Source organism: Pristiophorus japonicus, chromosome 9 (assembly GCF_044704955.1).
Source record: "Pristiophorus japonicus isolate sPriJap1 chromosome 9, sPriJap1.hap1, whole genome shotgun sequence".
Lineage (NCBI taxonomy): Eukaryota > Metazoa > Chordata > Chondrichthyes > Pristiophoridae > Pristiophorus > Pristiophorus japonicus.
The window spans coordinates 39,373,131-39,445,219 of NC_091985.1; the positions used below are offsets into that span (position 1 = coordinate 39,373,131).

At 45.3% G+C, this 72,089-nt stretch overlaps 1 protein-coding gene across 1 annotated transcript; it reads left to right on the forward strand.

Annotated features, from left to right (window-relative positions):
• Positions 1-4,223: 4,223 nt before the first annotated feature.
• Positions 4,224-44,607, forward strand: LOC139273878 (large ribosomal subunit protein eL33-like). The gene is made up of 3 exons (XM_070890954.1): positions 4,224-4,357; positions 19,477-19,561; positions 44,236-44,607. Exons 1-3 carry the CDS (start codon positions 4,224-4,226, stop codon positions 44,605-44,607), a joined length of 591 nt encoding a protein of 196 aa, XP_070747055.1.
• The last annotated feature ends 27,482 nt before the right edge of the window (positions 44,608-72,089 follow it).

The window sequence follows — 72,089 nt, forward strand, 5'->3', positions numbered from 1 at the left end:
CAACAATGGGGACAGGGGACAACCCTGTCTCACTGATCTCTGTATTGGAAAATACTTGGATAAAAAAACCATTTCATTTAACATAACTAAATGTGTTTGAATAAAAAATCCTTATTCACTCAATGAAATTTTCCCCAAAACCAAATGCTTGCAACACCATTAATAAAAACTGATGAGAGACTCTATCAAAGGCTTTCTCTTGATCCATCTTTAGCAAATAAGCTTCCCTCCCACTGTCTTCCATGAGTTCTATCGCATCTCGGATTGAGACCAGAGACATCGATGTCCCGGCCTATGACTCCATGGGACTGAGAGAGCGAAACTATCTGCAGCATCACCTCCTTCATATGATTTGCCATAACCCTCGTCAAGATCTTATATTCCACATTTAATGATGTGATGGGCCTCCAATTCTTCAGATCCCTCTATCCCCTTTATTTTTATAAGCTAAGCTTATGATACCTCTTCTCATAGATGGGGCCAGGCTTCCCTCAGTTTTAATCTCCTTAAAAACCTCTAAGACCAATGGACTTAAAATCTCTAAAAATTCTTTGTCAAATTCTGCACTTAGTCCATCAGACCTGGGCTTTTCCCCACCTTCATTCCACTTATTGCTACTTTTATTTCCGTTATTCCTACTTCTTTGTCACACATGCATATCTCATTATCCTTTAAACCCTCTTCAATAAAAGCACTAACCTTCTCCATTGCCAATTTGGAAATGTCTTCTTTCATAACTCTTGATAAAAGCTATTGCCACCTCTGAAAACTGCTCCAATGCTCTCAGTAGGCTGGCATTGCCCACCACGGGGGTGGAAATGGCGCATCCCGCAGATCTAGCCATGGTTATGGAAGCATTTGAGAGTGAGCAGTCACCCATCACTGCTCGGCAGATCAAAATCTGGACAAGCCAGGACCCCTTATTATCTCAAGTCAAAAGCTGTGTGTTTCACGGGAGCTGGTCCAGTGTCCCAGTGGAAATGCAGGAAGAGATAAAGCCGTTCCAGCGGTGCAAAGATGAAATGTCTATTCAGGCAGACCGCCTTCTGTGGGGCAATCGAGTAGTGGTCCCCAAGAAGGGTAGAGACACCTTCATCAATGACCTCCACAGTACCCACTCAGGCATCGTAATGATGAAAGCGATAGCCAGATCCCACGTGTGGTGGCCCGGTATCGATGCGGACTTAGAATCCTGCATTCACAGATGTAATACATGCTCGCAGTTAAGCAATGTACCCAGGGAGGCGCCGCTAAGTTTCTGGTCTTGGCCCTCCAAACCGTGGTCTAGGATACACATCGACTATACAGGCCCGTTCTTGGGTAAAATGTCCCTTGTGGTTGTAGACGCGTACTCCAAATGGATTGAATGTGAGATAATGTCGGCTAGCACGTCCGATGCCACTACTGAAAGCCTGCGGGCCATGTTTGCTACACATGGCCTACCCAATGCCCTGGTGAGCGACAACGGGCCATATTTTACCAATGCTGAGTTCAAAGAATTCATGACCCGTAACGGGATCAAACATGTCACATCTGCGCCGTTTAATGGTCAGGCAGAGAGAGCAGTGCAAACCATCAAGCAAGGCTTGAAGAGGGTAACTGATGGCTCACTGCAGACTCACCTATCCCGAGTCCTGCTTAGCTACCGCACGAGACCCGACTCACTCACTGGGATCCCACCTGCTGAAAAGAGCACTTAAGACAAGGCTCTCATTAGTTCACCCTGATCTACATGAACAGGTCTCTAGAGAGCAGGCGGCTTCAACAAAGTTCATACCGTGATAGCACAAATGTGTCACGCGAGGTTGAAATCAATGATCCTGTATTTGTGTTAAATTATGGACAAGGTCCCAAGTTGCTTCCCGGCAATGTCGGGTCAAACTTTCAAATGGACTCATTCACCGGAAACACTTGGACCAAATCAAACTCAGATTCACGGACTATCCTGAGCAACCCACTTGGACCCTACCTTTTTTGATCCCCCAACATACACACCAGTGGCAACCAGCACCATGGTTGACCATGAAGCAGAACCCATCATCCACAGCAGCCCAGCAGGACCCAACACACCAGGCAGCCCAGCAAGGCCAGCTACACAGCAGCCCAGCGAGGGCCCAACACATGATTCAACAACACCAGCTTTCACACCGAGACGATCAACCAGGGCAAGAAGGGCTCCAGATTGACTCACATTGTAAATAGTTACACTATTGACTTTGGGGAGGGGGGGAGTGTTGTTATATATGTACATTTGTATTTACTCTGTACAGCCACCAGCGGGCTCATCCCCTGGAGTCCCAAGGATCCAATAATCCCTCAGGAGCACAGGTATTTAAGGAGGCCTCACAGGTTGGAGAGGCACTCTGGAGACTTGCAATAAAAGACTAAGGTCACACTTTACTTTGAGCTCACAGTGTTCGGTCTGACTCTTTCTCCATACACAACAACTGGTGATGAGATACAGATAGCGAACCCAAAGATCCAGACAACAGTGGGAATCCTGGAGAAATTCTCGATGGGTGATGATTGTGAAACTTCAGTGGAGCGACTCGACCAATACTTCGTGGCCAATGAGTTAGATGGGGAAGAGAGCACTGTCAAACATAGGGTGATGCTCTTCACTGTCTGTGGGGCACCAACATACGGCCTCATGCTCTCTCAGCGAAACCCACGCAGAAACCATATGACAATTTGTGCACACTGGTCCGAGAGCATTTGACCCCGAAGGAAAGCATTCTGATGACAAGGTACCAGTTCTACACCTACAAAAGGTCTGAAGGCCAGGAAGTGGCGAGTTATGTCGCTGAGCTAAGACGCCTTGCAGGACATTGCGAATTTGAAGGACATTTGGAGCACATGCTCAGAGACTTTTTCGTACTTGGCATTGGCCACAAAACCATACTTTGCAAACTTTTGACTGTAGAGACCCCAATCTTGAGTAAGGCCATAACGATAGCCCAGGCATTCATTGCCACCAGTGACAATACTAAGCAAATCTCTCAGCACACAAGTGCTGCTACAAGTACTGTGAACAAAGTGATGTTGTTTTCGAACCGTAACATACAGGGCAGGTCACACATACCCGCAGCTGCACGTCCACAGATGACTCAGAGTCCACCCTCAAGGGTGATGAATGCAAGGCCATTAACACCTTGTTGGCGCTGCGGGAGTGATCATCGTTTCCATTCATGCTGATTCAAAGAGTACATTTGCAAGGGCTGTGGAACAATGGGACATCTCCAACGAGTGTGCAGGTGAGCTGCACAGCCTGTTAAACCTGCAAACCACTATGTTGCAGAGGAGGACAGATCCATGGAGGAACATGACGAACCAGAGCCTCAGATAGAGGAGGCAGAGGTACATGGGGTGCATACATTCACCACGAATTGTCCCTCGATAATGCTGAATGTTGAACTAAATGGACTCCCGGTGTCAATGGAGCTGGACACAGGCGTGAGCCAGTCCATCATGGGCAAAAAGACCTTCGAAAGGTTGTGGTGCAACAAGGCCTCAAGGCCAGTCTTAACACCATTTCACACGAAACTAAGAACTTTCACGAAAGAACTGATTCCTGTAATCGGCAGTGCTACCGTAAATATCTCCTACGATGGAGTGGTGCACAAGCTACCACTCTGGGTGGTATCGGGCAATGGTCACACGCTGGAACTGGGACGACGTCCGAGCGCTATTGCCCGCTGACGACACTTCGTGTGCCCAGGTCTTAAACAAATTTCCTTTGCTGTTCGAACCAGGCATTGGGAAATCCCAAGGAGCAAAAGTGCAGAACCACCTAATTATGGGGGCACAACCCATCCATCACAAGATGAGAACAGTACCGTACATGATGAGAGAAAGGGTAGAGATCGAGTTAGACCGGCTGCTACGAGAGAGCATCATTTCACTATCGAGTTCAGCGAGTGGGCCAGTCCTATTGTCCCAGTCCTCAAGGGAGACGGCACCGTCAGAATCTGTGGCGATTACAAAGTAACTATCAATCGTTTCTCCCTGCAGGATCAGTACCTACTTCCAAAGGCCGATGACCTCTTTGTAACGCTGGTGGGAGGAAAGACATTCACGAAGCTGGATCTGACTTCAGCCTACATGATGCAAGAATTGGAGGAATCATCGAAGGCCCTCACCTGCCTCAACATGCACAAAGGTCTTTTGTTTATAACAGAAGCCCATTTCGAATCCGATCAGCGGTGGCGATATTCCATGGAAACATGGAAAGTTTACTGATGTTGGACCCGCACACCGTGTTCTTCCAGGATGACATCTTGGTCACAGGTCGGAACACAGTCGAGCACCTGCAAAACGTGGAGGAGGTTCTTAGTCGACACAACCGTGTGGCGCTCAGGTTAAAACCTCGAAGTGCGTTTTCCTGGTGCCTGAAATGGAGTTCTTAGGAAGGAGGATTGCTGCGGACGGCATCAGACCCACCAACGCGAAAACGCAGGCTATCGAGAACGCATCGAGGCCACAGAACGTGAAGGAGCTGCGATGGTTTCTGGGACTCTTGAACTACTTTGGTAACTTCTTACCGGGTCTCAGCACACTGCTAGAACCACGACATGTCTTACTACGAAAAGGGGGCGAATGTGTTTGGGGCGAAAGCCAATAAAATGCCTTTGTAAAAGCGAGAAAATTATTATGCTCAAACAAATTGCTTGTGTTGTATGATCCATGTGATGCGTCATCATATGGCGTCGGGTGTGTATTGCAACAAGCTAATGATTTCGGGAAACTGCAACCAGTTGCTTATGCATCCAGGAATCTGTCTAAGGCTGAGAGAGCCTACAGCATGATTAAAAAAGAAGCGTTAGTGTGTGTGTCTATGGGGTAAAGAAAATGCATCAATACCTGTTTGGGCTAAAACTCGAATTGGAAACTGGCCATAAGCCACTTATATCCCTGTTTTCCGAGAGCAAAGGGATAAATACCAATGCATCGGCCCACATCCAGAGATGGGCGCTCACGTTGTCCGCATACAATGACGCCATCCGCCACAGGTCAGGCACAGAAAACTGCGCCGATGCTCTCAGTAAGCTGCCATTGCCCACCACGGGGGTGGAAATGGCGCAGCCCGCAGATCTAGCCATGGTTATGGAAGCATTTGAGAGTGAGCAGTCACCCATCACTGCTCGGCAGATCAAAACCTGGACAAGCCAGGACCCCTTATTATCTCTAGTCAAAGGCTGTGTGCTTCACGGGAGCTGGTCCAGTGTCCCAGTGGAAATGCAGGAAGAGATAAAGCCGTTCCAGCGGTGCAAAGATGAAATGTCTATCCAGGCAGACCGCCTTCTGTGGGGCAATCGAGTAGTGGTCCCCAAGAAGGGTAGAGACACCTTCATCAATGACCTCCACAGTACCCACTCAGGCATCGTAATGATGAAAGCGATAGCCAGATCCCACGTGTGGTGGTCCGGTTTCGATGCGGACATAGAGTCCTACGATCACAGATGTAATACATGCTCGCAGTTAAGCAATGTACCCAGGGAGGCGCCGCTAAGTTTCTGGTCTTGGCCCTCCAAACCGTGGTCTAGGATACACATCGACTATGCAGGCCCGTTCTTGGGTAAAATGTTCCTTGTGGTTGTAGTCGTGTACTCCAAGTGGATTGAATGTGAGATAATGTCAGCTAGCACATCCGCTGCCACTACTGAAAACCTGCGGGCCATGTTTGCCACACACGGCTTACCCGATGTCCTGGTGAGTGACAACGGGCCATGTTTTACCAGTGCTGAGTTCAAAGAATTCATGACCCGTAACGGGATCAAACATGTCACATCTGTGCCGTTTAAACCAGCATCCAATGGTCAGGCAGAGAGAGCAGTGCAAACCATCAAGCAAGGCTTGAAGAGGGTAACTGATGGCTCACTGCAGACTCGCCTATCCCGAGTCCTGCTTAGCTACCGCACGAGACCCGACTCACTCACTGGGATCCCACCTGCTGAATTGCTCATGAAAAGAGCACTTAAGACAAGGCTCTCATTAGTTCACCTTGATCTACATGAACAGGTCTCTAGAGAGCAGGCGGCTTCAACAAAGTACATACCATGATAGCACAAATGTGTCACGTGAGGTTGAAATCAATGATGCTGTATTTGTGTTAAATTATGGACAAGGTCCCAAGTTGCTTCCCGGCACTGTCGTGGCCAAAGATGGGAGCAGGGTGTTTCGGGTCAAACTTTCAAATGGACTCATTCACAGGAAACACTTGAACCAAATCAAACTCAGATTCATGGACTATCCTGAGCAACCCACTTGGACCTTAACTTTTTTGATCCCAACATACACACCAGTGGCAACCGGCACCACGGTTGACCACGAAGCACAACCCATCACCCACAGCAGCCCTGCAGGGCCCAACACACCAAGCAGCCCATCAAGGCCAGCTGCACAGCAGCCCAGCGAGGGCCCAACACATGATTCAACAACACCAGCTTTCACACCGAGACGATCAACCAGGGCAAGAAAGGCCCCAGATCGACTCACATTGTAAATAGTTACACTATTGACTTTGGGGGGAGCATTGTTATATATGTGGACTTGTATTTACTCTGTACAGCCACCAGAGGGCTCATCCGCTGGAGTCCCAAGGTATCCCATAATCCCTTGGGAGCACAGGTATTTAACGTGGCTTCACAGGTTGGAGAGGCACTCTGGAGACCTGCAATAAAAGACTAAGGTCACACTTTACTTTGAGCTCACAGTTTTCAGTCTGACTCTTTCTACATACTCAACAACCTCCATAATCTCTCCACTTTCATTAATGAACTATTCCCTAACCTTCAACTCTCCAATTAATGATAACTTTTTTCACAACTTCTCTTGCTCTAGAAAATATCTTGTGCATCTTTCTCCTTCCAATGCATCTTTAGCCTTTGCATGGAGAATTGCCCCCTTGCATTTTTCAGCTTGCAATAATTCCCACTCTTCCTTTAAAACTTAGTCTCTGCTCCCTTATCCCCTCCATCAACTGCTTTACAGATATCTGTAAACCTTCTGTTTATATTCTCTTCTTGATGCCGGTTAGCTGTTACTCTTTCTTTCCCCTAACGTACTGAAAAAACTTTTACTTCATGTTTGAAATTGTCCCACCAAACTTTTTTTCTTTCAAGAATAAAAACTCCTTCCAAGCATTCTTTATTATTTTTTAAATCCCTTCTTTAAAAGCAATTTCTTTCAGGCACTGATTGTTTAAAATCCACACCCCTGTTCTTAACTCTGCTGTCTCTATTTTAAGAACCAAAGCCAAGTGGTCACTAAAAAATAAGTTTTTACAATAAATCTCCATCATCTCAGAACTTAACCCTTCCCGCATTAACACAAAACCTATTCGGCTCTGTTTTAAAACATTACTCACATAAACTCTTTTGGAGAACTCTTATGGAGGGTTCCGATCCCTCCATGAGTCTCTCAAATTTAAATTTGCCATCATTTTTACAATCATCTCCAGAGTTATCATCCTAAAGGGTCATCTGGGCTGAAATGTCCATCTGAGGTAAAAATACATTAAAGCTCCCACTATATAAGGGTTTTCTGCCTCTGCCACTTCTGTGAATAACCGAAAAATCTCATGACGCTTGCAATGGTCATTCGGCGCATAGATATTAAAGAGATCACAATTCAATTCATCCATTTGTACCTTTAGCTGTAAAAAATCTCCCCTCAGTGTCCTTGTCCACCAATGCAACGTTCTCTTTTATGGATAAACTCACTAAAGCAGCCACCCTTACGGTTAGTATTTGCGCAATTTGCAAACACTTCTCCCTTCCAAACCTTTTGAATTCTTTCTAGGATCTCCTCATCCCAAAAGGTTTCTTGCAGACACAACAGGTCCGTGCCTTTAAACATGGCAACAACTGCTGCAATTTCTTATCCCTCCTCAGTCCGTTCACATTAACCGAGACCAATGTAATCATTGCTCCTAATAAAAGAAATGCGCCTGATAATCTTCCCATCATCATTAAATCTCTGGCTCTTCCCTCCTCCAATGTTCCTTCCCAACCTTTTGGCAACTGTTGCTTTCTCCTGCAGCCTCCGGCTCTTTTTCACCTCCTGTTTGAACTTCCCCTGCAGTTTCAGCCCCTTCCTTACATTAAATTTAGGCAGCGGAACTGCCCCTTCTCCCTCCTTCTGCCCCTCACTAACCTTTCCCTTTCCACATGATGCCCCCCCACCCCCCAATTCCATGTCTCCATCCTCCTCTGACTCCTCACTCACTAGCTCTTCTGTAATCTCCCATCCCTGTTCCCCGTTAGATGCAGAATCTCCCTTAGAGAGTCCTCCTACTAACCTGGTTTCTCCAACAGTGCCACTCCCTTCGGCCTCACCTCCACCGCTGACTCTTGCTTCCCGTTTCTTCTTTCTCTGGGACAATGGCGCGTCTCCACCCATCTTGCTCCCATTTGGCATCTTTGTCTCCCCGCTCCCATCCTGCCCCTTTAAGGCTCCTGCCTCTTGCACCCTCTCCTGGTCTTGCCCCTTCCTGCTCTCCAAGATGTATAACTCCCCGTCTCTCTTTGGAGTACTTACACTTACCCCACACCTGCCTCTGCTACCCCCACGGACACCTGAAGGCGAGCCATATTATGGCTCGACTCTGTCCCTGACCCGTGATGTCCTCCACTGACTTTGTCCTTTTCCACCATACTTGCCGTGTTTTCCACCATCTCCATCCTGTTTTCTGCTCCGCAATTTTCTGCCTCTTATCGCACTCTTTCCTCATTCCGTTCGGCATCTGTGTCCATCGCCTGCTCCGCTCTTCTGGCCACTCCATTCGCACCTCCTGCTCTTTCTCCCATCTCCTCGTTGCTCAAGGAGCGTCCTTCTGCCTCACACTCACAGCGGGTGGGGCCTTTGTGACAAACCACACAACGCTCTGTCTTGCAGTTCCAAGCGATGTGTCCAGACTTGCCACAGTTATAGCAGTACAGATCTGGACAGCTTCTTACTAGATGGTCGTGTCCAAGACAGCAATAGCAAACCTTCACCTGGTTATCATGCAGAACCCGGAAGTACTGCACTCCTTTAATTGTCTCGAATTGCATACTGTAGGGTAATGGCCTCACCCCCTCTGGGAACCGCACTTTTACATAACGGGTTCCATCAGCTACCCGTGTTCTAGGATAGTATCTCCTCTTTATTATTGAGCAAAGTTTAATGTCCCATGACTCCAACTGTTTTATCAGCAGATTGTCCTCAACATAAACCGATAGGCTTAAGCATGAAACCACTACCTCTTCAGAATACAGCAAAGATACATCCAAGTATTATCACCAACCTTCAGGCTCAGTAAAAGTCTTTCCACCTCCTCTCGGCCACTGACCGCCACTTCAAATCCAACATTTGGCTTTGGTCGGCAAGCAAAGCAACTTTCCTCACAGCAGTCCTGGTGTACTGCCTGGATGATATCCCAAGCTCACGTCTCCTTATCCTGGCAGTGATCCACCACTATGTTTTCTTTTCCAAACCTCCTGGGGTCCCAGCCCAAATCTTTGGGCTTTTTATTCTCCCTTCTCAAGGCATTCTCTCCCCTGGTTAAATTCATATTGGGAGCATTGTCCTCTGAGGGGCCCGGCACTCCAGGCCCCTCAGCAGCCAGCTGGCTGATGTTTATGGGCCAAAAAGGCTCTAAAATTTGGAAAAAAAAAACAAAAACCCACCACCAACTTTTTACAAACTCACTCCAACTCCTGCAGTTATCAGCAGCACCTGCTCACTCCTAGCCCCTCCCACCTCGAGAGTGCTACCCACACTGCTGTGCTCGTGTGTAGTGTGATGTTACATATACATTATGATTGTCTCCACCTTCCCACCAGAGCTGTCACCAGCAAGGAGCCAAATATGAGATTTATATCAAAAAGAGAATTATTAAAATCTGGTTAAACAAATAGAGGTTTGTTCATTTTCTAGACTGGGACACGTCAATAGAGATCTCACTTTTGAACCAAAATTATTGCTGCTGTATTGTGTATAGCTTACATATCAAGATAATACTATTATTAACTAACTAATACCAACTAGCCTGGTTTTAATGCTTTCTTTCATTTTGAGATGTCGCCATAGTTTCAAATACATTATGGTAATAATACAAAGATGTACACGAGCAGTCATTAGTTTTAAGCTATTAATAATTTAATAAGAAACAGCATGGATTCAGAAGGAAAGATCATGTCTGCTGAAGCTTCTTTGAAAAAGTTTGAGATGAAATAGATATTATAGAAGGCTATGGACAAAGTTTCACTGCTAATTAAACTAAAACCCATGGGAATCTATGGTCGAAAAAAGAACTGGATAAAAAAGCTGAGAAAGTAATGTCAGATTGGTATTAGAGTGTTGTTGAGTGGGGACTCTCAGGGGACAATGGTAGGAATCCTCTTGTTTCTAAGTTACGATAATAATTGGCTGTCAAAACCAAATGTAAGCTTGTGCTATTTGCGGATGGCACTTTAACTGGAGAGCAAGTGAATCCAGGAGCAGTTTAAGAGGCAGATTATCAATGGGCGCACTGCTAGAGGCAATCTTATGGAAAATGGATATGACTCTGTTCGCATCGGGTTGTGTAGTTTACATTGTGCTGTTTACATGTAATGCTTTGATTTATTATTGCTGTTTTTCCTGCCAAAAAGAAGTTTTACACACAAAAAAATCACTACTTAAAACACATCTCCAAGGGCCTTTAAAGCCAAGCTAACTCAGTACCACCATTAATGCACAAAACAAGACGATTTTAACCAGACCATCGCAACTCTTGTCACTGCACTGTTGCCCAGTGTCAACCACCGCTCAGTTGATAGCACTCTTGCCTCCGAGTCAGATGGTTGTGGATTCAAGCCCCACTCCAGAGACTTGAGCACAAAATCCAGTGCAGTGCTGAGGGAGTGCTGCACTGTGAGGTTTTGTCTTTTGGATGAGACTTTAAAACGAGGTCCCGTCTGCCCTCGCAGGTGGGTGTAAAAGATCACAAGCCACTATTTTGAAGAAGAGCAGGGGAGTTATCCCTGGTGTCCTGGCCAAAGTTTATACTGCAACTGATATCACTAAAAAATAGATTATCTGCTCATTTATCTCATTGCTGTTGTGGGACCCTGCTGTGTGCAAATTGATTGCTGCATTTCCTACATTACAACTTCAAAAGTACTCCATTAGCTGTAAGGCACTTTGGGGTCATGAAAGGGATGATAAAAATGCAACTTCTTTATTTATTTCTTGCACTGTCAGAGAGGATCAGATTCCTCATCTTTCAGACATATTACATCAAACTTCCTGAGGGATCTTGCCAACCCATGGACATGAAACAATGAAGCAGAGAGAATACCATTAATATGAACATGTCATACAATGGGCAAGCAAATGAACAGACTAATTAAAAGCAACTTTGGAAAATTAATAGAAAACATAAACTTGCTTGGTCAGTACAGCATAAAATAGGGACAGAAACTTCAAAGACCTGCTGGTCACCAGCAGAAGAAAGAAACAGGCAGTCCAACTCAAAAATTTGGGACATACAAACCACCTAACAATCTAGAAAATATATATTATCATCATCATCATCACCATCATAGGCAGTCCCTTGAAATCGAGGAAGACTTGCTTTCACTCTAAAAATGAGTTCTTAGGTGACAGAACAGTCCAATTTGGGAATTACAGTCTCCGTCACAGGTGGGACAGACAGTTGTTGAAGGAAAGGGTGGGTAGGACTGGTTTACCGCACGCTTCTTCCGCTGCCTGCGCTTGGTTTCTGTGCACATTCAGAGGCTGAACTCCACGTCATAGTCAACATCTTCACTAAGGCATAAGAAAGCATGGGTCTTACACTAAACATCCGTAAGACAAAGATCTCCACCAGCCTGACCCCGCCACACAGCACTACCCCCCAGACATCAAGATCCACGGTGCAACCCTGGACAACGTGGACCACTTTCCATACCTCGGGAGTCTGTTATCAACAAGGGCAGACATCGACAACGAGTTTCAATTCCGCCTCCAGTGCACAAGCACAGCCTTCGGCCGCCTGAGGAAAAGAGTGTTCGAAGATCAGGCCCTCAAATCTGCCACCAAGCTCATGGTCTACAGGGCTGTAGTTATACCTGCCCTCCTGTATAGCTCAGAGATGTGGACCATATACAGTAGACACCTCAAATCGCTGGAGAAATACCACCAACGATGTCTCCGCAAGATCCTGCAAATCTCCTGGGAGGACAGACGCACCAATGTTAGTGTTCTCGACGAGGCCAACATCCCCAGCATCAAAGCACTAACCACACTCGACCAGCTCCGCTGGGCAGGCCACATTGTTCACATGCCTGACACAAGACTCCCAAAGCAAGTGCTCTACTCGGAACTCCTACATGACAGAGGAATCGTTTCAAGGACATTATAGAACCACAGGGAAAACAGCCCTAATAAACTTGCCAGGATGAGTTCAGCTCCAACAACACTCAAGAAGCTTTACTCCATCCAAGACAAAGCAGCCCACTTGATTGGCACCCCATCCGCCACCTTAAACATTCCCTCTCTCCACCACTGGTGCACCATGGCTGCAGTGTGTACCATCGACAACACCTCCCAAACCCGCGACCTAGAAGGACAAGGGCGGCAGACGTATGGGAACACCATCACTTGCAAGCTCCCCTCCAAGATACACACCATCCTGACTTGAAAATATATCGCCGTTCCTTCATCATTGCTGGGTCAAACACCTGGAACTCCTCCCTAACAGCACAACCTTCACCATAAGGACTGCTGCGGTTCAAGAAGGTGGTTCACCACCACCTTCTCAGGGGCAATTAGGGATGGGCAATAAATGCTGGCTCCGCTAGCGATGGCCACATCCCAGGAGCGAATATCAAACAAAAATCAAAGAATTACATGTGAACAGCACAATCTGATGCAAGCAGACTGATATCTTTTAACTAGGGGAAACTGGGAACACTCTAAGAACCAGGCTCACATGGCACCTTAGTGACATGAGGGCACAGAAAAAACCAAAATGGTCAGCAGACATTTTCTGGAACATGGAGTAGAGTCTTTGGAAATCATAGGATCTGAAACTAACGTTAGCTGCATACCTTCCAAAGGAAAAGTAAAGTGAGGCATTGGATTGCAAAACTGGAAATCTTGGCTTAAATGAGGCACAATCTAGGAGAACTCTGATCCTGACCCAGACCCTGATTCTAAGTCAAAAATACCTCCAACCCAAATCTCCATAATGTAATACTAATCCTGACCTCGAACAATCCCAGACCCTCTCACAAAACCATAACCCTAAAGTACACACAACCCTAATCCTAATCCTGACTCTAACTATCCCAAACTCTGTCCCTCTACCCCTGATCCTCATCCTAACGCCCAAGCCCAAATCCTAATGATAAAACCCACTCTCACAGAACATAAGAACATAAGAACATAAGAATTAGGAACAGGAGTAGGCCATCTAGCCGCTCGAGCCTGCTCTGCCATTCAACAAGATCATGGCTGATCTGGCCGTGGACTCAGCTCCACTTACCCGCCCGCTCCCCATAACCCTTAATTCCCTTATTGGTTAAAAATCTATCTATCTGTGACTTGAATACATTCAATGAGCTAGCCTCAACTGCTTCCTTGGGCAGAGAATTCCACAGATTCACAACCCTCTGGGAGAAGAAATTCCTTCTCAACTTGGTTTTAAATTAGCTCTCCCGTATTTTGAGGCTGTGCCCCCTAGTTCTAGTCTCCCCGACCAGTGGAAACAACCTCTCTGCCTCTATCTTGTCTATCCCTTTCATTATTTTAAATGTTTCTATAAGATCACCCCTCATCCTTCTGAACTCCGAGTAAAGACCCAGTCTACTCAATCTATCATCATAAGGTAACCCCTCATCTCCGGAATCAGCCGAGTGAATCGTCTTTGTACCCCCTCCAAAGCCAGTATATCCTTCCTTAAGTAAGGTGACCAAAACTGCACGCAGTACTCCAGTTGCGGCCTCACCAATACCCTGTACAGTTGCAGCAGGACCTCCCTGCTTTTGTACTCCATCCCTCTCGCAATGAAGGCCAACATTCCATTCGCCTTCCTGATTACCTGCTGCACCTGCAAACTAACTTTTTGGGATGCCAGGACCGCCTTCCGGGAGCTGCCTGTCTTTTACAGGGAACTCATCAGGGTCTGGAACAAAGTCTCCGCCAAGCGCAGCTCTCCGCCGGCTGGAGTGCCGGCCGTCCTGCAGGAGCCGCTGCTCGGGAATCCGTACCTCCACGGCCGAGGTTTCATGTGGCGGTCAGAAGAGAGGGCTGTGGCTGGTGAGGTGACCAGGGTCAGGGACCTGCTCGATGGCGGAGGAGCGGGGTGGATGGTGCCAGACACGCTGGCGCGGCGCCTAAACTCTGCCAACGTCCGCCACGCGGCCGATGCCATCGAGTCGCTAAAAACAGCTCTGGGCCCTGACTCCGTTAGGTGCATCGAGGAGGCTCAAGCACGTGGGGAGATCCCGTCCGAACTGACCCCCGTCCGGACGGAATTCCTCATTGGCGCCAAACCCCGGAACCTCCCTCGGGGGCCGCCGCCTCACAACTTGAGCCGCCTCGGGGAAATCCCCTCCGTGCCTTTCAGTTCCGCGCGGAGGGGTTTCCTGTACGGGCTGCTCCTGCACACCCTCAACTTTGCCATCCTCGCCGGCCGTCCGGACACGCCATGGCGTACCATCTTGCCGTCCGGAGGAGGCGGGGGTCCCCGATGGAGGGCACTCTACGCAGGGGTCCTCCCACTATTCATCGGGGACTTGGCCTGGAGGGTGGTGCACGGAGCAGTACCGTGCAACAAATTTTTAAGCCGGTTCATGGACTCCCAGGCCGCCTGCAATTTCTGCGGTCTGGAAGAGTCCGTGTTCCATGTTTTTATGGAATGCACAAGGTTGCAGCCCCTGTTTTATTATTTGAAGGGGCTGCTCCTGAAATTCTGGCTGCACTTCAGTCCCACTCTCCTGATCTTTGGGCACCCTGTGCGGAGGGGAGCGGGTAGGTCCGAAGGCCTCCTCGTAGGACTGCTCCTGGGCACGGCCAAGGGTGCCATCAGCCGGTCCAGGCAGCGGGCGGTCGAGGGGGTCGTTCAACCTGACTGCCTGCCTCTCTTCCGCTCTTACATCCGGTCCAGGGTGTCCTTGGAGATGGAGCACGCGGTGTCCACCGGTACGCTCGCGGCCTTCCGCGAGAGGTGGGCACCGGAGGGACTGGAGTGCATCATCACGCCCGGCAACCAAATTTTAATTTGATTTTACGTTTTAAAGTTTATTTTGTTTTAATTGCCGGTGCTTTTAGTGTCCCCCTCTCCTTTTATAGGGGGCACTGGAAAAAAGGAAAATTTGATTTTAGTGCCCAAAAAAAAAACAAAAAAAAACAAAAAAACAAAAAAAAAACAAAAAAGAAAAATAAAGGGCCTTGTAAATGTCTGCTGTGTCACCCAGGCGGGTGGCATGGTTTTAATGTTTTTGTTTTTGCAGGTAAACTCAAAAGAGTTTCATGCACAAGGACGCCCAGGTCCCTCTGCACCTCAGCATGTTGTAATTTCTCCCCATTCAAATAATATTCCCTTTTACTGTTTTTTTTCCCAAGGTGGATGAACTCACACTTTCTGACATTGTATTCCATCTGCCAAACCTTAGCCCATTCGCTTAACCTATCCAAATCTCTTTGCAGCCTCTCTGTGTCCTCTACACAACCCGCTTTCCCACTAATCTTTGTGCCATCTGCAAATTTTGTTACACTACACTCTGTCCCCTCTTCCAGGTCATCTGTGTATATTGTAAACAGTTGTGGTCCCAGCACCGATCCCTGTGGCACACCACTAACCACCGATTTCCAATCCGAAAAGCACCCATTTATCCCGACTCTCTGCTTTCTGTTAGCCAGCCAATTCTCGATCCATGCTAATACATTTCCTCTGACTCCGCATACCTCTATCTTCTGCAGTAACCTTTTGTGTAGCACCTTATCGAATGCCTTTTGGAAATCTAAATACACCACATCCATCGGTACACCTCTATCCACCATGCTCGTTATATCCTCAAAGAATTCCAGTAAATTAGTTAAACATGATTTCCCCTTCATGAATCCATACTGCGTCTGCTTGATTGCACTATTCCTATCTAGATGTCGCGCTATTTCTTCCTTAATGATAGTTTCAAGCATTTTCCCCACTACAGATGTTAAACTAACCGGCCTATAGTTACCTGCCTTTTGTCTGCCCCCTTTTTTAAACAGAGGTGTTACATTAGCTGCTTTCCAATCTGCTGGTACCTCCCCAGAGTCCAGAGAATTTTGGTAGATTATAACGAATGCATCTGCTATAACTTCCGCCATCTTTTTTAATACCCTGGGATGCATTTCATCAGGACCAGGGGACTTGTCTACCTTGAGTCCCATTAGCCTGTCCAGCACTACCCCCCAAGTGATAGTGATTGCCTCAAGGTTCTCGCTTCCCACATTCCTGTGACCAGCAATTTTTGGCATAGTTTTTGTGTCTTCCACTGTGAAGACCGAAGCAAAATAATTGTTTAAGGTCTCAGCCATTTCCACATTACCCATTATTAAATCCCCTTCTCATCTTCTAAGGGACCAACATTTACTTTAGTCACTCTTTTCCGTTTTATATATCTGTAAAAGCTTTTACTATCCGTTTTTATGTTTTGCGCAAGTTTACCTTCGTAATCTATCGTTCCTTTCTTTATTGCTTTCTTAGTCATTCTTTGCTGTTGTTTAAAATTTTCCCAATCTTCTAGTTTCCCACTAACCTTGGCCACCTTATACGCATTGGTCTTTAATTTGATACTCTCCTTTATTTCCTTGGTTATCCACGGCTTGTTATCCCTTCTCTTACTGCCCTTCTTTTTCACTGGAATATATTTTTGTTGAGCACTATGAAAGAGCTCCTTAAAAGTCCTCCACTGTTCCTCAATTGTGCCACCGTTTAGTCTGTGTTTCCAGTCTACTTTAGCCAACTCTGCCCTCATCCCACTGTAGTCCCCTTTGTTTAAGCATGGTACGCTCGTTTGAGACACAACTTCCTCACCCTCAATCTGTATTACAAATTCAACCATACTGTGATCACTCATTCCGAGAGGATCTTTTACTCGGAGATCGTTTATTTTTCCTGTCTCATTACACAGGACCAGATCTAAGATAGCTTGCATCTTGTAGGTTCTGTAACATACTATTCTAAGAAACAATCCCATATGCATTCTATGAATTCCTCCTCCAGGCTACCCCGTGAGATTTGATTTGACCAATCGATATGTAGGTTAAAATCCCCCATGATTACTGCAGTTCCTTTTTCACATGCCTCCATTATTCCCTTGATTATTGCCCATTCCACCATGAAGCTATTATTTGGGGGCCTATAAACTACACCCACCAGTGACTTTTTCCCCTTACTATCTCTTATCTCCACCCACAATTATTCAACATTTTGTTCATTAGAGCCAATATCGTCTCTCACAACTGCCCTGATATCATCCTTTATTAACAGAGCTACCCCACCTCCTTTCCCTTCTTGTCTATCTTTCCAAAGAGGCTCACCTAACCCATACCACCTAAATAAACTGCATCCCCTGAGCAAACAACTTTAATATAGGGAGCCCATTGGGGCCAGGACAAACTTCACAAACTATAACCCCAGCCAGTGATTAAGAAAAACCAACCAGATATTTGCAAGATAAACAAGACAAAAAAATAACAAAAAGCATGAGCCAAATAAATATAAGTGGCAGGCTCCAGTGCGACAGAAACTCCAGCAAGAAATGAAACAACTCTTCAGCCCAAAACCTCCTAACCGAACTCTTGAGAGTGACATCTGAATTTTAGGAATCTGACTTTAAAAAGTGACAACTTTTCTGAAAGAATCACCTTTGTTCTCAGTATAAATGCACGATGCAGTGTTATAATATAAATACAACACAAGTGCAGAATTCACAATCACCTTATTCATCAGCATTAGTCATTCTAATTTCACACGTATTAAAATATTAGCACAAACCCATTTGGCTCTGACATTTCCATTAGTGGGAAGGTGAGCAGAACATACTCCATGTAATTTATTTGCTCAAAGCTCAAAATGGGGATGATTTTAGTCTTTGATGTTGGTAGGCAATCTAAATTTCATTGACTCTACTCGGATGGCTAATTACTCACTTGCCTTTAAAAATAATATGCCGTGACATTATCTTTGACCCCAGTTTTGAATAGAATGCTTTTCATTCTTTTATCGAGGGTGCCATATTTTATAATCATCAGCCTAGATTTTCCTAGGCCTGTGGGAAACATGGCAGGCCAGGACTACTGACCAGCTACGTGACCCCACTGGCAACCAAGGAGTGGCTGATTATGAGCACAAAACGAGGATTAAAATGGTAGAAGGAGGAGCCGTGTCAGGGGGTGTCTATTGCGACAAAAACCCCAAGAATCTCAGAAGCTTCAGCGGAGGCAATGTTGGCTGACAAAAATGCAAGAGGAGACAGGCAGTGCCAGGAAACAAGGGGCAATATGGAGGAAAGTGGCCCACGCAGTTAGTGCCACCTCAACCACCCCACAAGCAGCAATACATTACAAAAGCCAAGTACTGCGGCTCCTGGAAATCTGAAATAAAAATCAGCAATACAGTGTTGTAAATGTTTTAAAGACTTCACAAAGTTGGCCATGGTCAGTGAAGGCCCAAGTAACCCATTCAGGTTCTGAAATAATCTGAAGAATTCTGATTGACCTCCATTCATTCCATGGGTCACAGTCTCAGGATAAGGGGTAAGCCATTTAGGACCGAGATGAGGAGAAACTTCTTCACCCAGAGAGTGGTGAACCTGTGGAATTCTCTACCACAGAAAGTTGTTGAGGCCAATTCGCGAAATATATTCAAAAAGGAGTTGGATGTAATCCTTACTACCAGGGGGATCAAGGGGTATGGCAAGAAAGCAGGAATGGGGTACTGAGGTTGCATGTTCAGCCATGAACTCATTGAATGGCGGTGCAGGCTCGAAGGGCTGAATGGCCTACTCCTGCACCTATTTTCTATGTTTCTATGTTTCTATGTCTGCATGGTGTAACTGAAGAGCCCAGTGAGACAGTTAATGCACGCCAGATACTTCATCAACCTCCCACTCCAGGCACGCATCCCACTCCCACTATTTTAGTGTTCCTTGCCACACTTCCTAAGATCAAGGATGGTGGTGAGTGAGAGAAAAGTGAAAGACTGCTCCAGTGGAGACATTTTCCTCTCATGTTGCAGTTAGTGGATAAATTGGAGAGGCCCATAATTTGCATTTGTTATGCCAGGGTGCGCAGAACACCCTGGTGATTGTGACAATCCAAAAGACAACTGCGGTAGCAAGAGGAGATTATAAAGCAATAGTTGCTTTAGGAGTGGCAGCCATGACTGCGACCATAGAGTCCCTCAAAACTCTCAGAGCTCAGGGCTTTAATAATGTAATTTGGTCTGTTCTCCTGCAGACAACAAGCTCAACTAAACCTGTGCCTCACATACGTGGGCTGCAAGGAGCAGCTGCAGATTTCACCAGTTCTTCTGATAGTGAAAGTATGGCTGCACCTTTGCAGCTCCTTAAATGCCATCAGCACAGAAAAATGGATAGGAAAATCAGGCAAGGTTTTTAACGGGCGGCTGAACCAGTTGTATGCCCCACGACATTAATGGTTGCCCCAATGGGGTAGATCTTGGCTTTGTACGCAAGTGTGAAATTGGCGATCGCGAATTGGGCAGTCCATTTTTACATCTCTCCTGATTTTTATTTCTACTGAAGTCAGTGAAAATAAAAATTGGAAGGTGAGTAAAGCAGGCTGCCGACTGACTCACTGTCACTCGTTTTAGACCATTGCACAAAGTCAAAATTACCCCATGTCTCTGAACGGCTTGAATTCAGGCAGATTTCACCATGAACGTCCAGACTATTAAGTCCATGTCTGACTTTCCATCACGGTGAACCCTAAAGAAGAGAGGCCTCTTTTTTGAGATTTAAAAAAATCTATGTATAATATATGTGCGTGTCTTGTCACACTACATGGAATGCAACTTCGTTGAATTCTGAGAACAAAGGCTGTGCTTCCTTCACCAAAATTAATACATTTTAAAGTTGCATTGAAGTTGCAGCCAACAGCAACTCAGCTAAACCTTTAATCTACATCATGCCTGTCGTTTTGTCCAATTGAAATTTCCCAAAGGTGTAATAGTGCTGAGATTTGAACAGTAATTTAAAAAAATCACAAAGTGACTCTATCGACCATTCCCTAACCAGGAAATTTCACAGATAAAAATAAAACTGTTCTGAGGGAAAGAGAAGCTTGCAAGTATCCATTATGAGCTTTCGTTAATTGTAGACCCAGACTTGGGTAAGAATGTGCAGCAATATACCAACATGTGCTTTTAAAATATTTAGCAGGGCTACAGGGAATGAACTACTCAAGCAGACTGCTCTGCTCTGGTGTTGAGTTATTGGGGCCGAAATTCAGCCCCCCGCAAACCTGCTGCACCTACCTTTTTCAAAGTGTTTTTACCGTCATTTCGGATGAGGTCGCTTCTTTCCCGAAATTCAACACTTTGTCTTTTTTTAAGTGGCCAGGAAGCCGGTCATAATCGGGGCGGAAGTGCGGCGGTAAGTGCTGGTGAGGGGCGGAAGTGGAGGCAGGACGGATTCTCTGCCGCTGTCACTCAGCAGTGGAGCGGTGGTGATGTCATTGCACGTGTGCGACGCTACGTACCTTTCCTCCTTTAAAGGGGAGACTATTGGCAATTATTTAGGATCGGCCACTGGGCCACCAGGGGGAGTTTCGGCCGGGCCAACGGCCTGGCACCCAGGAGGGGGTGCCAGGCTGCCTGTTGGCGGCCCGGCCAAATCTGGGGGCACAATAGTCCGGCTGACATTGAAGTCGTCCGGCAAAAAATAAATGGCGGCCGTGGCATTGGGCTCTTGCCTTTAATGGTCGCCCCGGAGCCGGGGCTGACAGAGGGAAAGAAAGGTGCACCGACAGAAAAAGCTGTCGGGGGCACTGCTCGGCGGCATTAGATTTCTCAGCCTGAATTTTGAGGCAGGTTGGGGGTCCCGGCGGTGCGCACACTGACGATGCAATCACGGCCGCTCGGCAGCGGTGGGGCGGAAGTGGGGACTACCAGAAACCGCCCCCCCCCCCCCCCCCCCCCCCCCCCGCTGAATTTAGCTTGCGGTGACTATTGGACCAGAAATCAGCAGCCATTCGACTCCGCTGCATGGCAGTAACAACCTTTATTCGGGAGCTGAATTTTGTCCTCACTGAGTGTTGTCCTGGCTTCACCAATTCAGGCGAGTGGTGAATGTTCCATCCTGCTCCTGACTTGTTCTTTATGGATGGTGGAGAGTCTTTGGAGGAACTTGAAGATGACTCACTCATTGCTGATTACCGCAGTCTCTGCCCTGCTCTTGTAGTCATGGTGTTGATACGGCTGGTGTAATTCATGGTCAATAGTGACCAGACATACCACGGGCTGGGTCATGGGAGATCTGCTCTATGTATTTGGTAGATACCAGAATAATTATATTGAAAAGAAAAATCAATAAAGTGGCTGGGGAGCCGAGAATCCACAATCCACAATCCACAATCTGCACAATAAATTATGGAAAGTTGAACAGCTCCCAAAGAATTGCGGGAGTGGAACAACAATACTTATTTCTAAAAGGAGAACAAAAGCAAGTACAAGAATTATTGTAGAAGTATCCTCCTGAGTAATACTTGTCGAGTATTGGCAAATCAAGTTATTGCAAAGATAATTCACTTCTTAATTAAGAATACAGATGTGTTCAAAGAAAACTGAGATACAGCAGACCATTGTTTTCCTTATGGAATTACCGAACAATAGGATGAAGGGAACAAATCTTCCACAGCAGCTGTATTGGTTTACTAAAATATTTGAAGGTGTCTGGAGAAAGGGACTATGGACAGAATCCAGGCTATAGACTGGATGAGAAAATGGTCAGAATCCTGAAGATATATATACTTTCTGAGAGCAGTGTCGGGCTAAATGGTGAGCTATCTAGTTTAAGATAGACAAATGAGTGAGACGAGAATCTTTTCTCTCTCCAATACTGCTCAAAGCAAAGGATGCAATTACCAGGATCCCAACAGATACTAGAAATGTATTTGTTAAATTCAGAGGCTGCTCTGTCAACAGTTTGAGATTTCTACTGATCTTGTCATTGCTCAGAGTGGGTTTTATCTACAGAAGCTCACAAAACAGAATCTAACATTCAAGCAGACAGTTTAGGCTGATCTTCAGCACAGGAGAAAGTCCTTGTGCCCACGGGGCTGGGAAAACCAATATTAATCATAAACAGAGAAGAAAATGGTGGTGCAAATAAATTGGTATATGTTGGCAGAACAATTTCAGATGATGGAGGTTAGTGCTCATAATGATAAGAATTCACTTGGTAGCTGCTATTTGCTGTACTTTGAAGTTGACTTGTAAAGCAATTAGTATTCCAGCATTTTCAGATTATATGAAATAAAAACAGAAAATGCTGGAAATCTCAGCAGGTCGGGCAGCATCTGTGGAGAGAAACAGAGTTAACGTTTCAGGTCTGTCACCCTTCATCAGAACTGGAGAGTGTTCGAAATGTATCAGATTCTTAAGGAAGTGCAAGGGCACTGAAAGGGGAGGGGAGGAAAGAACAAAAGGGAAGGTCCGTGATTTTGTGAAACCTTGTTTCCACCTGTTCTGCTATGTGTTAGTGAAACAGGAGGTAGAAAGTTAGTATTGGACACTGGCGCACAATGGGTGGTATCGCTGTGGACGCCTGTTCTACACCCGGCAGATATTCAGTTCTAATGAAGTTAGTGGAACTGAAGGCCTGACAAGGAATGTAGCGAGTAGCCAAAGTGACACTGGCCATTTTGCTCTCCCACCCATGATCAATTTCCATCCCCTGACTCAGTCATATAAGCGGAATAAATAATGATAAATTGGTGAAGATTATTATGTGCTCTTACATAAATTAGATCAAAACGTAGAAACATCGAAAATAGGTGCAGGAATAGGCCATTCGGCCCTTCGAGCCTGCACCACCATTCGATATAATCATGGCTGATCATGCAACTTCAGTACCCCACTCCTGCTTTCTCTCCATACCCCTTGATCCCTTTAGCCGTAAGGGCCACATCTAACTCCCTTTTGAATATATCTAATGAACTGGCCTCAACAATTTTCTGTGGTAGAGAATTCCACAGGTTCACAACTCTCTGAGTGAGGAAACTTTTCCTCATCTCGGTCCTAAATGGCTTACCCCTTATCCTTAGACTGTGACCCCTGGCTCTGAACTTCCCCAACATCGGAAACATTCTTCCTGCATCCAACCTGTCCAATCCTGTCAGAATCTTATATATTTCTAGGAGATCCCCTCTCATTCTTCTAAATTCCAGTGAATATAAGCCTAGTTGATCTAGTTTTTCTTCATATGTCAGTCCTGCCATCCCGGGAATCAGTCTGGTGAACCTTCGCTGCACTCCCTCAATACCAAGAATTAGGGGACCAAAACTGTATACAATATTCAAGGTGTGGCCTCACCAAGGCTCTGTACAACTGCAGTAAGACCTCCCTGCTCCGATACTCAAATCCTCTCGCTATGAAGGCCAACATGCCATTTGCCTTCTTCACCGCCTGCTATTCCTGCATGCCAACTTTCAATGACTGATGTACCATGTCACCCAGGTCTCGTTGCACCTCCCCTTTTCCTAATCTGTCACCATTCAGATAATAGTCTGTCTCTCTGTTTTTACAACAAAAGTAGATAACCTCACATTTATCCACATTATACTTCATCTGCCATGCATTTGCCCACTCACCTAACCTATCCAAGTCGCTCTGCAGCCTCATAGCATCCTCCTCGCAGCTCACACTGCCACCCAACTTAGTGTCATCCGCAAATTTGGAGATACTACATTTAATCCCCTCGTCTAAATCATTAATGTATAGTGTAAACAGCTGGGGCCCCAGCACAGAACCTTGCGGTACCCCACTAGTCACTGCCTGCCATTCTGAAAAGTACCCATTTACTCCTACTCTTTGCTTCCTGTCTGACAACCAGTTCTCAATCCATGTCAGCACACTACCCCCAATCCCATGTGCTTTAACTTTGCACATTAATCTCTTGTGTGGGACCTTGTCGAAAGCCTTCTGAAAATCCAAATACACCACATCAACTGGTTCTCCCTTGTCCACTCTACTGGAAACATCCTCAAAAAATTCCAGAAGATTTGTCAAGCATGATTTCCCTTTCACAAATCCATGCTGACTTGGACCTATCTTGTCACCTCTTTCCAAATACGCTGCTATGACATCCTTAATAATTGATTCCATCATTTTACCCACTACCGATGCCAGGCTGACCGGCCTATAATTCCCTGCTTTCTCTCTCCCTCCTTTTTTAAAAAGTGGGGTTACATTGGCTACCCTCCACTCCATAGGAACTGATCCAGAGTCTATGGAATGTTGGAAAATGACTCAATGCATCCGCTATTTCCAAGGCCATCTCCTTAAGTACTCTGGGATGCAGATCATCAGGCCCTGGGGATTTATCGGCCTTCAATCCCATCAATTTCCCCAACACAATTTCCCGACTAATAAGGATTTCCCTCAGTTCCTCCTTCTTACTTGACCCTCTGACCCCTTTTATATCCGGAAGGTTGTTTGTATCCTCCTTAGTGAATACCGAATCAAAGTAATTGTTCAATTGGTCTGCCATTTCTTTGTTCCCAGTTATGACTTGCCCTGATTCTGACTGCAGGGGACCTACATTTGTCTTTACTAACCTTTTTCTCTTTACATATCTATAGAAGCTTTTGCAGGCCATTTTAATGTTCCCTGCAAGCTTCCTCTCGTACTCTATTTTCCCTGCCCTAATCAAACCCTTTGTCCTCCTCTGCTGAGTTCTAAATTTCTCCCAGTCCCCGGGTTCGCTGCTATTTCTGGCCAATTTGTGTGCCACTTCCTTGGCTTTAATACTATCCCTGATTTCCCTTGATAGCCACGGTTGAGCCACCTTCCCTTTTTTATTTTTATGCCAGACAGGGATGTACAATTGTTGTAGTTCATCCATGCAGTCTCTAAATGTCTGCCATTGCCCATCCACTGTCAACCCCTTAAGTATCATTCGCCAATCTATCCTAGCCAATTCACGCCTCATACCTTCAAAGTTAGCCTTCTTTAAGTTCTGGACCATGGTCTCTGAATTAACTGTTTCATTCTCCATCCTAATGTCGAATTCCACCATATTATGGTCACTCTTCCCCAAGGGGCCTCGCACAACGAGATTGCTAATTAATCCTCTCTCATTACACAACACCCAGTCTAAGATGGCCTCCCCCCTAGTTGGTTCCTTGACATATTGGTCTAGAAAACCATCCCTTATGCACGCCAGGAAATCCTCCTCCACCGTATTGTTTCCAGTTTGGTTAGCCCAATCTATATGCATAATAAAGTCACCCATGATAACTGCTGCACCTTTATTGCATGCACCCCTAATTTCCTGTTTGATGCCCTCCCCAACATCACTATACTGTTTGGAGGTCTGTACACAATTCCCACTAGCGTTTTCTGCCCTTTGGTATTCCGTAGCTCCATCAATACCGATTCCACATCATCCAAGCTAATGTCTTTCCTTACAATTGCATTAATTTCCTCTTTAATCAGCAATGCCACCCCGCCTCCTTTTCCTTTCTGTCTATCCTTCCTAAATGTTGAATACCCTTGGATGTTGAGTTCCCAGCCTTGGTCACCCTGGAGCCATGTCTCCGTGATGCCAACCACATCGTATCCGTTAACTGCTATCTGCCCAGTTAATTCGTCCACCTTATTCCGAATACTCCTCGCATTGAGGCACAGAGCCTTCAGGATTGCCTGGTTAGAATCATTTTTATTCTGTAACTTCAGCAGAAAAAGCAATTTACAAGTGGAATATAGCTGTAGATGGAGCACGTGTATCTAGGCATGTCGTAGCCTCTGACTAGTGCATAGTCCAGAAACACAAGTCTACATCAACAACCCAGACAAAACATCATGGCCTTGCTGTGTAAGTATAAACCACTAGTGGCAGAGATTGCCCTCTGTCCCGTTTGGGGCGAATAATTTGTATTAAGTGCTGATCCTCCGCCAAATCGATGGGGCGGAGAATCGGTCGAAATTGCCCTCTTTTAAAAAAAAATTATTGGGGCAGTGTTTGGGGCGACTGAGAGGCGGAAGTGCGTTGGGAGCGGGATGGAAGGTGGGTGGTGTCATCAATGCGATGTGGAAGTGCTGTGCCACGCTGACGCATAGCAATGTCCCTCCCCTTCACTTAAAGGGCAGGGCCGCTGTGAGCTCTGCAACCACTTTCGTGGGGCCCACTGGGCCACTAGAGAGGGCTTCGGCCGGGCAGAAGTCCGACACCCAAGAGGGGGTGCCAGGCTGCCTGTTAGCGGCCCGGCCAAACCGGTGGCTACCATTGTCAATTAAAATAAAATGGCGGCAGCGGCGGTGCACCCACCCCTTTAAGGGCAGCTTCCCGCGGGAAAAGCTGTCGGGGGCACAAACTGGCTGTGGCTCTGCTCCCGCAGGGCAATTACCGTCGCGGGGCGGTAAGGGGCCGACGGGACGGGAACACGGGATACGGTGGAAACAGGACCCGGGAGGCAATTTCGGATGGGTCGAACCATCCGTCTGGTCGGAAAGGCCTTACTGCCCTATTACTGCCCCTCAGATGGGGTAATGGGCCTTAAAGAGGGGGACAATTTCGGCCCCCTAGTTTCCAGACTTTTCTTACCCTAACATAATATTTTTAATCTAGAAGAACATCCTATTATGAATATCGATAGCTGGTTGGTTGCAAAACACCAGCTGTTGCAAAGTGAAATCTATGTCTCTCTCGCTCTCTCTCTAATGATACCAACCGCATTTTTTCCCTAGATTGAATTGATACGTCCTTATTATACAGTATAAATGCACACGAGGCCCATACTTGAGAGAAGGTCACTCTGTGACCAGTTACCTTTATTACCAAGACCTCAAGTGATGAAGGTAGGTGGAGCTTCCCCTTTTATACCTGAAAGTCCAGGTTAGGAGTGTCTCCCACAAGTTCGCACCTTGTGGTCAATGTTCTCAAGAGGTACAACTTAGGTCAGCTTATACATGGGTTACAATGATAGTTGAATACATGACATGAATGAACTAAACATGACACCTTTCAGAAGCTGAATTAATCATATTCCATATGCCAACAGGGTCACAGTCTCATAATAAGGGATCGGGCATATAGGACTGAGATGAGGAGAAATGTCTTCATCCAAATGGTTGTAAATCTTTGGAATTCTCTACCCAAGAGGGCTGTGGATGCTCAGTTGTTTGTACTGTAAGGCCCTTTTCGAAAGGCACAGGGAGAACAGTTACTCATTTTTGCTTTAACATATTCCTCAGATGTGTCTACAAGTCACACACGAAGGGGTTAACAGCAAACAAATTCAGAAGCAAAATGTGATCTGCAAAGTGATTTTGGACTTAATGGGACGTTGGTGAAATTCATTCTGTTCACAGTTTTTGTAAAAAAAGTTGATGGGAGTCTCACACGGAAGAAATTTCAATTCAATGGTTGTTACTTCAGTTTTAGAGCACTTCCTTTGTAGAGTTGTGGAGACAGCAATTTCTGTTATATTTTTGACCTCATTACAACAGTGACTACCCTCCAAAAGTATTTCATTGCCTATAAAGTGCTTTGAGATGTCCGGTGGTCGTGAAAGGCGCTATGTAAGTGCAACTCTTTCTTTCCCAGAGGGTGTGTAAAGTGAGCGCAGCAAATGACACCCTCCGACAGATCATTTGAACTGAATGTGGGGCATGTCCCCACTTGATTTAAAAACTGACGAGGGCACTAACTGCAAGGGGGTGCGAATGTGCTGCATGCTTTCTTATTTTCCTGTCCCTTTCACTTTTGCTCATTTCCCTTGTTCCAAAAGCAGACGGGTGACTAGGTTTCCATGAATGATATTCTTTAAATGGGCTGGGAGATGTGTAGGGAGAGACAGGAGGGATAGCGGGTGAGGCCGAAAACGGCCGAAGAACGGGCACGGAGGTCCAGCCGATCTTAACAGCAGGACCTCGGTAACATGTTGTCGCTCCGTGCCTTGCTAGGCAGTCGGCCAACTGGGCAGCCAGGTTGGGGGGGGGGGGGCGGCAGCGGCAGAGCGACCTTGGGCATGGTCTCCGGCAAACGGGAGAGGGGGGAAAGGTCAGTAATTGGGCTGGGGTGGTGGGGGTGGAGTTTGGCATTTGAATGGGGGTGGGGGACGGGGGGCCTGCAATCAGGGGTGTGGGGAGGAGTGAAGATCGACAATCGGGAAGTGGGAGAGGCACGTGGTTGGGAGGGCTTGGGGGAGGCTAGAGATCGGGGCTGGGGGTGGGGGGCAGCAGAGGAGGCTGGCAATTGGGGCTGAAGGCTTCCTTGAAGGGCCTGGGAGCGGGGGGGAGCACCTCTGCAACTCCTAGCCCACAAGGAGTGCTGAAACAGCCATTTACCTGAGGTAGCAGTCAGCTGTCGAGTTTCCTGACCCCCGGGAAGCTTGTGCAGCAGTAAATTTGAAATCAGGCTCCCAATTGCACTGCGCGAGCCCGATTTAAAATGGTTAATTAAGTGCCCCACCTCTCCATGGCAGGAAACTCGGATTCCCCGATATCTGCCGCCGTAAAAATGGCAGCTACGAATGTCCTTTGTGGGGGGATTAATATCAAGGCTGAAATGTCTTGAGATTGGGTACAAGATATTGGCGAGCAGTTCTATTTTAATCCAGGCCTCTACCTCTATCAACTCCTCAAGTAGATGAAGAAAATGCCATTAAAGGTATTAACAGATGCTTTCTTTTGACAGTGTAAGTCCCTTTGATCCTTCTTTAAGTCAGAATCGATAATGCTTATTAAAGTTCTTCTTTTCTCTTTTATTCCATTTGGTCTTTGGAAATCTTTGCTTAACTATCTTTAATTTACAGCACTATTGAAGTAATTTGCAGCCGTTGCCCTCAGATATGTCACTGTGTTGCACTGTTCTCGCAGGCAATCAAACCTCTGTGGGGACTCCTATCTGCCCAAGATCTTTCTCCAGTTTCAAGTAATGCAATCTGAAATGTGGCCATTAAAATGGTTTTAGCACTTGTTCGAGCCCTAAGCTGGCTTCATCCCAGGGTTTTTTCATGATATTAATTGTGATCTGTAACTTCTTGATCCAATTTTTAGAAGATGCTTCACTTGCTTGTCAAAACTTTCTGTGAAATAACTGTCGTAATCCTTTTGTGACATCTCTAAATGGAGCTAGTTACAGATAAGGGTCAAGGAGCTGGTGAACATGCTACGTCCTGGAGGAATTATATGCAACTGTTTCTATTTACCTCTCGATGCTTTACTTGATAATTTCCTTCTCTCACTTTCACCACGTGCTCAGAAGGTAAACCGCGTTTAGAACCGTCTGCTGTGAGTCTTAGAGCAGCGCGTTTATAGCTATAAAATTAAAGAGAAATGACAGTAGTTTTTAACAATTATTTTCTTTCCGGGGATCAGGTTACACAGTGGGTTAGTAGCCCTGTCCTTTCAGACTGGTCAAATCCTCTACCTGTGAAAATGAAATAAGTTTAGTCCATTTTAGACGAGTCCATATCTCCTCCTGGCTTTTTTTGCCAATTAGTATCCATGGTTATTGGACCTCCTGCCGTTTCTCCCTATTTAGTCTACTAAAACTACTGATCATTTTGAACACCTCTATTAAATCTCCCCTTAATCGTCTTTGCTTTAAGGAGAGCAATCCCAGCCTCTCTGGTCTCTCCACATAACTGAATTTCCTCATCCCAGGTACCATTCTGGTAAATCTTCTCTGCACCCTTTCCAAGGCCTTGATGTCCTTTCCACAATGTGATGCCAAGAATTGAACACACTACTTTCGCTGCGGTTTAACCAGTGGCTTATTAATGTTGGCACTGGGTAGAAAAGGTTTCATTTTTGAGCTTCGGTATCCCTTTCCTTGAAGAACATAGAAATTTCCTTCACTAAATTAAAAGGAAAAAGGAAAAAGGAACTGTACATAATCTTCCAGTTCATTGGCAAACATTTGAGAATGTCTGATGTTTTTAGAAACAGCGTAACAGCAATTTCCATTGATAGAGCACCTTTAACCCAGAAAAACATGCGAGGTACTGCACGTTAAATGTTGCTCTCTGGATGTGGACAACTGGCATGCCACATTGATTGCTCTTCATTAGTTAACCCTGAGAAGCTGGCGAGGGGCTTGCTCCTTGAACTGATGCAGTTCATGTGGTGATGGTGCTGCCACAAGAGGAATCAGGTAAGGAATTCTAGGATATTGACCCAGTTAAAATGACCCCCAAAGAGAGATCTGAGGCGATAACCAGATCTGGAAATTGCAAGAGATGGTGAGGTGTCGGTGTCTTTGGATTGGCTCAAATTTTCAAAGAAGCAATCAAAAAATAGTGGCAGATTTTTTTTTGTGTTTCGACACATTTATCTTTGAATGCATACTATAGGCACGATTTTCATTATGTTCAATCCAGCAGCAATCAGCTAATTGGAGACCTTTTCTATTTTTGGTTGTGTTGTGTCTGTGATCCTTCATCTTATCTGCTGCTGGTACTTCGCCAGACTGCCATGTAACAGCTGCTACCATCTTCAGCAGACTGTCGTGGTGCACAGTTATGGATACCACAACATTAAAACACTGTAACCAATCTTAAGTAGAAAAAACAAAAATCATTTAACTGCTAATGGCCATTTTACATGCAATAACAACAATACTGTAGTGTGTTGGAGGCTCTAATACCCTGTCAGAGTGAGAGTTTAGGATGCAGGTTGTTAGTGCTCACAGCCTGCAACACACTCCAACCCATTTCCATGTAACACATGTATACAATATAAGGTAAAGCCAGAGTGAGTTCCCTCTAAATAAAGCATTTGTAGGCTATGGACAAATCCTGGTAAAACTGCACTTTATATTGTTCCAAACTACCTTCAGATAGACTAGATTCTGTGGCAACAGAAAAATGAAAGGCTGTGAAATTTGATGTTCTAGCACCGGCCATTAAAACCGGTTTACTTGAAACAATGGCGGCCGCCTTGCTTCTGCCCGCTTCCGGTGTAGGATGCGGCGGCAGCCATGTTGGAAAGGTTGGTAGTGCTGCCATTGCCTCTCCAATATAAATGTACAGAGCATGACGTCAATCGGCATGAAACGCCTGATTTGAATTATGGCTGTGATTTTGGACGTCGCCGCACTCCATACCGCCCTCTCCCAGCCAGGCATGGAAGAACATGCATGCAGCAGATGTACAGAGATGCTGTCGGCACTTCTTAAAGTGACACACACATTTTTAAAAAATTGTTCCTGAGTTGTGGGCATCGCTGGCAAGGCCAGCATTTATTGCCCATCCTTAATTGCGCTTGAGAAGGTGGTGGTGAGCCGCCTTCTTGAACCGCTGCAGTCCGTGGGGTGAAGGTACTCCCACAGTGCTGTTAGGGAGGGAGTTCCAGGATTTTGACCCAGCAACGATGAAGGAACAGTGATTTATTTCCAAGTCAGGATGGTGTGTGACTTGGAGGGGAACTTGCAGCTGATGATGTTCCCATGCGCCTGTTGCCCTTGTCCTTCCAGGTGGTATAGGTCACGGGTTTGGGAGGTGCTGCCGAAGAAGCCTTGGCAAGTTGCTGCAGTGTATCTTGCAGATGGTACCCACTGCAGCCACGGTACGTTGGTGATGGAGGGAGTGAATGTTTAAGGTGGTGGATGGGGTGCCAATCAAGCGAATTGCTTTGTCCTGGGTGGTGTGAAGCTTTTTGAGTGTTGTTGGAGCTGAACTCATTCAGGCAAGTGGGGAGTATTCCATTACACTCCTGACTTGTGCCTTGTAGATGGTGGAAAGGCTTTGGGGAGTCAGGAGGTGAGAGACTCGCCGCAGAATACCCAGCCTCTGACCTGCTCATGTAGCTAAAGTATTTATGTGTCTGGTTCAATTAAATTTCTGGTCAATGGTGACCCCCAGGATGTTGATGTTGGATGATTTGGCGATGGTAATGCCGTTGAATGTCAAGGAGCGGTAGTTAGATGTTCTCTTGTTGCAGATAGTCATTGCCTGGCACTTGTGTGGTGCGAATGTCATCTTTGCCACTTATCAGCCCAAGCCTGAATGTTGTCCAGGTCTTGCTGCATGCGGACATGCACTGCTCTATTGTCTGAGGAGATGCGAATGGAACTGAACATTGTGCAATCATCAGTGAACATCTATATTTCTGACCTTATGATGGAGGGAAGGTCATTGATGAAGCAGCTGAAGATGGTTGGGCCGAGGACACTGACTGGAGGAACTCCTGCAGCGATGATTGGCAATTATTTTCCTTTGTGCTAGGTATGATTCTAGCCACTGGAGAATTTTCCCTCCGATTCCCAATGACTTAAATTTTTCTAGGGCTCCTTGATCTGATATTCAGTCCCATGGAAGTTAATGGGGTTGAATACTGGGGCGCGGGGAGGGGCGGGTTGGGGGGGGGGGGGCGGGTGGATAAAAGGCGGCCTGTGCCACCCAGCCCGTTGAGCTTGATTGTCCGAGACAAATCTCTACCTCTTCATGTGGGAGTCTTGCTTCTCAGCAGGTTTGTCAACTGCGGAGCATATCATAGCCAAACCCATCACCCTGTCATCACTCAGAATCCACTTTTCCAACAGGAATTGGCGGGCATTGATCAGTACATGGAGCCCCGACTGACCTTTCATTTTCCATCCCAGGGATGCTGAGACCAATTACAGTCTGGCCCCTTGCTGATCTGAGTGGCTCAGTACTACAGTGGGCAGTTACTGCAGCAGGGAGCGCACATTTAACACATGAGTTTACTGCACATTTAGTGCAGGATTTCAGAAACTTAAAGAAGGGGAAGAGAAATTCACTTTCGCAACCTTTTGAAGTGTTACATTGACAGAATCCTCATCTCAAATATTTCATCTATGGATTTCAGTGACAGAATGTCAACTCTAATTCGAAATGCTGCTGGAAATCAGAAGTGAGCTTGTGTTGCCAGGCAGGAGAGTGCTGAGCCGATTGCAGTTGTTGTGGATGTAACCTGGTCAATGCAACAGCTGGCGTGTGAGCTTGTGACAAACAGCTGATCATGGAGGCGGCCCTGCAGTCTGCCAATGTTTGTGACATTGCACAGGGGAGAGACACCACCATAATTTCCATGCCGGCTCTTTGTTTGTTTGTTTTTTTAGCTGTTAAAATCCTTGACATAAGTGCAGATGTCTGCTGATGTGGAAGCAAGCGGCTGTGAACAGATGCATTGCTAATCGGAGATCCCCACTGCAATCCAGATCAGTGAGTAAGCTTTTACAATATTGGGTGGCACATAAGGCTGTTTGGTTTTGACTAATGAGCCACTTTTCATATTAAGTCGCATTGGGAGCAATGCTTGGAAAATGCAAACCCACAGGATTCCTCTTGCAATCTCCCTTACACTGTATTTAAACACATTTCTGTACTCTGGTGTAAATCAAAACTTCTATTTATTTTGAGCAACTTGCCGCACGACTCTAATTACTATAAATTACCATAGAAAATGTTGCAGGTGAATGCCTCCAATGAAACTCAACCAGCCTTGCTTGGAAGAAACAGATCAGGGATACCCTAAGGTCATCGACCTGCCAGATGCGAAGGAATGTTAAAGTTCTTGCTGCCTGTGTGGATGAGGGAAAAGCCTGCAGGATGGATGAGCAAGCTGACCATGACACCAGGGTGCAAGAGGGCATTCAAGTGGGGAGACTTAAAGCAAATGCAGTTGTGGTAGGGGACAGTATAGTCAGAGGGATAGATACTGTTCTCTGCAGCCATGACCAGAAAGGTTGTGTTGCCTGCCTGCTAGGGTTAAAGACTTCTCGCGGCTGGAGAAGAACTTGGAATGGAAAGGGGAGGATCCATTTGTCTTGGTCCACATAGGAACTAATGATATAGGCAGAAGTAGGAATGAGGTTCTGCTGAGAGAGTGTGAGGAGTTGGGGTCCAAATTAAAAAGCAGAACCTCAATGGTAATAATCTCTAGATTGTTACCTGAGCCACTTACCAATTGGCATAGTGATAAGCAGATTAGATGGTTAAATGTGTGGCTCAAAGCTTGGTGTGGGAGGCAGGGGTTTCCCTTCCTGGGGCACTATGTTCTTATGAAAGAGGGAGCTGTTCCGTTGGGTTCCTGAAACCAGTGTCCTGGCGAATCGAATAACCAAAGCAGTTGACACAGCTTTAAACTAATGAAGTAGGGGTGGGAGGATTCAGGAAAGAGTAAATTTAAAAGCAGCAAGGGAAATATTAAGACTCTAGAGCAGAGCAGTGTTTTGGGTAAAAAAGAGCAGAGTGGGTCAGGAAGGGACAGAGAGAGTAACAAAGGTAATAAGGCATCGGTGACTAAGGTGACATCAGGGAAAAATAGAAAAAAGTCAAAGCTAAAGGCATTATATCTGGATATGCGAAGCATTCGCAACAAAATAGATAAACTAATAGCACAGATAAAAATTAATAGCTTTGATCTAATAGACATTACGGAGACATGGTTGCAAAGTAACCAAGGTTGGGAACTAAATATTCCAAGGTACTTAACTTTTAGAAGAGATAGGCAAAGTGGAAAAGGAGGAGAGGTAGCCCTGATAATAAAGCATGGGACAAAGACAGTAGAGAGAAAGGATCTTAGCTCAGAAAATCAAGAAGTAGTATGAGTTTGGCTGGAGCTAAGAAACAACAAGGGCAGGAAACATTGGTGGAAGTTGTTTGAAGGCCCCCAAACAGTCATTGTAATGTAGGGCAGAGTATAAATTAGGAAATTAGAGGCGCATGTAACAAGGATAATAGCCAGTAATCATGGAGGACTTTAATTTACATATAGACTGGGCAAACCAAATTTGCAGTAATAGTGTGGAGGACGATTTCATGGACTGTATACAAGATGGTTTTCTAGATCAGTATGTTGAGGAACCAACTAGAGAACAGGCTATTTTAGGTCGAGTAGTGTGTAATGAGAAAAGGTTAATTAATAACCTTGTAGTAAAGGGGCCTTTAGGGAAAAGTGACCATAATATGAAAGAATGGTATATTGAGTTTGAAAGTGATTTAGTTAAGATCAAAACTAGGGTCATAAATCTAAACAAAACAAACAATGTAGTTATGAGGGGCAAGTTGGCTAAAGTAGATTGGGAAACTACATTAAAAGATATGATGGTAGACAAGCAATGGCTAGCAGTTAAAGAATACATGTTCTTTATATGTTCAGCCATGAACTCATTGAATGGCAGTGCAGGCTCGAAGGGCCGAATGGCCTACTCCTGCACCTATTTTCTATGTTTCTATGTAATACGTCATTTACCACAAATATACATTCTTTTAAGGCACAAAACCCCACAGGAAAAGTGGTCCAACCGTGGCTAACAAGAAAAGTTAAACATAGTATTACATCAAAGGAAGGGGCTTATAATGTTGACAAAAAGAGTTTTAAGCATCAGGATTGGGAGGATTTTAGAATTCAGCAAAGTAGGCCAAGAAATTGATAAGGAAAGAGAAAAAAGAATATAAGACTAAATTAGCAAGAGACATAAAAACAGATTGTAAATATTTCTATAGGTATGTAAATAGGAAGAGATTTGTGAAAGTAAACATGGGCCCATTAGAGGCAGAGACAGGAGAAATTATAATGGGCAATAAGAAAACAGAGTGTCTTTTTGCACTGTGTTTTTTCTGCACCTACGTCCTCTGGACTTTGCTCCCAATGCCTCTCAGCATGCACAGACTCCTTGGATCCGAAATCGAAACCAGAAGTGGAACCCCACAATGAGGTGCTGCTGATAGAAACATAGAAATTTACAACGCAGAAGGAGGTCATTCCAGCCCATCATGTCCGCACCGGCCGACAAGAGCCACACAGCCCTTGGTCAGCAGCCCCAAAGGTTACATATAAACCTATGAACAATGACGGAAAGGCAAAGAGCACCCAGCCCAACCAATCTGCCTCACCACAACAGCGAAACCCCTTATACTAAAACATTCTACACTCCACCTCAACTGGAGCCATGTGATCTCCTGGGAGAGGCAAAAACCAGATAAAAGCTCAGGCTAATTTAGGGAGAAAAAATCTGGGAAAATTCCTCTCAGACCCATCCAGGCAATCAAAACTAGTCCAGGAGATCACCCTGGCCGTATTCGATTCCCTGCAGTACTTACCATTATATCTGCTCTATCCAATAAAAGGTCATCCAGTCTAATCCCAATTACCAGCTCTAGATCCATAACCCTACAGGTTACTGCACTTTAAGTGCCTATCCAACCATCTCTTAAATGTGGTGAAGGTTTCTGCATCCACCACTCTTCCAGGCAGCGAGTTCAAGATCCCCACAACCCTCTGCATAAAGAAGCCCCTCCTCAAATCCCCTCTAAACCTTCCACCAACCACCTTAAAACTATGCCTCCTTGTAATAGACCGCTCCACAAAAGGAAATAGACCCTTACTATCCACTATGTCCAGGCCCCTCAATATTTTGTACACCTCAATGAGGTCTTCTCTCAACCTCCTCTGTTCCAATGAGTACAAACCCAGCCTATCCAATCTGTCCTCATAACTAAGATTCTCCATTCCAGGCAGCATCCTAGTAAATCTCCTCTGCATCCTTTCTAGTGCAATCACGTCCTTCCTATAATACAACGACCAGAACTGCATGCAGTACTCCAGCTGTGGCCTAACCAAAGTATTACACAATTTAAGCATAACCTCCCTGTTCTTATATTCTATAACTCGGCCAATAAAGGCAAGCATTCCGTGTGCCTTCTTAACCACCTTATGCACCTGGGCCTGCTACTTTCAGGGATCTGTGGTCAAGCACTTCAAGGTCCCTTTGTTCATCTACACTATTAAGCGGTCTACCACTTAATATGTATACCCTTTCCTTCATAGCCCTCCCAAAGTGCATCACCTCACACTTCTCTGAATTAAATTCTATTTGCCACTGCTCTGCCCACATTAATGATTTGGACAAAGGAATTGAATGTAATATCTCCAAGTTTGCAGATGACACTAAGCTGGGTGGCAGTGTTTGCATGAGGAAGATGCTAAGAGGCTGCAGGGTGATTTGAACAGGTTAGGTGAGTGGGCAAATGCATGGCAGATGCAGTATAATGTAGATAAACATGAGGTTATCCACTTTGGTGGCAAAAACAAGAAGGCAGAATATTATCTGAATGGTGACAGATTAGGAAAAGGGGAGGTGCAACGAGACCTGGGTGTCATGGTACATCAGTCATTGAAAGTTGGCATGCAGGCACAGCAGGCAGTGAAGAAGGCAAATGGCATGTTGGCCTTCATAGCGAGAGGATTTGAGTATAGGAGCAGGGAGGTCTTACTGCAGTTGTACAGGGCCTTTGTGAGGCCACACCTTGAATATTGTGTACCCTAATCTGAGGAAGGACATTCTTGCTATTGAGGGAGTGCAGCGAAGATTCACCAGACTGATTCCCGGGATGGCAGGACTGACATATGAAGAAAGATTGCATCGACTAGGCTTATATTCACTGGGATTTAGAAGAATGAGAGGGGATCTCATAGAAACATATAAAATTCTGATGGGATTGGACAGGTTAGGTGCAGGAAGAATGTTCCCGATGTTGGGTAAGTCCAGAACCAAGGATAAGGGGTAAGTCATTTAGGACCGAGATGAGGAGAAACTTCTTCACTCAGAGAATTGTGAACCTGTGGAATTCTCCACCACAGAAAGTTGTTGAAACCAGTTCGTTAGATATATTCAAATGTTAGTTAGATGTGGCCCTTACGGCTAAAGGGATCAAGGGGTATGGAGAGAAAGCAGGAATGGGGTACTAAAGTTACATGATCAGCTAATGATTATATTGAATTGTAGTGCAGGCTCAAAGGGCCTGCACCTATTTTCTATGTTTCTATGACCAGTAGATTGATATCCTCCAATTGCCCATGACTTACCTCTTCATTATCAACCACACAGCCAATTTTAGTGTCGTCTGCAAACTTCTTAATCATACTCCCTATAGTCAAATCTAAATCATTTGTATATACCACAAAAAGCAAGGGACCCAGTACTGAGTTCTGCGGAACCCCACTGGAAACATCCTTCCAGCCACAAAAACATCCATCAACCATTACCCTTTGCTTCCTTCCTCCAAACCAATTTTGGATCCAACTTGACACTTTGCCCTGTATCCCATGGGCTTTAACCTTCATGACCAATCTACCATGTGGGACCTTATCGTATGCACTACCCTCATCGACCCTCATGGTTACTTCCTCAAAAAATTCAATCAGGTTAGTCAAACATGATCTTCCCTTAACAAATCCGTGCTGACTGTCCCTAATTAATCCTTGCCTTTCCATATGCAGATTTATCCTGTCTTTCAGGATTTTTTCCAATAATTTTCCCACCACTGAGATTAGGCTGACAGGCCTGTAATTACTCGGCCTGTCCCTTTCTCCCTTCTTAAACATTTGCATTCCTCCAATCCTCCGGTACCATGCCCAGATCCAAAGAAGATTGGAAAATGATGGTCAAGGCCTCTGCTATTTCCTCTTTTACTTCGCTCAACAGCCTGGGATGCATTTCATCTGGGCCTGGGGACTTATCTACTTTCAAAGCTGCTAAACCCCTTAATACATCCTCGCTCACTATATTTATTTCATCCAGAATATCACACTCCTCCTCGATAGCTGTATCTGCATAGCCCCTTTCCTTTGTGAACACAGATGCAAAGTATTCGTTAAGAATCCTCCCAACATCTTCCGCCTCCACACAAAGATTACCCTCCTGGTTTTAATAGGCCCTACCCTTTCTTTAGTTACCCTCTTACTCATAATATATTTATAGAACATCTTAGGGTTTTCCTTAAATTTACTGGTGAATAATTTCTCATGCTCTCTCTTAGCATTCCTAATATCCTTTTTAATTTTGCCTCTTAACTTTCTATATTCCTCTAAAGATTCGATAGTATTTAGCCGTTGATATATGACATAAGTATCCCTTTTTTTCTTAATCCTCCCCTTTAAGTCGCTAGACATCCAGGGGGCTCTGGAATTATTTTTCCCAGCCTTTTTCTTTAAGGGCACATGTTTGGCCTGAGCCTTCCGGATCTCCTCCTTAAATGCCTCCCACTGTTCCAACACTGATTTACCCACAAGTAGCTGTTTCCAGTCCACCATGGCCAAATCACTCCTTAACTTAGCAAAATTAGCTTTTCCCCAATTCGGAACTTTTATTCCAGGCCTATTCTTGTCCTTATCCATAACCAACTTGAATCTGACTGAATTATGGTCACTGGCACCCAAGTGCTCTCCCACTAATACCCCTTCAACCTGCCCAGCTTCATTCCCCAAAACTAAATCCAAGACCGCCCCCTCTCGTGTTGGGCTTGCTACATACTCACTAAAAAAGTTCTCTTGAATGCATTTCAAGAATTCCGCACCCTCTATAACCTTCACACTAAATTTGTCCCAATCAATATTTGGATAGTTAAAATCCCCTACTATTACTACCCAATGGTTTTTGGACTTCACAGCAATTTGCCTACATATTTGCTCCTCTATCTCCCTCCCACTGTTTAGGGGTCTATAATACACACCCAGTTGTGTGATTGCCCCTTTTTTATTTTTCAATTCGACCCATATGGCCTCATTTGATGATCCCTCGAACATATCATCCCTCCTCACCGCTGGAATATTTTCTTTAATCAGTACCGCAACACCCCCTCCCTCTCCTTTTTACCCTCCTCTCTACCTTGTCTAAAAATCCTGTAGCCAGGAATATTGATCTGCCAAACCTGCCCCTCTTTCAGCCATGTTTCTGTAATGGCTATAATATCATACTCCCAAGTGTCCACCTGTGCTCTTAGCTCATCCAGTTATTCACTAGACTTCTTGCATTAAAGTATACACCATTCAGCACAGGAAGACCTGATATATAGTCAGGTTGACTAAGTGGGCAATAACATGGCAAATGTAAAACAGTATGGAGAAGTGTGAAATTATCCACTTTGGCAGGAAAAACAAAAAAGCAGAATATTTTTGAATAGTGAGAGACTGAGAAATGTTTGCATTCAGAGGGACCTGGATGTCCTTGTACATGAATCACAGGAAGTTAACATGCGGGTATAGCTTGCAATGAGGAAAGCAAATGGTATGTTAGCTTTTGTTATAAAAGGATTAGAGTATAAGAGTAAAGAAGTCTTACTACAATTTTACAGGGCATCTCTGAAGTACTGTGTACAATCCTGTTGTTTTTATCGAAGGAAAGACATACTTGCCTTAGAGGGAGTGCAGTGAAGGTTCACTAAAATGGTTCCTGGGATGAGGGGATTGTCCTATGAGAAGAGATTGAGTAGACGAGGCCTATATTTTCTACTGTTGAGAAGAGTGAGTGGTGATCTAATTAAAACGTATAGGGCTAGAACCTCCACTTTTGTGCTTGTCTCCCCAAAATGGGCGCTATTTCTGGTGTGGGCGGTAAAAAAGAGTTTTCAGATTGTTGGCTTCTCGCCCATTCTCAAAGCACCTAGTCTCCATTTTTGAAAATGGGCGTTACCACGAGCGATATGAAATGGGTGATAGCGTTAAATTTTTTTGACCTTCTGCTGTAAAGTGTGGCCGTCCTTAGCAATGGCAAGGCAACGCTCGATTCCCGCAATTCAGGAGGTCAAGGATCCTCATGACATGCGCAGAAGAGGAGACCGAGAGAGAGGGAGTTGAGAGGGACTGAAGGCGTGTCTGGGTGTGGTGTGGCTGCTTTGGGAGGAAGAAGGGAGACTTTAGAGCTTCACAGCAAGTAGGCAAACAAAAAGTAGCTGTTACCAGCCACATATTTGCCGAATTTGGCCTATAATGGAGGGAGAGGAGGAAGCATTACAGCACACTGTGGAGACTGACGCTGGAGAGAGCAGTGAGGTGGGAGAGGAGCACATTGGAGGGCGCAAAAGAGCCAGGAGGTTCTCGGATGAGGCAAATGCCTCCCTCCTGCAGGAGGTCGTGTCACGCTGGGGTGATTTGACACAGGGAGGGTGTGGGAAGCCCACCCCAAAGGCCTACCAGAAAATATGGGCTGAGATAGCAGAGGTGGTCTCGTCGGCGACCAACGAGGTTCATGAGGGCAACCAATGCTGCAAACGATGGAACGACATTGTGAGATCTGCAAGAGTAAGTATTACATTGATTTACATGTACTTAAGTATTTATATAATTTGATTTGTAACAGTCATGAGTGACTATCATCAGATGTGGGGTCTTTCACTTTTACCGGGAATGTTTTACTCAAAGCCTGCGGTGACGGTGTACGTCTTTAGGTAAAGAATGATAATTATCATAATAATCATGATTACATCTGTCGGTTATGTGTTGTATCAGTCTCTGTGACAGTACCTAGCAATGATAACACACAATGATCTCATGCCATGTCGTCCTGTCACCTTTTACAGAAGAAGCTATCGACGATGAGGTCCGTGCAGAGGGGAACGGGTGCGGGGCCAGCAGTCCCCAGCGACATCACTGAGATGGAGGAGCGAGTGCTCGCACTCATGGGGAAGCACCCCCGACAGCCACGGATGCATCTGCAGACCTTGAAGCGATGCCACGTGAGTAAAGCTTACACCATTGTATGATGTGAAGTCAATAGATGCCACACCCGCTCATATCCGAACAACCATATATGATAGATGATTTCTAAAATTGTCATAGAAATAATGATGGCCTAATGAAAATCATTGTAATGCAAATGTGTTGATGGTCATGAAATGTGATGTCTGCGATGATTTTGAGAGCAGTGGTGCTTTTGTCGTGCACACACACCTTGTAACCCTAGCACCCCCTTCTCCTCTAATAACCTAATTTGTGTTTTACAGCTCAGCCAGCAGCACATCCCAAGGCAAGACCACAGAGGCCAGAAGGTGCCCGACTTTCCGGACGCTCCAACATCTGGTGCTGAGGAGCTCCAATTCATGCCCGTCGATCCACTGGGTCTGTTCTCCACGGATGAGAGCGCGGACTTCAAGGGACCTGCATCGCCACGCTCCAGAAGCTATTCTACCCCAAGGCCATCTAGTGGTCCTCCGGTCAATCCTGCCTCCACTCTGGAGGTACCGGCCCCAAGCACCTCACCACAAGGCACCCCATTTGTCCCCAGGACGGCGCCGACCCCGCGGATGTCTCGTGGACGCGGCAGGTCTGTTCCACGAGCGCCACATCACAGCGGAGAGATGGTACAGTTGTCCAGGAGGACTGTAGACATTGGTGACCAGCTCATCGAAGCATTGGGAGGCATATCCCGACAATTGGCCACCATGACCAAGTTACATTCCGCGGATGATGGAGGCCCTGGAGGTGACAGTCAGGAACACTGCTGGCACAGCCCTCCCAGTGGTCCCCGAGCGCGGCATTCCACCCCTAGGTTCCGCACCACCACTGCGAACAACAGATGAGAGCAAGGACCAAGATCCTGCTTCTGCATCAGAGAATGTTACTCCCTCGGCATCCCCCGCTCCCGTACCCATGCAACGATCGCATCTGCCTTCATCCCCCCCCCCCCAATGAGGCATCGCCTGAGGAGCTCCTCGGCCAGGCGCCGTGATCAATGACCAATTCCTGCTCCTAATTCTCTTATGTTAACTGAACTGTATTTGTTTTTATTAATTCGGTGGTGGTGGTCGACACTGGTAAAGACGGCATTTATTGCCCATCCCTATTACTACTGAATGGCTTGCTAGACCACTTCAGAGTGCAGTTTAGAGCCCACCACATTGGTGTGGAATGGAGTCACAACTTGGTTTCGCTGGGCAAGCTTTCTTTCCCTAAAGGACATTAGTGAATCAGTTGGGTTTTTAAGACGATCCGGCACCTTCACAGTCACTTTTTATTTCCAGACTTTTAAAACTGAATTCTAATTCTCCAACTAGCAAGTAGGATTTGAACTGATGTTCCGCTGGATTGGTAGTCTAGGACCATAACCACTGCACTACCGTAGCCTGAGATCAATTTATTGCACCAGCAAAGGAATAACAGCCAACCCATACCTTCACTATCGGGCTTTCAGAAGGTCAGTTACATTAGTAAAGAAGCTGGCCCGATATTTACAGGGAGGGAGTGGGGGAAGACCAAAAGAGGCCGACAAACGTGGCGAAGCAGGAAAACCAGCAGCAGGAGCCCAGAGCCTTGGGAACGGACTCCGGAAATCAGGAGGGGGCAGGGTACAGATTGGGATTGGGGGTCTGGCGGAGAGGTCAGCGATCGTGCCAGGGACCATGATCGGCAGAAGGGAGACCGAAGGTTTAGTTAAGGGGCTGCGGGGGGGGAGGGGACACACACTCCTGCTCCTCCTGGCCTACGAAGACTGCAGTAAAAGGCGCTTAACATCTGGAGCCGGCAGCTATTGCCTCCCTTTTCACCGCCGGGTTTCCCTAGTGGCAACTATTAAATTTAAATCAGGCTCCTAATTGCAGTGAGGGAGCATGCCCGGAATATGTTAATGAAATTTTGCACAACTCGAAACCCACCATAATAAAAATTGTGGCAGGTGCATACATGTCGGGTCAGGTTTGGGTTTTGCGTTTTTTAGGGTTAATCGTGTGGGACGGGGGGGATGTTAAGATCAAAGCCACTGTCTCTAAAAAAAAAAAACCTCTGACCAGATAGGATTTAAACAGAGTAATGGATAATTGGAATTGATCACAAAGCAGCAATCTCATCGTGGAGGCTGGATCAGCATCACCTGAAGTTTAAACTGTCAAGGTAGCTCAACTCTTTATCTGCCTTTGTTAATATCCGTGATATCCTTACCCACAAAATTCTATCACTCTCAACCTTGAACATTTCAATTGATCTGGCATCCGCAACCTTTGGGGGAAAGAGTTCAAGATATTCATTACCCTTTGTGTGAAGAAGTGCTTCCTGCTTTCACTCCTGACCGGCCTAGATGAAATTTTAAGATTATGCCCTGTTGTTTTGGATTTCCCCACCAGTCAAAATAATTTTTCTGTATCTACTCTATTGAATCCCTTAATCATTTTAGAAATCTTGCTTAAGGCACCCCTCAACCAGCCAAGCTCTAGGGAAATCCATATCCAACCTGCCCTCATAATTTAACCCTTTAATCTCTGATTCCAGTTAATCTGTGCTGTCCCCTTTCCAAGGCCCAGGCAGGCTACTCTGCTGCACCGCCCGCTCTCACAGTGCCTGGAAGATTGTGGTGCAAAGCTGTGTTCACTGGCGATAAACGAGGTCTTCGAAACCAGAGAGAGCATACTGCTCTCCTGAAGATTGAGGGGGTTTATTTCCGTGATGAAACAGAATTTTACCTGGGCAAGAGGTGTGCCTATGTCTACAAAGCAAATAACAACACTGTCACTCCTGGTGGTAAACCAAACAAGACTCGTGTCATACGGGGTAAGGTGACTCCTGCTCATACAAACAGTGGCATGGTCCGTGCCAAGTTCAGCAATAACCTGGCTGCTAAGGCTATTGGGCACAGGATTTGTGTGATGCTGTACTCATCAAGGATTTAAGGCACAATTGTACATAAATTGAGAATAAATAGCAAAGTGGTCGAAAAAAAACATTTAAAAATATATATATATATATCTTTTTTGAGTAAAAACAAAAAATGTTGCAAATACTCAGCAGGTCAGGCAGTATCTGTGGAGAGAGAAACAGCGTTAATGTTTCAGGTCAATGACCTTTCGTCAGAATTGGAAAAAGTTAGAGATATAACAGATTTTTAAGCAAGTGTAGGGGCAGGTAAAGGGAGAGGGGAGGAATGAACAACAGGGAAGGTCTGTGATAGGGTGTTAGGCAGGAGTGATTAAATGACAAAAGGTATGATTGTACAAAGCAAAAGGAGATGGTAATAGGACAAGTAAAGAAACAAAAAATGGGCCTGGAAGAGGTATAAATGGGTATAGTAGAATCATCAACAGCTGCCGTCCGAGAAAATGTGGGCAGAGGTTTGAAATTGTTGAACTCGATGTTGAGTCCAGAAGGCTGTAAAGTGACGAATAGAAAGCTGAGGTGCTGTTCCTCGAGCTTGCGTTGAACTTAATTGGAATAGTGTGGGAGACCGAGGACAGAGAGATTAGAGTGCTGCGGAGAATTAAAGTGACAGTCAACAGAAAGCTCAGGGTAAAGCTTGTGGACTGAACGGAGGTACACTGTAAAGTGGTCACCCAATCTGCATTTGGTTCCCCAGTGTAGAGGAGACCATATCATGAGCAGCAAATACAGTACAGGTGCAGAGTCCAAAATCCAGAGTTCCGGAATCCGGAATGTTCCGGAATCCAGTCTCCAGTCCCTGCCGACCTTGGGGCCCTGATGCTGCCTGACCTCGGGCCTCGCCTCACCATCCCTCGCCTCACCACTGCTGCACTTACCTCGGCGCCTCCTCGCTGGCCCACCCGAGCACCTCCTCTGCGATGGAGCCTACTGGCCCGAACAGCTCCTCCTCGGCGGGGCCCACCTGAACACCTTGACCGTGTCCATTACAATTCCCGCACTTCTGCCCAAACAGCTCCTCGGCGAGCACCCACCACAAGCCACTGCCCCCCCCCCACACCCCCACCCCCCTTTCTGACGTTCCAAAATCCGTAAATACCTGAACCTGGGCTCGGGTGTTTCCGGATTCGTGATGTCAGAAAGATTTCCAAAGTCTGGATGACCTGGAAGAGGGGACAGAGTGTAGTGTAGGGTTCTGGATTTTGGATGCTGCACCTGTATACTAAAGTACAATTAAATCATTGTTTCACCTGGAAGGAGTGTTTAGGGCCCTGGATAGTGGGAAGGGAAGAGATAAAAGGGCAGGTGTTGCATCTCCTGTGCTTGCATGGGAAGATACCGTGGGAAGGGGAGGGGATGCTGGGGGTGATTGTGAAGTGGACCAGGATGTTGCTGAGGGTGCGGTCCCTTCAGAATTCTGAAAGGGGAGGGGAAGGGAAGATGCATTGGTGGGATCACGCTGGAGGTGGCAGAAATGATGGAGGATCTGTTTAATGTGGAGGCTGGTGGAGGCTGAATGGTGAGGACAAGGGGAACCCTATTGTGGTGCTGTGAGGGAGGGGAAGGGGTGAGAGCAGAAGTGCGGGAGTTGTAACGGACACGGTCGAGGGCCATGTCAACTACCAACAGTAGAAGGGAATGCTCAATTGAAGAAAAAGGAAGACATATCTGAAACACAAGTATGGAAGGTGGCATCGTCAGAACAGATGCAACAGGTTGATAAGTGACAAGTAAAATTCACGCCATACAAGTGCCAGGCAACGACTCTCTCCAACAAGCGAGAATCTACCCACCGCCTCTTGACATTCAACAGCATTTCCACCACCGAATCCCCTACCATCAACATCCTGGCTTCACCATTGACCAGAAACTTAACTGGATCAGCCATATAAATACTGTGGCAACAAGAGCAGGTCAGAGGCTGGATATTCTGCAGCGTATAAGAACATAAGAAATAGGAACAGGAGTAGGCCATGTGGCCCCTCGAGCGTGCTCCGCCATTCAATAAGATCATGGCTGATCTGATCATGGACTCAGCTCCACTTCCCCACCCACTCCCCATGACCCCTTATCCCCTTATCGTTTAAGAAACTGTCTATTTCTGTCTTAAATTTATTCAATGTCCCAGCTTCCACAGCTCTCTGGGGCAGCGAATTCCAGAGATTTTATAACCCTCTGAGAGAAGAAATTTCTCCTCATCTCAGTTTTAAATGGGTGGCCCCTTATTCTAAGAACATGCCCTCTAGTTCTAGTCTTCCCCATCCTCTCTGCATCCACCTTGTCAAGCCCCCTCATAATCTTATACGTTTCGATAAGATCACCTCTCATTCTTCTGAACTCCAATGAGTAGAGGCCCAACCTACTCAACCTTTCCTCATAAGTCAACCCCCCTCATCCCTGGAATCAACCTAGTGAACCTTCTCTGAACTGCCTCCAAAGCAAGTATATCCTTTTGTAAATATGGAAACCAAAACTGCACGCAGTATTCCAGGTGTGGTCTCACCAATACTTTGCATAGTTATAGCAAGACTTCCCTGCTTTTATACTCCCTCACCTTTGCAATAAAGCCAAGACACCATTTGATTATTCCTGATTCCTGACGTCCAATTTTCCCCAACCCCTTTTTTCAGCGCAATTACCCCAAATGCGGCAACTTTGCGCGCTGGAAACGGCGCCGACAAAAATTGGCCCCATCCTGCCTGCTCTGCCGAGTCTCTGGTGTCCCAGCATGGCCTGCAGTGGGGGGGTGGAGCAACAGCCCAGCGCAGAAAACATTGCCGGCAGCTGCGCGCATGCGCAGTGGAGTCTGCGCGCATGCTCCTCACCCTCCCAGCATGTCCTGCGGGCTGTGAGCAAGACCTGATGCTCGCTGCCCCGATCCCTGGCCGGTATCGGCTGGCCGGCCCGCTGACTTCCCGGGCCGAGGTAGGACTTGAGTTTTATTTTTTATTTATTGATGGTTGCGCTTTGTTTAGCGAGGAGAGTTTTGATTGGGAGGGGGGGTGGGAGGGGAGGAGGAGAGTTTTGATGGGGGGAGGGTGAGGAACATTAAAAAAAAACTTGTTTCTGGCATAAAGGTAGGACTTCTATTTTTTATTTGTTATTGATTGATTGCTTATTACTTTTTGTGCTTTGTTTAGTGCTTTGTAAGTCTTGGTGCAGGTCCTTTCAGCTTCCTTGTATTTTTTATTTGTTATTGAATGCTTATTTTTGTGCTTTGTTTAGTGCTTTGTAAGTCTTGGTACTTTAAATGTACTAACCTGTGACGAATTCTTAACTGCCCGCAATGTTTTACAGAGCTGGCCACATACGCTGACCTAAGTCGATTTGGAGTAAGTTTTAGCTGGCCAAAGTGGCATAAATGGCCACAACTGGCATAGGTGGCTGGGAACGCCCCGTTTTGAAAAAAAAACTCAACTAAAAAAAATCATACCTAACTGAGTTACTCCGGAGCAAGTTTATTGGGAAAAATGGCATTTTAAACTTACGCCAGAAAAACCAACTTACTCCAAAAAAATTGGAGCAAGTTATGGTCAAAATTGGGCCCCTGATCATTTGCTGTACCTGCAGACTATCCTTTTGCGTTTCATGCACAAGTACCCCCAGGTACCACTGTACTGCGGCACTTCGCAATCTTTCTCCATTTAAATAATAACTTGCTCTTTGATTTTTTTCTGCCAAAGTGCATGACCTCACACTTTCCAACATTATACTCCATCTGCCAAATTTTTGCCCACTCACTTAGCCTGTCTATGTCCTTTTGCAGATTTTTGTGTCCTCCTCACACATTGCTTTTCCTCCCATCTTTGTATCATCAGCAAACTTGGCTACGTCACACTCAGTCCCTTCTTCCAATTCATTAATATAGATTGTAAATAGTTGGAGTCCCAGCACTGATCCCTGTGGCATCCCACTAGTTACTGGTTGCCAACTAGAGAATGAACCATTCATCTTGACTCTCTGTTTTCTATTAGTTAGCCAGTCCTCTATCCATGCTAATATATTGCCCCCAACCCCGTGAACTTTTATCTTGTGCAGTAACCTTTTATCTGGCACCTTGTCAAATGTCTTCTGGAAGTCCAAATACACCAAATCCACTGGTTCCCCTTTATCCATTCTGTTCGTTACATCCACAAAGAACTCCAGCAAATTTGTCAAACATGTCTTCCCCTTCATAAATCCAAGCTGACTGCCTGACCGAATTTTGCTTTTCCAAATGCCCTGCTACTGCTTCTTTAATAATGGACTCCAACATTTTCCCACGCACAGTTGTTAGGCTAACTGGTCTATAGTTTACTGCTTTTTGTCTGCCTCCTTTTTTAAATAGGGGTGTTACATTTGCAATTTTCCAATCTGCTGGGACCTCCCCAGAATCCAGGGAATTTTGGTAAATTACAACCAATGCATCCACTATCCCTGCCGCTACTTCTCTTAACCACCTGACTCCCCAAAGCCTTTCCACCATCTACAAGTCAGAATTGTGATGGAATACTCTCCCCTTGCCTGGATGAGTGCAGCTCCAACAACACTCAAGTAGCTTGGCACCATCCAGGACAAAGCAGCTCGCTTGATTAGCACCCCATCCACCACCTTAAACATTCACTCCCCCCATCACCAGCGCACCGTGGCTGCAGTGTGTACCATCTACAAGATGCACTGCAGCAACTTGTCAATACTTCTTCGGCAGCACCTCCCAAACCCACGACTTCTACCACCTAGAAGGACAAGATCAGCAGGCGCATGGGAACACCATCACGTGCAAGTTCCCAATCCAAGTCACACGACATCTTGAGTTTATTTCCGTTCCTTCATCGTTGCTGGGAACACCCTCCCTAACAGCTCTGTGGGAGTACTTTCACCACAAGGTCTGCAGCGGTTCAAGAAGGTGGCTCACCACCATCTTCTCAAGGGCAATTAGGGATGGGCAACAAATGCTGGCCCTGCCAGCGATGCCTAAATCTCATGAATGAATTTTTTTTTAAATGGAGGCGGAGAAACTAGGAGAATGGAACAGAATCCCGGGATGGCCGGACTGACATATCAAGAAAGACTGGATCAACTGGGCTTGTATTCACTGGAGTTCAGAAGAATGAGAGGGGATCGCATAGAAACATTTAAAATTCTGACGGATTTAGACAGGTTAGATGCAGGAAGAATGTTCCCAATGTTGGGGAAGTCCAGAACCAGGGGTCACAGTCTAAGGATAAGGGGAAAGCCATTTAGGACCGAGATGAGGAGAAACATCTTCACCCAGAGAGTGGTGAACCTGTGGAATTCTCTACCACAGAAAGTTGTTGAGGCCAATTCACTAAATATATTCAAAAAGGAGTTAGATGTAGTCCTTACTACTAGGGGGATCAAGGGGTATGGCGAGAAAGCAGGAATGGGGTACTGAAGTTGCATGTTCAGCCATGAACTCATTGAATGGCGGTGCAGGCTCGAAGGGCCGAATGGCCTACTCCTGCACCTATTTTTCTATGTTTCTATGAATCCTTACAGGAAGCGAGGTTGGAGGATGTATAGTCCAGGGAGTTGTGGGAGTCAGTGGATGTTTGTCGATAGTCTATCCCAGGAAACGGAGACATATCTTTCTTGAAGTGCGGAACCCAAAGTTGAACACAGTACTTCAGGTAATGCCTGAACAAGGCGTTGTCCAACTAAAGCATCACTTCCTCACTTTTGTATTCTGACCCCATTGCGATAAAGGCAAACATTCCATTAGCCTTTTTGATTTTTGTTTGTACCTGTGCACTAGCATATAGTGGTATTTGTCCATGGACACCTAAATTCCTTTGCCCTGTCACAGCTCCTAGTCTCTCACCATTAAGAAAATAGTCCTCCTGTGGACAACTTCAGTTGGTGTGCTGCAGGTGTGAGTGAAAGTTGAAACCCGATATTCTCAGATTGGAATTTTCTATCTTACTGTGATTCTTTCTGAGGGAAATGCTGTTTTTAGATAACATTAGTTCTGTTGCACTGCATTAGTTTATAGAATCATAGAATCATACAGCACAGAAGGAGGCTATTCAGCCTATCGTGCCTGTGCCGGCTCTTTGAATCCAATTAGTCCCTCTCTCCTGCTCTGTCCCCTTAGCCCTGCAAACTTCTCCTTTTCGAGTATATATCCAACAGCCTTTAGAAATTTATTATTGAATCTGCTTCCACCACAGTTTCAGGCAGTGCATTCCAGATCATAACAACTCGCTGTGTAAAAAACATTATGTTTATCTCTCCTCTGGTTCTTTTGCCAATGATCTTAAATCTATGTCCTCTGGTTACCGACCCTCTTGCCAGTGGAAACAGTTTTTTCTTATTTACTCTATCAAACGCTTTCATGATTTTGAACACCTCTATTAAATCTCCCTGCAACCTTCTCTGCTCTAAGGACAACAAACCCAGCTTCCCTAGTCTTTCCACATCTGAATGCACGCAGCATTTGTAACAAGATAGATGAGTTGACAGCACAAATAGATATAAATGGAAATGATTTGATAGCCATTACAGAGACATGGTTGCAAGGTGACCAAGGCTGGGAACTGAATATTCAGGGATTTGACAATTTGGAAGGAAAGACAGAAAGGAAAAAGAGGTGGGGTAGCTCTGTTAATAAAGGATGAGATCAGTGCAGTATTGAGAAATGATTTTGGCTCAGAAGATCAAGATGTAGAATCAGTTTGGGTGGAGATAAGAAATAATAAGGGGAAGAAGTCACTGGTGGGTATAGTCTATAGGCCGCCTTACAGTAGCTACACTGTTGGACGGAGTATAAATCAAGAAATAATGGAGGCTTGTAAGAAAGGTACGGCAATTATAATCTTCATATTGATTGGACAAATCAAATTGGTCAAGGTAACCTTGAGGACGAGTTCATAGCGTGTATCCAGGATGGTTTCCTTGAACAGTACCTTCCAGAACCAACCAGGGAGCAGGCTATCTTGGATCTGGTACTGTGTAATGAGACAGGATTAATAAATAATCTCATCGTAAAGGATCCTCTAGGAAAGAGTGATCATAGCATGATTGAATTTCAAATTCATTTGGAGAGTGAGAAAGTTGGATCCCAAACCAGTGTTCTGAGCTTAAATAAAGGAGACTACGAAGGTATGAAGGCACAGTTGGCTAAAGTGGACTAGGAAAATAGATTAAAATGTAAGACGGTTGATAAGCAGTGGCAGACATTTAAGGAGATATTCCATAACTCTCAACAAAAATATATTCCAGTGAGAAGGAAAGACCTTAAGAGAAGGGAGAATCATCCATGACTAACTAAGGAAGTAAAGTATGGTATCAAATTGAAAACAATGACATTCAAGTGGGAGGCCAGAGGATTGGGAAATTTTTAGAAACCAGCCAAGGTCAACTAAAAAAGAATAAAGAGAGGGAAGATAGTTTATGAGAGTAAACTAGCAATAAATATAATGAGAGAGGAAGTATTAAGGGGATTAGCAGCTTTGAAAGTAGTTAAGCCCCCAGACCCGGATGAAATGCATCCCAGGCTGTTGAGCGAAGTAAAAAAAGAAATAGCAGAGGCCTTGACCATCATTTTTCAGTCCTCTTTGGATCTGGGCATGGTGCCGGAGAATTGGAGGACTGCTAATGTAGTACCCTTGTTTAAGAATGGAGAAAGGAACAGGCCGAGTAATTACAGACCTGTCAGCCTAATCTCAGTGGTGGGAAAATTATTGGACAGGATAAATCTGCATTTGGAAAGGCAAGGATTAATTAGGGACAGTCAGCCTGGATTTATTAATGGAAGATCATGTCTGACTAACCTGACTGAAATTTTTGAGGAGGTAACCAAGAAGGTCGATGAGGGTAGTGCGTATGATGTAGTATATATGGACTTTAGCAAAGCTTTTGATAAGGTCCCACATGGTAGATTAGTCATGAATGTTAATGCCCCTGGGTTTACATTAACGCCCAATGTTCACGCAAAGTATCAAGTTGGATCCAAAATTGGCTTGGAGGTAGGAAGCAAAGGGTAATGATTGATGGATGTTTTTGTGACTGGAAGGATGTTTCCAGTGGGGTTCCACAGAGCTCAGTACTGGGACCCTTGCTTTTTGTGGTATATGTCAATGATTTAGATTTGAATATAGGGAGTATGATTAAGAAATTTGAGACGACACTAAGATTGGCTGTGTGGTTGATAATGAAGAGGAAAGTCATCGGCTACAGGAGGATATCAATCTACTGGTCAGGTGGGCAGAGCAGTGGCAAATGGAATTTAATTCAGAGAAGTGTGAGATAATGCACTTTAAGAGGGCTAATAAGGAAAGGGTACACACATTAAGCGGTAGGCCACTTAATAGTGTAGATGAACAAAGGGACCTTGGAGTGCTTGTCCACAGATCCCTGAAAGTAGCAGGCCAGGTGGATAAGGTGGTTAAGAAGGCATACAGAATGCTTGCCTTTATTGGCCGAGGCATAGAATATAAGAGCAGGGAGGTTATGCTTAAATTGTATAATACTTTGGTTAGGCCACAGCTGGAGTATTGCGTGCAGTTCTGGTCGTTGTATCGTAGGAAGGACGTGATTGCATTAGAGAGGGTGCAGAGGAGATTTACTAGGCTGCTGCCTGGAATGGAGAATCTTAGTTATGAGCACAGATTGGATAGGCTGGGTTTGTTCTCATTGGAACAGAGGAGGTTGAGAGGAAACCACATTGAGGTGTACAAAATATTGAGGGGTCTGCACATAGTGGATAGTAAGGGTCTATTTCCATTGTTGGAGGGGTCTATTATGAGGGTCGATAGTTTTAAGGTGGTTGGTGGAAGGTTTAGAGAGGTTTTGAGGGGGGGCTTCTTTACGCAGAGGGTTGTGGGGATCTGAAACTCGCTGCCTGGAAGAGTGGTGGATGCAGAAACCCTCAGAGATGGTTGGATAGGCACTTAAAGTACAGTAAGCTGCAGGGTTACAGACCTAGAGCTGGTAATTAGGATTAGACTGGATGACCTATTGTTGGACAGAGCAGATATAATTGTAAGTACTGCAGAGAATAGAGTACGGCCAGGGTGATCTCCTGGACTAGTTTCGATCGCCTGAATGGGTTGGAGATGAATTTTCCCAGATTTTTTCTCCCTAAATTGGTCTGGGTTTTTATCTGGTTTTTGCCTCTCCCAGGAGATCACATGGCTCTGGTTGGGGTGGAATGTAGAATATTTCAGTATAAGGGGTATTGCAGTTGTGTGAGGCAGACTGGTTGGGCTGGGTGCTCTTTGCCTTTCCGTCATTGTTCATAGGTTTATATGTAACCTTTAGGGCTGCTGACCAAGGGCCGTGTGGCTTTCGTCGACCGTTGCGGACACGATGGGCCGGAATAGCCTCCTTCTGCGCTGTAAATTTCTATGTTTCTATGTTTCTATTTATAAAAACAGATAGTAAGAGCTTCTACAGCTATATAAAAAGGAAGAGAGTAGCGAAAGTAAACATTGATCACTTAGAGGATGAGACTGGGAAATTAACAATGGGGAACAAGGAAATGGCAGAGACTTTGAAGAAATATTTTGTATCGGTTTTCACGGTAGAAGACACTAAAAACATAAGAACATAAGAAATAGGAGCAGGAGTAGGCCATACAGCTCCTCGAGCCTGCTCCGCCATTTAATACGATCATGGCTGATCTGTTCATGGACTCAGGTCCACTTCCCTGCCCGCTCCCCATAACTCCTTATTCCCTTATCATTTAAGTAACTGTCTATTTCTGTCTTAAATTTATTCAATGTCACAGCTTCCATAGCTCTCTGAGGCAGCGAATTCCACAGATTCACAACCCTCTGAGAGAAGAAATTTCTCCTCATCTCAGTTTTAAATGGGTGGCCTCTTATTCTAAGAACATGCCCCCTAGTTCTAGTCTCCCCTATCAGTGGAAACATGCTCTCTGCATCCACCTTGTCAAGCCCCCTCATAATCTTATACGTTTCGATACGATCACCTCTCATTCTTCTGAATTCCAATGAGTAGAGGCCCAACCTACTTAACCTTTCCTCATAAGTCAACCCCTTCATCTCCGGATCAACCTAGTGAACCTTCTCTGAATTTCCTCCAAAGCACGTATATCCTTTCGTAAATATGGAAACCGAAACTGCACACAGTATTCCAGGTGTGGCCTCACCAATACCATGTATAACTGTAGCAAGACTTCCCTGCTTTTATACTCCAACCCCTTTGCAATAAAGGCCAAGATTCCATTCGCCTTCCTGATCACTTCCTTTACCTGCATACTGTCCTTTTGTGTTTCATGCACAAGAACCCCCAGGTCCCGCTGTACTGCAGCACTTTGCAATCTTTCTCCATTTAAATAATAACTTGCTCTTTGATTTTTTCTGCCAAAGTGCATGACCTCACATTTTCCAACATTATACTCCATCTGCCAAATTTTTGCCCACAGCCTGTCTATGTTCTTTCGCAGATTTTTTGTGTCCTCCTCACACATTGCTTTTCCTCCCATCTTTGTATCATCAGCAAACTTGACTACGTTACACTCAGTCCCTTCTTCCAAGTTATTAATATAGATTGTAAATAGTTGGGGTCCCAGCACTGATCCCTGCGGCATCCCACTAGTTACTGATTGCCAACCCGATAACATCCAAATAATAGATAATCAAGGAGCTATCAAGAGGGAGGAACTTAATTCAATCACTATCACTAAAGAAAAAGAACTTGGTAAAATAATGGGAATAAAGGTGGACAAGTCCCCTGGAGCTGATGGCCTGCATTTTAAGGTTTTAAAAGAAGTAGCTGCAGAGATAGTGGATGAATTGGTCGTAATCTTCCAAAGTTCCTTGGATTCTGAAGAGGTTCCAGTAGATTAGAAAACTGCAAATGTAATGCCTCTATTTAAAAAAGGAACCAGACTGAAAGCATAAAACTACAGACCAGTTCGCCTAACATCTGTCGTTGGGAAAATGCTGGAGGCCATTATTAAGGAAGTAGCAACAGGACTTTTGGAAAAGCATAATATAGTCAAGCATGGTTTTATAAAAGGGAAATCATGTTTGACAAATTTGCTGGAGTTCTTTGAGTCTGTAACGAGCAGGGTGAATAAGGGAGAACCAGTGGATGTGGTGTATTTGGATTTCCAGAATGCTTTTGATAAGGTGCTACATAAAAGGTTACTGCACAAGATAAAAGTTCACGGGGTTGGGAGTAATATATTAGCATGGATAGCAGATTGGCTAACTAACAGAAAACAGAGAGTCGGGATAATAGGTCATTTTCCAGTTGGCAAACGCTAACTAGTGGGGTGCCACAGGGATCGGTGCTGGGGCCTCAACTATTTACAATCTATATTAATGACTTGGGTGAAGGGACCGAATATAATGTAGTCAAGTTTGCTGATGATACAAAGATGGGTGGGAAAGCAATGTGTGAGGAGGACACAACAATCTGCAAAGGGATATAGACAGGCTAAGTAAGTGACAAACATTTGGCAGATGGAGTATAATGTGGAATAGTGTGAAGTTATACACTTTGGCAGGAAAAATGAAAAAGCAAATTATTATTTAAATTGCGAGAAACTGCAAAATGCTGCACTATAGAGGGACCTGGGGGTCCTTGTGCATGAAACACAAAAAGTTAGTATGCAGGCAGAGCAAGTAATCAGGTAGGCAAATGGAATGTTGGCCTTTATTGCAATGGGGATGGGGTATAAAAGGAGGGAAGCCCTGCTACAACTGTATAGGATATTGGTGAGACCACACCTAGAGTAGAAACATAGAAACATAGAAAATAGGTGCAGGAGTAGGCCATTCGGCCCTTCGAGCCTGCACCGCCATTCAATGAGTTCATGGCTGAACATGTAACTTCAGTACCCCATTCCTGCTTTCTCGCCATACCCCTTGATCCCCCTAGTAGTAAGGACTTCATCTAACTCCTTTTTGAATATATTTAGTGAATTGGCCTCAACAACTTTCTGTGGTAGAGAATTCCACAGGTTCACCACTCTCTGGGTGAAGAAGTTTCTCCTCATCTCTGTCCTAAATGGCTTACCCCTTATCCTTAGACTGTGACCCCTGGTTCTGGACTTCCCCAACATTGGGAACATTCTTCCTGCATCTAACCTGTCTAAACCCATCAGAATTTTAAACGTTTCTATGAGGTCCCCTCTCATTTTTCTGAACTCCAGTGAATACAAGCCCAGTTGATCCAGTCTTTCTTGATAGGTCAGTCCCGCCATCCCGGGAGTCAGTCTGGTGAACCTTCGCTGCACTCCCTCAATAGCAAGAATGTCCTTCCTCAGGTTAGGAGACCAAAACTGTACACGATATTCCAGGTGTGGCCTCACCAAGGCCCTGTACAACTGTAGCAACACCTCCCTGCCCCTGTACTTAAATCCCCTCGCTATGAAGGCCAACATGCCATTTGCTTTCTTAACCGCCTGCTGTACCTGCATGCCAACCTTCAATGACTGATGTACCATGACACCCAGGTCTCGTTGCACCTCCCCTTTTCCTAATCTGTCACCATTCAAATAATAGTCTGTCTCTCTGTTTTTACCACCAAAGTGGATAACCTCACATTTATTCACATTATACTTCATCTGCCATGCATTTGCCCACTCACCTAACCTATCCAAGTCGCTCTGCAACCTCATAGCATCCTCCTCGCAGCTCACACTGCCACCCAACTTAGTGTCATCCGCAAATTTGGAGATACTACATTTAATCCCCTCGTCTAAATCATTAATGTACAGTGTAAACAGCTGGGGCCCCAGCACAGAACCTTGCGGTACCTCACTAGTCACTGCCTGCCATTCTGAAAAGTACCCATTTACTCCTACTCTTTGATTCCTGTCTGACAACCAGTTCTCAATCCATGTCAGCCAATCCCATGTGCTTTAATTTTGCACATTAATCTCTTGTGTGGGACCTTGTCGAAAGCCTTCTGAAAGTCCACATCAACTGGTTCTCCTTTGTCCACTCTACTGGAAACATCCTCAAAAAATTCCAGAAGATTTGTCAAGCATGATTTCCCTTTCACAAATCCATGCTGACTTGGACCTATCATGTCACCTCTTTCCAAATGCGTTGCTATGACATCCTTGATAATTGATTCCATCATTTTACCCACTACTGAGGTCAGGCTGACCGGTCTATAATTCACTGTTTTCTCTCTCCCTCCTTTTTTAAAAAGTGGGGTTACATTGGCTACCCTCCACTCGATAGGAACTGATCCAGAGTCAATGGAATGTTGGAAAATGACTGTCAATGCATTCGCTATTTCCAAGGCCACCTCCTTAAGTACTCTGGGATGCAGTCCATCAGACCCTGGGGATTTATCGGCCTTCAATCCCATCAATTTCCCCAACACAATTTCCCGACTAATAAGGATTTCCTTCAGTTACTCCTACTTACTAGACCCTATGATCCCTTTTATATCCGGAAGGTTGTTTGTGTCCTCCTTAGTGAATACTGAACCAAAGTGCTTGTTCAATTGGTCTGCCATTTCTTTGTTCCCCGTTATGACTTCCCCTGATTCTGACTGCAGGGGACCTACGTTTGTCTTTACTAACCTTTTTCTCTTTATTTATCTATAGAAACTTTTGCAATCCGTCTTAATGTTCCCTGCAAGCTTCTTCTCGTACTCCATTTTCCCTGCCCTAATCAAACCCTTTGTCCTCCTCTGCTGAGTTCTAAATTTCTCCCAGTCCCCGGGTTCACTGCTATTTCTGGCCAATTTGTATGCCACTTCCTTGGCTTTAATACTATCCCTGATTTCCCTTGATAGCCAAGGTTGAGCCACCTTCCCTTTTTTATTTTTACGCCAGACAGGAATGTACAATTGTTGTAGTTCATCCATGCGGTCTCTGAATGTCTGCCATTGCCCATCCACAGTCAACCCCTTAAGTATCATTCGCCAATCTATCCTAGCCAATTCACGCCTCATACCTTCAAAGTTACCCTTCTTTAAGTTCTGGACCATGGTCTCTGAATTAACTGTTTCATTCTCCATCCTAATGCAGAATTCCACCATATTATGGTCACTCTTCCCCAAGGGGCCTCGCACAACGAGATTGCTAATTAATCCTCTCTCATTACACAACACCCAGTCTAAGATGGCCTCCCCCCTAGTTGGTTCCTCGACATATTGGTCTAGAAAACCATCCCTTATGCACTCCAGGAAATCCTCCTCCACCGTATTGCTCCCAGTTTGGTTAGCCCAATCTATGTGCATATTAAAGTCACCCATTATTACTGCTGCACCTTTATTGCATGCACCCCTAATTTCCTGTTTGATGCCCTCCCCAACATCACTACTACTGTTTGGAGGTCTGTACACAACTCCCACTAACGCTTTTTGCCCTTTGGTGTTCTGCAGCTCTACCCATATAGATTCCACATCATCCAAGCTAATGTCCTTCCTAACTATTGCATTAATCTCCTCTTTAACCAGCGTACATTTTTGGTCTCCTTACATGAGGAGGGATATACTTCCAATGGAGGCAGTTCAGAGAAGATTCACTCGGTTGATTCCTGAGATGAAGGGATTGACTTATGAAGAAAGGTTGAGCAGGTTGGGCCCATACTCATTGGAGTTTAGAAGACTGAGAGGTGATCTTATTGAAACATATAAGATGCCGAGGGTGCTCGACAAGGTAGATGCAGAGAAGGTGTTTTCTCTCGTGAGGGAATCTAGAACTAGGAGACATAGTTTCAGAATAAGGGGTCGCATATGTAGAACTGTAATGAGGAGGAATTTCTTCTCTCAGACGGTCAGAAATCTGTGGAATTCTCTGCCCCAGAGAGCTATTTAAGATGGAGCTAGACATATTTTTGAGTGATAAGGGAGTGAAGGATTATGGGGAGTGGGCAGGGAAGTGGAGCTGAGCCCAAGATCAGATCAGCCATGAACTTATTAAGAGGCAGAGCAGGCTCGAGGGGCCAAATGGCCTACTCCTGCTCCTATTCCTTACCTTTCTTATGTTTCACATGTGAAGTTTCTTTTCCTTGCCATAATTCTGGTAAATCTTCTCTGCACCCTCTCCAAGTAATTATCAGTTTAATCCTAAATCTTCGGCTGGTTGGAGGGATTGATTTTACTCATGAGCACTTTGAGCGGGAAGTGTAATCCTTGTGTGGGCTAGATTCCATAGTCGATGATTTGTCATTATGCATTCTATTAACATCACAGTTGTTGTGCAAAATATAATTGAGGAAGGTCTTAATAATATATGAAATTTATTTTAGCGAATCATCTTAAACACGGAGGGCCCTTTAACCCATTCCACAAAGTGGCTGCTACCTCTGTGCATATGATTTCATCCAATATCTTAAATATCTAATGAGCAGGAATTTAACATTATGAGTGAGCATATGATCAATTACACTGAATATTAATAACTTTTTTAATGGTACCTGAAGTGGAGATTAAAATAATTAACCTTGACACAGTCTTTTAGGATTCAAACACAAGCAGTTTATTTTACTTGCAAGGAAGAGTCGAGCTGAAGTCAGCCCCCTGCTGATCTGTCCTACTTACTCTCTCCGAACAAAGAATACACAGGATTTTTATACAGTTACTCAGCCTATCACGGCCAGACATTCAATACATGTGACATACATACATTGGTTCGAATGGTCAAAAGCCCTTGTCACTCAAAGCAAAGATGATTTCTGTCCTGCCTATTCCTGGTACTTTTCCATTTCACGGTGTCTCAGGATCTTATCACTTATGTGTCTGGCTCCAATTTGACCTTTGCTTGTGCTGGGTACTGTTTTCGCTGATGTGCCGATTTGTGTCATACCATACCCCATTTATCTCTCCTGTTAGGACATGATATACTGAAAGGCAACCTTCAAACAAAGTACAGATGTATAGTTCTCAATCTAATCCTTGTCTTTACGTGTTTAGTTTGTAATGGACGCCCTGGTTTCTGCACGTACACACTTTAACCCTCTATCCATGTCTGATTATATGTCCAGTGTGACCTATTGTCCCACTTCAGTACCCAAAATACAATGTTATATTTACGAGTGCTATGTCATGGCATTAGCTCAGTGACAAGGCCATGTCCTGATTGTTTTGAGTTCTACAGTTGACAATTTTAACGTGTGTGTGTGAGCTGTGCCAAGGCATTGCAGAGTGAGAAATTTAAATGAGCTCTGTAATGTATTATTAAAATATATGTTTGGTGCTTTGACCAAGATAGTTGAGGGAGTGAGTTCCCTATGGATATATGAATATATGATCCAGATCACTGAACCAAAAAAACACGGATTTGTCAGTCTGTATCCTCACACAAGTAATCTAAATTCTAAAACAGAATAGGGATTGAAACATTTTTCATCCATATTGATTAGTAATAACACATCGTGGAACTGAAATGAAAAGTAATTTACTGAAAGATTTTATATTGAATAGACCTGAGAATCTGATTTTAGTTAAAGTCAAAAGTTGTAACAATATATATGGTGTTGTCTTACTTACACTTGAGATGTTCATCAAATGAGTAATCTGTGCATTCTGTCAAGTGTTATATATTGAGAACTTGAAGCATACAAAATACCAATCAAAGTGAGCACAAACCCCTTGGATAATGAACTATGGAAAACTCACAGAAGCATGTTAGGGTGCTGATACTGAATGAAATAAAGATGAAATACATCAGTAAACAGCTGATCATGCACATTCTCTGCTTTCACAGGCTCATATTTGCATTTATCACAGCGAATGTATGATTATGGTGTTCAGAAATACTATTGTCAAAAATATGGGTTTGTGATTGACAATGAGGGGCTGTCTGTTCGACATTCGATGAATGCCTTTAATGGAAAGGAGAACCAGGTGGGGTGTGCAACAGGGCGGCTGATCCATGTTACACCTCCGGTGAAGTTGAAAATTCCGTCCTTGGTGTGAAGAATAGTAGAGAATATTAAAGGGATGTTACACCCAGGGGTGAAGCCTTTGTTAGGGCTTTACCTCTCGGTCTTATTTGTTAACCTGCACTCCATAAGAGCTGTGGTTTTGAAGGATTAATTAGAGATCTGCTAATCTGTACCTTCATTAAAAGATGCTACTCGAAGCTTCATCACAGGGTCACGAATGCATTCAAATTTGCATCATTGGCCTTTCAGCATTCAGTTAGAAATGCAGGGCATTGAATTAATCAATTCACTTGCTTTAAATTACAGAGTTTCACGTGTCATTCTTGAAATACTTAGAAATAATTATTACAGCATGAACTAAACCCACTTAAGCCTTTTCAGTGGTAGCTTTTAGTCTTCATTTCTTATATTTTAATTTAAATATGTTGCTCTTTACATCTAAAGGATAAAAAAATGCATAATTAAACCTTCAATAATAGAAGCAAAGGATTTAAAAATATTAGATTTTTTGTTGTCAAGTTTGCATCTTAGAAATTCCCGCACAGCTGTTCAAAAACCAGGCAAGTGGCAATCCTAGCGACGGGGAATCAATGATTTCCCCTTGGGAGACAAGTTTACCATCAGTTTGAGGAGCAACTGCGATCAAGGTGGCCCAGAAGTACAACGTGCTCCTGCACCCATTTTATTCATGGTTAGCAGTTGGTGAGAAAGAGCCAACAGAAGGCCAGTGGCTTCTCCACTTCTCCGCCTGCCCTCTCAGATGGACGTGAACTATCCCATGGTTGTATTTCAGTGTCCTGACCAATACTTATCCCTCAACAAACATCACTAAAACAGACTGTCTGCTCATTATTGTTGTGTATGGAGAAAGAGTCAGACTGAACACTGTGAGCTCAAAGTAAAGTGTGACCTTAGTCTTTTATTGCAGGTCTCCAAAGTGCCTCTCCAAACTGTGAAGCCTCCTTAAATACCTGTGCTCCCAAGAGATTATGGGATCCCTTGAGACTCCAGGGGATGAGCCCGCTGGTGGCTGTACAGAGTAAATACAAATGTACATATATAACAACACTCCCTCCCGCCCCAAAGTCAATAGTGTAACTATTTACAATGTGAGTCGATCTGGGGCCCTTCTTGCTCTGGTTGATCGTCTCGGTGTGAAAGCTGGTATTGTTGAATCATGTGTTGGGCCCTCGCCGGGCTGCTGTGCAGCTGGCCTTGCTGGGCTGCCTGGTGTGTTGGGTCCTGCTGGGCTGCTGTGGATGATGGGTTCTGCTTCGTGATCAACCATGGTGCTGGTTGCCACTGGTGTGTATGTTGGGGGATTAAAAAAGGTAGGGTCCAAGGTGGGTTGCTCAGGATAGTCCGTGAATCTGAGTTTGATTTGGTCCCAAGTGTTTCCGATGAATGAGTCCATTTGAAAGTTTGACCCGAAACACCCTGCTCTGCTCTTTGGCCACGACAGTGCTGGGAAGCCACTTGGGACCTTGTCTATAATTTAATACAAATACTGAATTATTGATTTCAATCTCGCGTGACACATTTGTGCTATCATGATATGCACTTTGTTGAAGCCGCCTGCTCTCTACCTGTTCATGTAGATCAGGCTGAACTAACGAGAGCCTTTTCATGAGCAGTTCAGCAGGTGGGATCCCAGTGAGTGAGTGGGGTCTCGTGCAGTAGCAAAGCAGGACTCGGGATAGACGAGTCTGCAGTGAGCCTTCAGTTACCCTCTTCAAGCCTTGCTTGATGGTTTGCACTGCTCTCTCCGCCTGACCATTGGACGCTGGTTTAAACGGGGCAGATGTGACATGTTTGATCCCATTACGGGTCATGAATTCTTTGAACTCAGCACTGGTAAAACATGGCCCATTATTGCTCACCAGGACATCGGGTAGGCCATGTGTGGCAAACATGGCCCACAGGCTTTCAGTAGCGGACGTACTAGCCGACATTATCTCACATTCAATCCATTTGGAGTACACGTCTACAACCACAAGGAACATTTTACCCAAGAACGGGCCTGCATAGTCGACGTGTACCCTCGACCATGGTTTGGAAGGCCAAGACCAGAAACTTAGCGGCGCCTCCCTGGGTACATTGCTTAACTGCGAGCATGTATTACATCTGTGAACGCAGGTCTCGAAGTCCGCATTGATACCGGGCCACCACACGTGGGATCTGGCTATGGCTTTCATCATTACGATGCCTGGGTGGGTACTGTAGAGGTCATTGCTGAAGGTTTCTCTGCCCTTCTTGGGGACAACTACTCGATTGTCCCACAGAAGGCAGTCTGCCTGTATAGACATTTCATCTTTGCGCCGCTGGAACGGCTTTATCTCTTCCTGCATTTCCACTGGGACACTGGACCAGCTTTTGACTAGAGATAATGAGGGGTCCTGGCTTGTCCAGATTTTGATCTGCCGGGCAGTGACAGGTGATTGCTCATTCCCAAATGTTTCCATAACCATGGCTAGATCTGCCGACTGCGCCATTTCCACCTCCGTGGATGGCAATGGCAGCTTACTGAGAGCATCGGCGCAGTTTTCTGTGTCTGGCCTGTGGCGGATGGTGTAGTTGTATACGGACAACGTGAGCGCCCATCTCTGGATGCGGGCCGATGAGTTGGCATTTATCCCTTTACTCTTGGAGAACAGGGATATAAGTGGCTTATGTCCAATTTCCAAATTCGAATTTTAGCCCAAACAGGTATTGATACATTTTCTTTACCCCATAGACACACGCTAACGCTTCTTTCTCAATCATGCTGTGGACTCTCTCAGCCTTAGACAGACTCCTGGATGCATAAGCAACCGGTTGCAGTTTACCAAAATCATTAGCTTGTTGCAATACACATCTGACACCATATGACGATGCATCACATGCTAATACCAAACGCTTACATGGATCATACAACACAAGCAATTTGTTTGAGCATAACAATTTTATCGCTTTTACAAAGGCATTTTCTTGGCTTTTGCCCCAAACCCATTCATCCCCTTTTCGTAGTAGTGGTTCTAACAGTGTGCTGAGACCCGGTAAGAAGTTACCAAAATAGTTCAGGAGTCTCAGAAGCAACCGCAGCTCCATCACGTTCTATGGCTTCGGTGCATTCTCGATTGCCTCCGTCTTCACGTTGGTGGGCCTGATGCCATCTGTCGCAATCCTCCTTCCCAGGAACTCCACTTCAGGTGTCAGGAAAATGCACTTTGAGTGTTTTAACCTGAGCCCCATGACGTTGAGTCGACTAAGAACCTCCTCCACATTCTGCAGCTGTTCGACTGTGTTCCGACCTCTGACCAAGATGTCGTCCTGGAAGACTACGGTGTGCGGGACCGATTTCAGTAAGCTTTCCATGTTTCTCTGGAATATCGCCGCCGCCGATCGGATTCCAAACGGGCACCTGTTATAAACAAAAAGACCTTTGTGCGTGTTGATGCAGGTGAGGGCCTTCTATGATTCCTCCAGTTCCTGCATCATATAGGCTGAAGTCAGATCCAGCTTCATGAACGTCTTTCCTCCCGCCAACGTCGCAAAGAGGTCGTTGGCCATTGGTAGTGGGTATTGGTCCTGCAGGGAGAAACGATTGAAAGTTACTTTGCAATGGTCACAGATTCTGATCGTGCCATCTCCTTTGAGGATTGGGACGATAGGATTGGCCCACTTATTGAACTCGATCAGGGAAATGATGTCTCTCATTGCAGCCGGTCGAGCTCGATCTCTACCCTTTCTCTCATCATGTACGGTACTGGTCTCGCCTTGTGATGGATGGGTCGCGCCCCTGGAATTAGGTGGGTTTGTATTTTTGCTCCTTGGAATTTTCCGATGCCTGGTTCGAACAGCGAAGGAAATTTGTTTAAGACCTGGGCACACGAAGTGTCGTCAGCGGGCGATAGCGCTCGGACTTCGTCCCTGTTCCAGCATATCTTTCCCAGCCAGCTCCTGCCGAGCAGCGTGGGACCATCGCCCGGTACCACCCAGAGTGGTAGCTTGTGCACCGCTCCATCGTAGGAGACTTTTACGATAGCACTGCCGATTACAGGAATCAGTTCTTTCGTGTAAGTTCTTAGTTTCATGTGAACTGGAGTTAAGACTGGCCTTGAGGGTTTGTTGCACCACAACCTTTCGAAAGTCTTTTTGCCCATGATGGACTGGTTCGCGCCCGTGTCCCGCTCCATTGACACCAGGACTCCATTTAATTCAACATTCAGCGTTATCGGGGGACAATTCGTGGTGAATGTGTGCACCCCATATACGTCTGCCTCCTCGATCTGCGGCTCTGGTTCATCGTTATCCTCCGTGGATCTGCAACATGGTGATTTGCAGGTTTAACAGGCTTTGCAGCTCGCCTGCACACTCGTTGGAGGTGTTCCATTGTTCCACAGCCCTTGCAAATGTACTCTTTGTATCGGCATGAATGGAAACAGTGATCACCCCCGCAGCACCAACAAGTTGTTAATGGCCTTGCACTCATCACCCTTGATGGTGGACTCTGAGACATCTGCAGACGTGTAGTTGCCGGTATGCATGACCTGCCCTGTATGTTACGATTCAAAAACAACATCACTTTGTTCACAGTACTTAGACAGCACTTGTGTGCTGAGAGATTTGCTTCGTATGGTCAATGGTGGCAATGAACGACTGGGCTATCGCTATGGCCTTACTCAAGGTTGGGGTCTCTACAGTCAAAAGTTTGCAAAGTATGGATTTGTGGCTAATGCCAAGTGTGAAAAAATCTCTGAGCATGTGCTCCAAATGTCATTTAAATTCGCAATGTCCTGCAAGGCGTCTTAGCTTGGCGACATAACTCGCCACTTCCTGGCCTTCAGACCTTTTGCCGGTGTAGAACCGGTACCTCGCCATCAGAACGCTTTCCTTCGGGTTCAAATGCTCCCGAACCAGGGTGCATAAATCATCGTACGATTTCTCCACGAGTTTCGCTGGAGTGAGCAGATTCTTCATGAGGCCATACGTTGGTGCCCCACAGACGGTGAGGAGGATCGCCCTTCGTTTGGCAACGCTTGCTTCCCCATCTAGCTCATTGGCCACGAAGTATTTGTCGAGTCGCTCCACAAAAGTTTCCCAATCACCTCCCTCCGAGAATTTCTCCAGGATGCCCACTGTCCTCTGCATCTTTGGGTTTGCTATCTGTATCTCGTCGCCAGTTGTGTATGGAGAAATAGTCAGCCTGAACACAGTGAGCTCAAATTGAAGTGTGACCGTAGTCTTTTATTGCAGGTCTCCAGAGTGCCTCTCCAACCTGTGAAGCCTCCTTAAATACCTGTGCTCCCAAGGGAATATGGGATTCCTTGGGACTCCAGGAGATGAGCCCTCTGATGGCTGTACAGAGTAAATACAAATTTACATATATAACAATTATCTCATTGTTGTTCGTGGGACCTTGCTGTGCACAAATTGGCTGCCTCATTTCCTACAACAGTGATTTCACTTCAAAAGAACATAAAGCGCTTTGGAACATCCTATGGTCGTAAAAGGCATTATATAAATGGAAATCTTTCTTTATTTCCTTCTTTCCTTTTCTTTCTTTCCTTCTTTCCTACCTTCTTTCTTTCCCACCTCCTTTCTTTCCTTCTTTCTTTCCTTTATTTCTTTCCAAATGTCTTCAGTGATGCCTCACTCAAAGACCCTCCAATCTAACCTTTTCCATTTTCTCATCATAACAAAAGAATAAAGGGATTTGCATTGGAAATTGTAGGTCCTCAGTCCAAAGCTGTACTTTTTACAGAACTGACTAAAAGTAGTAGCAAAAGTCTCAATAGAACCATAAATGTACCAAAACAGACTGATCTGCAAATGAAGTACCACCACCGCCAATTGTAGCAAACCAAATAGCCCCCTCCAAGCAGTGTACACTGTCAGGGATACTTCCACTGCTGTTCTTGTCTAGTTGCAGTAATAGTTTAGGGTGGGTTGGGATAGAAGCTAAGTCAGAGAGGGTAGTTAGTAATGTTCACTTGACTCATTTCAATGCAGTTGGAGGGTCACAATGAAGACTAGTGATTTATTTGGAAGGGTAATTTGGTGCAATATTAGATTGTTATTTTTGAAGGGCTAGGCTTTACAGCCCCATTTTAAAACCACGCAAACAGATGGTAATTCACATGAAAGTCAAGCCCTATGCATGTATATTCATACTTTTTACATCGGGATCATTGACAAAAAACATTTGATCTTTTTGGAAGCGAATGTTTACCCTCCTGAATTGAAGGCAAAATAATCACAAAAAAGTCACTCACCAACACCCTCCCCCCCCCTATTGACCTGAGCTTCAAAGACATTTTTGTGCATGAAAGGTGGGACTTTTCCATATTGCATTCAATGACTACACTGAGTGCACTCACACCACATATGGCTAAAGAATGTTATGAGTATGCAGAATGCCCTTAGAGTCTGGCAATGGACAGTGATTAAACATAAAGCTGCTTATTATTCTCCTCGCTCTGTTTTGTTTTCTCGCTCACACCCTCTCACAAACACACTAAGGATTGTAATTATGAGACTGATAAATGGTGCCAGTCTGGGATGATGGACTCAGGTCCACTAGGAATTGTATTCAGACTACCAAAATTAATTTCACTTGTGACCCATAACAGCTATTAGGGAGGCACCATTCTCCCATCTGTCTGTTTGGATACATACCCAGCCTCAGATGAAAATGATATTTTACTATAACGTTCAGTCATGTTATTTATCTTCTGTGTTATATTTTGATTAAGAATTCATTTTTAAAAATGCTAATTTTCCATCTGTAATATTATGGTCAGAAAGTATTTAGCTACAGTATAGTCAAATGACTCCTCACCTCCTTTCCCCAAAAGTCCCTTTACTGATGACGTGCTGGCCTTAATTTGGATTTTCAGGCTAGCTGACCTCCCTCTCAGCTTCAGGCTTCTCTGAGTTAAGTGAGTGTTGTGCAATGAGGACACAGCCTATGCCAGATCTTGCATTCAATGAGTACTTGGGTCTCCCGATGAATAAAGATTTTTTTCAATCTTGTCTGCAAGTTTTTTTTCTCCTTTCTTCATCTCCGAAAGGTCTTGACTCTTTGTTGGATACCTGGCAATGGTGGCCTTCTAGTTCCTCGCCCAAGTGGCTCTTATTCATATATAAACCTTGATAGCGCGTGTCGCCAGTCTATTCAACCATGGGAGGATTACAGCTCCATCTGGTCTGCCTAGGGTTGCCAACTCTGGTTGAAAGTATTCCTGGAGGTTTCATGGCATGACCTGCCCCCATGTTCCCACCATTGGTTACCCAACATGTTCATCCTCACGATGCACCCCTTTCCTATGCCAATTGGAAAGCGAATAGATACTTCATTATCCAATTGGATGATGCTTTCCTACCAGTCAAACAACCTTTTTCCCCATCTCTAATATTTTTTCAATTAACAAACAGGAGTGTAGAAAGAAATTGGAAAAAATCTATTTTTTTAATGCCCCTATGATTTTCTCCAGGGTTGGGTAGCTCGCAGCGCTATGACAATTACTGGAGACTCCAAGCCAGTCCCTGGAGGATTGACAACCCTAGGTCTGCCCTCCTGTGTTGTTTTTGCCTGTGTGCACTTGCAGTACGGATTGTTTGATCGTGACCAGGGGCGTTTCTTTGGTGCGCGCCACTTTTTAAGGCCTAAATTAAAATATCCAAGTTTCCCCAAAGATTGTGCGCCGGCATAACTCAGTTGGTTATGAATCTTTTAGGTTAGTTTTTTTTTTGCGTCATAGGGGGGAGTTAGTTTTTCACGATGTCTGCGATAGTTTTTCACATTTATGCAAGTTTGGCCAACTTACAATTTTCCGAGGACAGTGTATGTGACCACTCCTCAAAAAATCTTCGAGGCACTTAAGAAAAACCAGCGCATATTAAAAAATCGGCACAGAAAGCCGCCATTGGTTTTAGGCAAAAATTTGGAGGGTGTCAAGAACATATCAAATATGCATCATGAAGCTTAATTTTTTCAAACTTAAAACGCAGTTCTTTAATTTTGGATTTTTTTCAAAGTGCCACGCCACCACTGAACATCTCTAAATCGGGCTCGAGGGTCGGAGCGTCGGCCGGCAGAATCTGTCCCTCGTCCGGACACGGGGTCGGGCCTCGGGACTCGGCTACAAAAGAAGCCCAGGAGGGGTGGGGGTGTGTGGAAGCTGAACTGAAGAAACAAGAACCCTTACACTATGCAGCAGCTTCAAAAGAAGCCCGGGGGGAGGGGAGGGGAGGGGGGGGGAGGAAGGAGGTGGCGGATGTTTGCTGAGCCCCTGTGCCCGGGCAAGGGAGCAATTCTGCCCACCGATCCTCGAGCCCGGTGCTGGGGTGGTACTTTGAAAAAAAATCTAAAGTTAAAGAATTACATTAGACTTCATTGCCCCAAATATCCTCATTTGAATGCCGAGCTTCCCGTTCTAATCAAGCCTCTTGCGCATGCGCAGACCTGGGTGTGGTCCATTCTAGGGCACGACCATGGGGAGAGAGAGAACAAAGAAGCCTGTCCTGCTGTTTTGAGTTTCTTACAAAGGTACAATTTAATCATGGGAGCAATACTGACACTGCCATACCTCCTGCAAGCCTTCTGCATGATGGTGCTGCGGAGGAGACAATTGATTCAACGTTATCGCATGAGGAACCTCAAAGCACGTACAATGATGGGCAGGAGGCCTTACCCACGTCGGGTATTCGGGTATATTAAGACAGGCGTTCATACCTGCACCTGAGTGATGCAGACTGTGTAAGAAGGCTGCGTTTCCGCAAAGAAGTTGTAACCGAGATCTGTGAGTTAGTAAAAGCAGACCTGCATCCTAGAAGTGTCAGGAGGACTGCTTTGTCAGTTGAAGTCAACATGCGATGACGTTGAATCAATTGTCTCCTCCGCAGCACCATCATGCAGAAGGCTTGCAGGAGGTATGGCATTGTCAGTATTGCTGCACTTTCATTCTATGCATCTGAATCATTCCAGGCCACAACTGGGGATATGTGTGCAATTTCTCAACATGCAACACATATCTGCATTCGGCAGGTGTCTGCTGCACTATATGCCTGGAGGAATGACTACATAAAGTTCCCATGAGCGCCCAGGCAATGCGTGAAAGGGCTGTGGGCTTCTCCAAGATTGCTGGCTTCCCAAAGGTACAGGGTTGCATTGATTGTACCCACATCGCCTTGCAAGCACCTTTGGAGGATTCCGCGATGTACAGGAACAGAAAAGGCTTCCACTCCGTTAATGTGCAGCTTGTGTGTGACGACATGCATCGCATCATGTCAGTTGATGCCAGATGTTTCAGCAACAGCCAGAAGGGCAGAGCTGGCTGCTGGGAGACAAAGGGTATGGCCTCGCCACCTGGCTCATGATGCCTCTATGCGTAACCCAGACGGAAGCTGACCGGGAATACAACATGTCGCACATTGCGACACGCAGCATAATAGAGAGGACCATTGGCATCTTGAAACAGCCTGGACCATTCCGGGGGCTGCTTGCTCTCCTCCCCTGAGATTGTTGGTCAGTTCATGTTGTGTGCTGCATGCAGCATAACTTAGCCATCATGAGGCAGCAGCAGTTGGTAGCAGAAGACCCACCTGAGGTGATAGTGGCTGATGTTAAGGAGGAAGATGCAGCTGATGAGGAGGGGGAGGAGGAAGAGGAGGACGAGGAAGCCATGCAACTACCTGAACCCGGAGCATGACGACGGCGGAAGAGGGCGGGCCGTCGGAGCCCTTTAATGATTGCTCGAGCTTTGCACCAGCAGCTCATCCGTGAAAGTTTTGCTCTCTGAAGGCTCAGCAGCAACTATTCCAAATGGATGATGTTTACTGTTTGGACCTGTTCCATAATGTTGTGTTGTCTTAATGGAACAAATAATGGAAATTATTCTCCTTTAATTCAAAAAATTGTGTTAATAATGGAACAAATAATGGAAATGATTCAGTTATAATTTAAAATATATTTTATTGTAAAGTTTAAAAAACACTTGTTTGTACTTAATTTAACTTTAATAAAAATATTCTTGAATCAAACTTTAATAAAGTTAAAATCACACAAACTTTAAGATCACTTACAAACTTTTACTCTTGTAAATTTACACAACTTACAAAAAACTTTTAATTTGAGAAAAGTTATAACAGTAACAACAACAACAACAACAACAGCAGCAAACAAAGGCTGCACCCATCTCTCCTCCACCTTATTCTAAGACCGCCTGCTGTGTTTGGTCTTGTTGACTCCATCCCTGCCCACAGGCGGTGGCGCAGCTTTTCTCGGCTTGATATTCGAACATCTCGGGTAATGCGCACTGCTTGAGGTGGGGGGGTGGTGGTGGTACATGAGCAGTCGGTACCTGAGCAGAGGCTGGCCTGGGGATTGGAGTGGGAGTGGCAATTGATTCTGTCAATGGGCGCGGGGTCTGGGCGTGTTCCCTTTTCGCAGCAGCTACCTCCGACATTCACTCCCTCATGTGCCCCGACAGTGTCTCAACTACCTCCAACATTCCCTCCCTCATGTGCACCGACATTGTATCTGCTGCTTGCGACATTCCCTCCCTTATGTTCAGCCACATTGTGTCAACTACCTGCAACATTCGCTCCCTCACATTCACTGACAGCGCATCAGCTCTCCTTCCCCTCCTCACCCTTGATGTGGCTCGCTGCATCTCACTGGGACCCGCAGC

Excerpts from the sequence above, each read along its gene's own strand:
- LOC139273878 (XM_070890954.1), top strand. The coding sequence starts at position 4,224 with ATGGAAAGTTTACTGATGTTGGACCCGCACACCGTGTTCTTCCAGGAT. Across the intron at positions 4,358-19,476 it reads CACAACCGTGTGGCGCTCAG|ACAACAAGCTCAACTAAACC; the intron begins GTTAAAACCTCG and ends GTTCTCCTGCAG. Across the intron at positions 19,562-44,235 it reads CAGTTCTTCTGATAGTGAAA|GCCCAGGCAGGCTACTCTGC; the intron begins GTATGGCTGCAC and ends CCCCTTTCCAAG.